The 69,900-nt window shown below is 36.1% G+C and overlaps 1 protein-coding gene and 1 long non-coding RNA gene across 2 annotated transcripts; one reads left to right on the top strand and one right to left on the bottom strand.

Moving 5' to 3' along the window:
* Positions 1-34,845: 34,845 nt before the first annotated feature.
* On the top strand, positions 34,846-37,982 carry LOC145797290 (uncharacterized). The gene is made up of 2 exons (XR_014338619.1): positions 34,846-35,953; positions 37,742-37,982. It is a non-coding gene; the product is annotated as an uncharacterized LOC145797290 (long non-coding RNA).
* Positions 37,983-63,265: 25,283 nt separating this feature from the next.
* LOC145798255 (uncharacterized) lies at positions 63,266-64,310 on the bottom strand. The gene is made up of 2 exons (XM_082885763.1): positions 63,834-64,310; positions 63,266-63,745 (listed from the first exon to the last, which is right to left on the bottom strand). The coding sequence occupies exons 1-2, from the start codon at positions 64,308-64,310 to the stop codon at positions 63,266-63,268; spliced, it is 957 nt and encodes a 318-aa protein (XP_082741889.1).
* Between the last annotated feature and the right edge of the window lie 5,590 nt (positions 64,311-69,900).

Below are 69,900 nucleotides of genomic sequence, written 5' to 3'. Positions count from 1 at the left end.
GTCGGGGTAAGCTCCAGTTTTGTCAAGCCAACCACTGTGCCTCACTGCGAGGTTCCGAGCCTGTCTAGTTATGGCTTAGGGGTGTTTTTAATTTCCCCGTCTGTCTCTGTATCTGTTTTGTACAACTGTATAGACTGTTACGGTACTGTTTAATAGGGATTAGGTCCCTGAACTGAATGATTGTATATATGTACATACTATTCTGTACTGTTCATGTATATGTGTATGAAAAGTCTTTTTGGCATACAGACTGTCACAGCTCATTGGACATTGTTTATTTACTGTTTTGGCTTCCGCCATGCCCCTTACTGTATTACTGTTAAACAGGCCTTCGGTAATCTTGGATTACTGGCCGGTTACGGTGCTAAACCCATAGGGGCGGGTTTGGGTCGTGACAATTGTTGAGAGTGAGTTCCTTTCTAGATATCATCTTGAGCACAATCTTTCCTTGTCCTTCAACTTTGGAAGTTGAGGAGTTGCCCATAAAAAGTTGTTCACCATTGTCCACTGTAGAATAAGATGTGAACATCTTTTTGTCAGCACAAATATGGCGAGTAGCACCAGTGTCCACCCACCATTCTTTAGGATTTCTGACAAGATTTTCCTCAGAAACAACTGCAGAAAGATTGATATCATCTATACCATTGGAAATATTGTCCACTTCGGTCATATGGGCTTGAGCAGGCTTCTTGCTTGTTCTTCTTTTGCTTTTGCCTTTGCTACGGCAATCTTTCGCCCGATGTCCCTCTTTGTCACAGATGTAACATTTTCCATTAAACTTGTGTTTTTTATTTCCCCCCCCCCCCTTTAGAGCCTTTTGATGAACTTTCTCCAGAAGACTTTCATTTCTTGGTTTTTGAAGCATGTTCCACCACATTTGCCTTAGACTCCATAGGATGCTTACCAGCCCGCTTTTCAGAATTGCAGTTGTCCTCCTCAATCCTCAAACGCACAATTAATTCTTCCATAGAAATTTCTTTGCGCTTGTGTTTGAGGTAGTTCTTGAATTCTTTCCAGCCTTTTGGTAATTTTTCAATTAAGGCTGCAACTTAGAAGGATTCACTGAGAGACATGCCTTCTGAGTGAATATCATGCATAATGAGTTCGAAATCTTGAACTTGGCTGATCATAGTTTTTGAATCAACCATTACAAAATTCAGGAATCTACCAACCACAAATTTCTTTGAGCCGGCATCTTCCGTTTTGTATTTTTTCTCCAAAGACTCCCAAAGTTCCTTTGCTATCTTGATAGGACTGTAGACGTTGTATAATGTGTTGTCAAGTCCGTTCAAGATGTAGTTCTGGCAAAGGAAATCGGCATGTTTCCAGGCATCAACCGCAGCAACCACTTGCCGGTCGGTTTTATCCTCTTTCAAGATAGGAGCATCTTCACGGTGGAAACGAGTTAGGTTCAGAGTTGTAAGGTAGAACACCATTTTCTGTTGCCATCGTTTAAAGTCAGTTCCTGCGAACTTCTCTGGCTTTTCACCGTGATTTACCGGTACTGTTACAACAGGAGACGGGTTGGTGCAATTGCAGCCACCACAGTAGTACTTGTTTAGGCATTTGTTTCAGTAGCCATCAATTCTAATTTATAAAACAAAATTATAATTAGAATTTACACTACAGGGAAAATTAAAACAAAAAATCACAGAATTTTAAATTCTGTAAAAATAAAAGAAACAAGAATTGTAACTTTTATTTCCAATTAATTTGAAAATAAAATAAAATTTTATTTAAACAAATTAAACCAAAACTACAGAAATAAATTCTATTAAAATAAAAGAAACAAAAAAAATGTAACTTTTATTTTCAATTAATTTGGAAATAAAATAAATTAAAATTTATTTAACCAAATTAATTCCACACAGAAAACTAATCCAAATTCACAGAATTAAATTCTGTAAAAATAAAAGAAACAAGAATGTAATTAATTTGGAAATAAAATAAAATTTTATTTAACCAAATTAATTCTATACAGGCAATCAAATTCTATAAAATAAAAGAAATAAGAAAATAACTTTTATTTTTCAATTAATTTGGAAATAAAATAAAACTTTATTTAACCAAATTAATTCCACACAGAAAATTAATTTCTGTAACACTTCAAAAAATTAAAATACTAAAACAGAATTTTAAGTAAAGAAAACTTAGAAAATAATTTCTAAACCCAAAATTAATTTTTAAAAAAATTTCATAAAAATATATTCTGAATTGTTAATGACACTAGTATCGTACTACTAGTTGTCAAAGAAAATAGACAGCATATTACTACTATCTGTCAAGCAGCATATAATCACTATTTATTTTTTCAACCAGAATATTATTTTGTAAAGCTACAGAAAATAATTTTCTTAAAAGAAGAAAGAGAAAAGGAAACAAACGAAAAATTATGTAAACAGAATAATTCGAGTCTGTCTTAAGATTGTTGGAACAATCTTTTGTGTAAAATAAAATAACTTGAAATAATTCAAACAAAATAAAATAAAACTTACAGAATTTATTTTGTTAAACCGAATAAATAATTCAAAGACCAAGTCAGTGTGTGACACTCTGTCCTTAAGACAGATTCGCCCCGCTACGGTGCTTACGGTTGAGTGGCGTCTATCTCCCAGGATACAATGATCTTAACCAATTTGTAGTAGCACTCCAAAACAAATTGTTCGGCAAACCAAACCTGTGATCTAACTCTCTGAATATTTATTCTAAAACTAGAATGAAGAATAAAATGCAAAGGAAAAATTTTGGACAGCAATATCTATTTTCCAAACTGTTTTTTTCAGATTTCTCTAAGTATGTAGACTGCTGGAATTGATTCTCTATTTATAGGCAACATAGTAACAGTTAATAGCCCGAACAGGTACAACACATTTGAATGAACAGATGCACTTTTTTAATTCAAACAATTTTGACCGCTTGCACAGGAACACTAAAATTCAAACAATTGAAAAGTGGTCCGTTAGTGGAACTGTTTCAAACTGTTGGAACTTTATTAATTAAACTATTTAAAATATATATATATATATTAAACTATTTGAACATATATATATATATATATTAAACTATTGAAATAGTTTAATAAATAAAGGAAGAGATACAAACTTTAGGAAACCACTTAAGAACCGAAAATTTGAATTTAGAATTAAATTAAATTCCCACAATTACAAACTTTAGGAAACCACTTAGGAACCCAAAATTTGAATTTAGAATTGAATTAAATTAAATTCTCACAATAATTTTTATTAAAAAAATTCAAAAGAGTTTTATCTAAAAAATTAATGTTAGACTCGAAAACGACGTCAACTTTCCATTCACTCATAAATGGTTTTGACGTTCTGTCTTCACTGTGTGACTTGCCACGCGACAAGAAACACGTCACCTCTTCGGACCCACCCCAAAAGACGTTTGGGACCCACTCAATTTTAACCTCAAAGTCTGCCCAAAATATGCCATAAAAACCAATTTTTCCAACATGAAGTTAGTGCTTTTATCCAACAAAGTTATAGAACCCAAATTGAAGATGAAAAACGACGTCTTCTTTCAAATCTGGTTCGTCTTCGTCCAGATTCGTCATCAAATGAGAGAGTGAGTGACATGGTGTTGTATAATTTTTTTTTTTGGAAACAAACAAATCAGACTATATTTTGAAAAATAAAATTCAGATTAATGATAAATTTTATAAATTTTAATTATTAAGAGTATAAATCTTTCCGTGTATATGTAATTATTTTTGAAAGTATAATTGATTTAAAATTTTCTTAATTTTTTTTTTTCCGTCAATCAAACTATAAGCAAATTGACTAATGGTTGAAATTGTGTTCATTTTTTAAGTTTACAGTTTAATTTTTTAAATATCTAATTTTTTTATTGTGCAATGATATATATATATATTCACTTTCATTTTAAATATCACAAAAAAAGTGTTCACTTTCTTTTTGATCACACACTTTTGTTTATAAAAATAAAAATAACCAAAACAAATGAAATTATAAAAGCCAACTTCCTGTGATTTCTTTTATAATTTCTTTTGGCTTTTATAAGGTCAATTTCCCCCCCCCCTGATATCTTTAGCAAAAACTGAATAAATTTACATCAATTATTTGACCTTACGATTAAAATAAACAAGTATTGGTGTGAGTGATTTTCTGATCACACTGCTGGCTTAGTAACCAGCTGGAGAGCACCGGCAGAATAGATGGCACCTGGCTGACCTGCAACAGAAAGAGAAGATTCCGGCGGTGGTTCGTCCACCTGGGGCACTCCGACAATCAAGTCAGTATATCTCTCAAAGATAAATCAAGTGCTAAACTCACAAGCTTGAATACCAAAAGCATACCTTAGACCCATGGGGGTGCCTATCTTTTATAGCCAACATAAATCTAGTCCCAATAGAAGCCTAACTTCTATGGACTCAGGATTACTACTAATTTTGGACTCCCAGTAAAATTAGGATAAACTCTCTAAGAGTCTTATTTTAACACAAACTGAAGTCTTCTCTTATTCTAGGACTCTTGCCCCTCATCCGCTTATCTCGGATTCCGATATCTTCGGAGGTAACCTTGGCCTATCCGAGATGACCTCTGCATAACAACCAGGACACGTGGCACCTCGGCGTCACCTTGGCCACGTGTTGGTACTCAGAAAATATATCTCCATAACTGCCCCCTAGGTTCTATTACCTCGACATTCTGAGGTGATGGAACCTACACTGTTCGTTCACCTGTGCCCCTCTGTCCGAGATCAAACTCGCCGACCTCAAAGTTCCCTAGACTTTATTGTCCACTTCTGTCAAGTATCAAGCTTCATGCTTTCCAAGCTGCTCGAGATCACACCTTCTAGCCGAGATTCTTGTTCCATTAATTCGTAAACTCCAAGAGCTTTGCAACTGCTCCACTCACATTCTTCGGTGGGTTCCCGACTTCCAGTCATCTATTTGACTCCGGCGATCTTCATATCGGCATTCATTTCTTTTGGTAGGTTCATAAACTCTTTTATTAAGCTCAATCTTTCATAACTCTTCTGAATCCGTTTACTTGCCCTCTGTTGTTTTCTATTTTCGTCTGTTTTTAAGTTTTGAATTGTTTGAACGCCTGGCACTGTTCTTGCCATATCTGCTTTCTGTTGCTAGCATCGTGTCTGGATCATTACTTTCTTGCTCTTCACATACTTACTTAGTGCCTGTGCACTTGGCTTTATCCTTGAACTTTGTCGTCTTCTTGACGCTGATTTTTCTCTTTTCTCATTCAATCCTTTGGCTTTTTTTTCTTTCTAGCTCTTTTGCTTAAATCCGTCATTGTTCCAAGCTTTCAAGCTCTGCAACTGTTTTCGCTCCTCTCCTCTGGTGAAGCTTACGCCATTCTGTCATTTTCGCATACGTTGTCAGACTTCGGCAATTCTTATTCTGGCTTCCCTCTTTCTAGTAAGCCACTGTTCCTCCTGGTTTTATTTCTTGTTGCATTCCAAGAAGCTCTGCTTCATTGTCAATCACCATTGTTGTTTTACCCGTTGTTTCCAAATCATCTTCTTGAATACACACTTTTCACACATCTGTTGATTTCTGCCACTGTTCTTGGCTTGACACACCTGTGCAATCTTTTTGTCTTGATTTCCTGATAGCTTCATCACCATTCTTGATTACGAATTACATTCTTGTTTCTGTTTTCTGTGTCTTTTTTCAGATTCTTGCTTTCAATCTTTGCCTTCAAACTCTGAGGTGCCAATCGCTGAGAAGAGCTTTGATCAAACTCTTCGGGAGATTGATGCTGAGCTCGAGGCCAAGAAGGCTGTGGAGAAGTCTTCCCAACTATCTTCTATATCTTGCCATTTGATGCCGAGTAGTTTTGTTTCCTTCTTTTACTCCTTGTACCTTGTACCTTGTACCTTGTCCTTCTTTGTATGCTTTTAATCCGGCCGACGTGCCATTTTTATAGTTTGAATAGTTTATTTTTCAATATTCAGGCCAAAGTGCCTTCTTTCTTCTTTAAATGCCTTTCTCTAATTTTTTCTTTGAATGAATGTCTTCTTTTTTCTGCTCTTGTATGATTCTACACTTAGAATAATTTGCATGTCTTCAAAGTACACCTTGACTGTGCAATCTCTTCGGGTAAAATACCTCTGTCACAACTTCTAATCTTGCTCATCTCGGCCTTGTCCTAACAATTGAAAATATTGTAACAAAGATTTTCACAAGTGTTGCTTAGGACTTGTCACTTTCTCAATGTCTTCTATCAAGACTTCAGTTTTCTATACTTCAAGTTTTGACAACCTGGTAGTTTCGGCAAGTACGCAGATATTGCTTGAGCTTGACTTTAACTTGTAAATTTTTCTCAAAAATTTCAACTAGTGTTTTAATCATCATTCTTTATCATAACCTCGGCTTAACTTCAGCTTGTAAATTTTTCTCAAAATTTCAACAAGTGTTAAACCATCTTCCTTTCGATACGACCTCGGTTTAACTATAATTTGTAAATTCACACAGAATTTCAACAAGTGTTAAATATTACATCGGTTTAACTTCAACTTGTAAATTCACACAGAATTTCAACAAGTGTTAAACATCACATCGGTTTAACTTCAACTTGTAAATTTATACAGAATTTTAACAAGTGTTAAATATCATCTCGGTTTAACTTCAACTTGTAAATTCACACAGAATTTCAACAAGTGTTAAACATCATATCGGTTTAACCAACTTGTAAATTGCTGTAAATTTCAACAAGTGGTAAACATCATATCGGTTTAACCAACTTGTAAATTCACACAGAATTTCAACAAGTGTTAAACATCATATCGGTTTAACCAACTTATAAATTCACACAGAATTTCAACAAGTGTTAAATATCATCTCGGTTTAACTTCAACTTGTAAATTCACGCAGAATTTCAACAAGTGTTAAATATGACCTCGGTTTAACTTCAACTTGTAAATTCACGTAGAATTTCAACAAGTGTTAAATATGACCTCGGTTTAACTTCAACTTGTAAATTCACACAGAATTTCAACAAGTGTTAAACAATAATTTCGGTTTAACTTCAATTGTCCACAAATTTCAACAAGTGTTAAACAATAATTTCGGTTTAACTTCAATTTGTAAATTTTCCACAAATTTCAACAAGTGTTAAACAATGATTTCGGTTTAATTTCAACTTGTAAATTGTCCATAAATTTCAACAAGTGTTAAACAATGATTTCGGTTTAACTTCAACTTGTAAATTCACACAGAATTTCAACAAGTGTTAAACAATGATTTCGGTTTAACTTCAACTTGTAAATTGCTACAAATTTCAACAAGTGTTAAACAATAATTTCAGTTTAACTTCAACTTGTAAATTGTCTACAAATTTCAACAAGTGTTAAACAATAATTTCGGTTTAACTTCAACTTGTAAATTGTCCACAAATTTCAACAAGTGTTAAACATAATCTCTCTTCTCTTTGCCCCCTGCATGGCTTTCACATGCTCTTTTGTGGACCTTATAAAAGGTCTTCAACCTAGCTAACTGCAGTCTGACCTTGTATGTTTTCTTTTTATCTTCTGGGATCTGAGATCTGCTCACTGAGCTCTTCTCTTCTCGGGCTTAAGTGCCGAGGTCTTGTCTGCTGGAATCTTGGATCTGCTCTCTCAGGTTGAGCTCTTCTTTTCTCGGATCTACTCATCTAGGTTGAGATCATGCCTTCTGGGATCCGGGATCCAGGATCTGGAATCTTAGGCTGAGCTCTTGTCTTCTTGGACTTACTTATTTAGGCCAAGATCTTGTCTTCTAGGATCCGGGATCCAGGATCTAGAATCTGGGATCTGCTTACTTAGGCTGAGCTCTTCTATACTTGAATGTCATCTCCTTGGGAGCACTCATGCCCCCTGTCTTTGCGTTCCTTCTGGAAGGGTCTTCACTCCGTTTATGTCGACACATTCTCCATCTTTTCTAAACTCGTCGTTTCTGATACGTTGATCTGGTACAGTGATGGCCATTTATTCTCCTTTCTTTCCCACAGACGGCGCCAAATTGTGTGAGTGATTTTTTGACCGCACTGCCCGCTTAGTAACCAGCTGGAGAGCACCAACAGAATAGATGGCACCTGGCTGACCTGCAACAGAAAGAGAAGATTCCGGCGGTGGTTCGTCCACCCGGGGGCACTTCGACGATCAAGTCAGTATATTTCTCAAAGATAAATCAAGTGCTAAACTCACAAGCTTGAGTACCAAAAGCATACCTTAGACCTATGGGGGTGCCTCTCTTTTATAGCCAACATAAATCTAGTCTCAATAGAAGCCTAACTTTTATGGACTCAGGATTACTACTAATCTTGGACTCCCAGTAAGATTAGGATAAACTCTCTAAGAGTCTTATCTTAACACAAACTGAAGTCTTCTCTTATTCTAGGACTCTTGCCCCTCATCCGCTTATCTCGGATTCCGATATCTTCGGAGGTAACCTCGGCCTATCCGAGATGACCTCTGCATAACAACCAGGATACGTGGCACCTTGGCTGACACATCGGCGTCACCTTGGCCACGTGTTGGTACTTAGAAAATATATCCCCACAGGAATGTATATTGACTATCTATATATTCTATTATCTAAAATCTTATATTTGAATTGGTGTAGACGTGCAACAAAAATAATTACAAAAAAGGCAAGAATAATTATGTCATAAATAAATAAATTCATTATAAATTTCACAACACATATATCTAATAATAGAAATAAAATTAAAAAAAAAAAGACAATTACACATACATTTATTGATATCACAACATATTAAGAAAAATGAAATTTAAAAAATATAAAAAATAAAATAAAAAAGAGGATACATATATTTGGATTCTTGAAATTAACTCCTCCTAAACCAAAAACATTCAAACACCACCGCCACCACCGCAACCACCACCTCCACCACCGCAACCACCGCCACCGTGGCCGTGACCGTGACCGTGACCACCAGCCCCGCCATTATGACCGTGACCGTGACCGTGACCATGACCACCAGCCCCGTCATTATGACCGTGACCGTGACCACCATCGCCGCCACCATCACCACTACCACCAAAACAAAAGCAGCTGTCGCTGCAGTCACAATCACCAAAATCAGGGGCATCCTTTTTCTTCTTTTGCTTCTTGTTATCTCTGTCAGAGTTACGCTTTCCACAAGCAAAGATAATCATAGACATGATCGATCCGGACATAACAATCATGCAAATATAGATCATGAACCCAGACCCATTAATCACAAGTCCTTCTTCACCTGCTGTTCTTGCACCACCACCCACAACATCAAAGTACCTTGCCATCTCTCTCTGTCTCGATCAAGTTCAGAAGATTGAATATGCTTTTATAACTATATATATAGTACTTGCTGTGGCATATTTCTGTAGATACTTCACTTATGGTCAACATTCTCATGCCCAGCTTGCTTGCACACCAACATTTGAATTTTAGACCCTTTCTCCAATTTGAAAATTCTTTAGACATAATTGCACCGTATTTGTCGCTTTCATATGAAGCTTAGACTTTTGTCTATTTTTATTTACGATTAATTATACTTTCTATCCTTACATTTTTATTGTAATTTTATTTTAATTTTTACATTTTTAATTATGACAATCAATCTTTTTTATTTTAAGTCAAATTATAATGTTACATTTTTATTCATCTATAGTTAATAAAACTAAAAAAACTTGCCATATAAACTAAACTAAACACAATTTTTTTTATTCTCATTAACATGCTTACATTTTAACAAATTCCATTTTGGATTAATTAAAGGGCAAAAGTGAGATTGGGGATCCTATGGTGTTGTGGTGCCTTCGTGGGAGTTTTTCTTCAGTCTTTTTTGTTAATTCGAATTGTTTGTATTATAAAATTCGTCGAGTATATTATTCATGTAAAAAATAAAATTAATTTGAAAATCCGCAATCCCATAATCTGGTTTTAGTTGTTATAAAAAAAAAACGAGTAGGCTCCTCTTCAGTCCAAATAGGACTGGGGAGCGATGTAGGGTCTCCATAGGCCCACCACATAACTCACATCGATAATCTGAATCCTTCAATATGTAGAACTCGTCGGTTATTTCATTACCATAAAGAATCACGTAAATCGAATATCGATATCCACTTGATCGAATTACATTTGTGTCCACGGTAAATATGATTTTTAAAATAAATTGTTGACATTAATATTATCCGATCAACTGTTTATCGATATTCGATCAACATGATTTTTTTGCAGGAATAAAGTACTCGATGAGCCCCACATAGTGAATGGTTCATATTATTGATGTGGGCTCCGCGATAGGCCCATAGAGACCCAACATCCCCTCCTAATTAGAAAACCCAACTAGAGAGGAGCCTACTCTTTAAAAAAAAATGAACATGCCAACCATTTATTTTTTTATTAAGTTATAAATGTCCAATAATTTTAATTTTTTACATAGATAATTCACTCAACAAATATTATAATATAAACTATTCGAATTATAAAAATAAAAAAAATAAAAAAAAGCGAATTACACTAACTGTCCCTATATTTTGGAGGTCATGTCATTTTGGTCCCTGACATTTCAATTGTGACATATTTGACATTAAATTTTAAATCTTGCTCCAAATAAGGACAATTAAAGATACCATTGCTCAATTTCAATGGTAAAGTCGTTAATTTGATAAAATATAAATTAATTTGACAAAAATAAATATCAAAAATTTATTTTTAAATTTTTTAAAATTATTTCTACCAACCAAAGATAAAATTATATAAAATTGATAATTTTTTTACGCATTTCTTTGTTTATTTATTTTACTAAATTAATTTTTATTATGTGTTTGGATGATGATCATGTAATGTGGGGTTATTACACTTTTAATATGTAATCAATATATATTTAATATATGAAATGTTTTTAGTTTTAAATTTTTTAATTTAATGGATTGGTTTAATAATGATATCAAAGTTATCGCCATATTTGAATTTTGAAAAAATAAAAACTAATTTAATGAAATTAAAAATAACCATCTATTATATGATCATCATCCAAACACATAATAAAAATTAATTTAGTAATAAATAAATAAATGTTTAAAATATTTATCAATTTTGCATAATTTTATCTTTGGTAGGTAGAAATAATTTTTAAAAATTCAAAAATATTTTTTTGACATTATTTTTGTCAAATTAATTTTTATTTTATCATATTGATGATTTTACCTTTAAAATTAAGTAATGGTACTGTCAATTATTCTTATTTAGAACAAAAAATTCAGAATTAAAGGTGTCATAATTAAAAAATTAAAAATCAAAATAATACAAATCCTAAACTGTAACAATCGTTAGATAATTCACCCTAAAAAAAAAAAAAAAAAAATCCTGCTATAACTAGTCAGAGCATGATCCCTTGGTCCATTAAAGTGTCAGGGTAGATTTGGGTCAAATGGTGGGCGCACGACCCGTCCACTAGAAAAATAAATGTTAGTGAAGAATTAAAAAAATTGTGACGGAGTGGATTCATACATGATGTACCTTGTGCGCATTATTTTTATTTTTTGGCGACTTCATATAGTAGTATAATATAAATACTTATTATATTTTATATTTTGTTATATAAAAGGTAGATCTGACTTGATATGAATTGTCAATTTTTTTTTTTTCAAATCCCAAATTATCCCGAGATAATTAACTCTATGTTGCTTTTTTAGATTTTGATTTTAATTGAGTTTGAAACTATAAAAAAAAAGAGTCATTTTTTGTTGGGGCAAATTTGATAAATTTGATGGAATGAGATAAAATAGAAAATAATTAGTATTGCTTCAAGGCGTATTACAATGTTGCTTTTCTTAAGACGATATTCGCCCCCACCACTTCTGTTGAATATGGTGTGCACCGGGTTACTTGCGAATCCGCCTTCAGAATACAATGAAACTTAGTCTAAATACTGATGTCTAACTGCATTATGCACGAACGATATCAGATTCTGAATACCTTTGGATTTTTCTAATCCACCAAGTATAGAGGAAAATAACAACATGAATGTTAGAAAGAAATTCCATAGATTTCATATGGATGATTTCTATCCAATTTCTAACCCATTCTGCCTTTATATAGGCATGGGTTTGTGTCACTTAGACCGAAAGTAGTGTCCTTTAAATTTAAAAGTGACACTTTTTAAATCCAAGAGTCATGTTTTTTGGTTTAAATCCAATGGTTACACCCCATGATTTAAATCCAAAAAACACACCTTTTTGTTTAAACTCAATGGTTACACGCTTTGGTTTAAACCCAAAAGTCACATCTCTTTAGTCATTCATATAACTATATTATATATTTAAATATATATAAATATATTATGAAAATGTTCCAACATTCCCCTACCATTTTCAAAACATATGAAAATAACAAATTGGATAGATTAGAAAAATTTATGCATAAATGAAGATATCTTTCTATTTGAATCATTTACTTAGTGAAAACACATCAAAATTGTTGGAAAATTGGTTTATATATGGCTTATTTTGGGCCAACTTTGAGCCCAAAATTGAATGGGCCCCAAACGTCTTTTGGGGTGGGTCCGAAGAGGTGAAGTGTTCTTTGCCGCGTGGCAAGTCACACGGAGAAGACGGTTCGTCAAAATCATTTATGAGTGAATGGGAAGTTGACGTTGTTTTCGAGTTTGTGGAATGGGCATTTAAAGATATAAATGTGGGTTTCCTTCAAATGGATTGTCCCACATTGAAACTTTAAGAGAGCTTTTTTGTATACATAAGCTCTAGACTATAACACTTGGATTAGGCCCCAAGGGACACCCCAAGTATGTAGAAGGGAGGAGTTATGGACAGGTTAAACCTTAACCCAAACCACCACACATGTCACCGCCGTCCGACCGTGTGGGTCGGGTCGGTTCTAAATATTAATTTTTTAGACAAAATTTATTTTGAATTTTTCCTAATTTTCTCACAGGAAAAATTAATTTAAATTTTGTAATTTGAATTTGAAATTCAAATTGTTGTCCCAACAATTGTGTCACTTCTTTTTATTCCATAACAGATTTTTAAACCCGAGCTGCTTTCTCAAATCTGTTCAAATTCGGACGGTTTTCAGATTCAAAAAAAAAACTGGACAGTTAACAGATCTGTTTGAATTGGTTTGCACATGTTCATTTACTTCTTCAACAGGTTTATTTTTCAAACAGATTTAAACTGTTTTGACAAGTTTTTTAACTACCAAAAACTGCCTCGCAGTTACCAACAATTTACAGATTAATCTGTGTCCACTTCTGTTCAAATTTTGTATCTGTATCTGTTGAAGCAGTGCAGTATCTGTTCAGTTTAAAAGTTGCACCTGTTGGATTCAAAATAACACATGTTCATTCCTATTTATACCTGGATTGTTCCAGCATTTTTTCCAATCCAAAAATTAGTCTGCAAAATTTAATTTGTTGTCCAAGTTTGTTCTTTAAGTTGCATTATTCTTCATATAATTTTAGGAAAAAAATAAAGAGAGTATAGAACATAGGTTTGGTTCGCCGTACAAATTTGTTTGAAGTGCTACTACAAATTTGTGAAGATCATTGTATCCTGAGAGATAGACGCCACTCAACCGTAAGAACCTTAGCGGGGCGAATCTGTCTTAAGGACAGAGTGTCACACACTCGACTTGATCTTTCGTTTAATTCGGTTCGATAAATAAATTCGGTACGTTATTTATTTATTTCTTTGTTTTTGTTTCAATTTATTTTATTTACACAGAAGATTGTTTCAATAATCTTAAGACATATTTGAATTATTCTGTTTATAGAATTTTTCGTTTGTTTCCCTTTCTCTTTCTTCTTTTTAAAAAAAAATTATTTTCTATGGATTTACAAAATGATATTCTGGTTGGAAAAACAAATAGTTATTATATGCTATCTGACAGATAGTAGTAATATACTGTCTATTTTCTTTGATAACTAATAGTAATCTACTGGTGTCATTAACAATTCAGAATATTTATTTGTGCAATTTTGTCAGGAATTTATTTTGGTTTTCGAAATTATTTTCTTTGTGTTCATTAATTAAAATTCTATTTCAGTTTTTCAATTATTGAAGTGTTACCGAAATTTAATTTTCTGTGTGGAATTAATTTGGTTAAATAAAATTTTATTTTATTTCCAAATTAATTGAAAAATAAAAGTCACATTCTTGTTTCTTTTATTTTGGCAGAATTTAATTCTGTGAATTTGGATTAATTTTCTGTGTAGTATAAATTCTAATTATAATTTTGTTTTATAATTTAGAATTCATGGCTATTGAAACAAATGCTCAAACAAGTACTACTCTGGTGGCTGCAATTGCGCCAACCCCCTCTCCTGTTGTGATAGTACCGATAAATCACGGTGAGAAGCCAGAGAAGTTCTCAGGAACTGATTTTAAAAGATGGCAACATAAAATATTGTTCTAGCTTACAACTTTGAACCTGGCTTGTTTCCTCTGTGAGGATGCTCCTATTCTGAAAGAGGATGAAACCGACTGACAAGTGGTTGCTGCGGTCGATGCCTGGAAACATACTAATTTCCTTTGCCGAAACTACATCTTGAACGGACTTGACGACACGTTATACAACGTCTACAGTCCTATCAAGACAGCAAAGGAACATTGGGAGTCTTTGGAGAAAAAATACAAAACGGAAGATGCCGGCTCAAAGAAATTTGTTGTTGGCAAATTCCTGGACTTTGTGATGGTTGATTCTAAGATTGTGATCAGCCAAGTTCAAGATCTCCAACTCATTCTGCATGACATTCACACAGAAGGCATGTCTCTCAGTAATCCTTCCAAGTTGCAGCCTTAATTGAGAAATTACCACAAGGTTGGAAGGAATTCAAGAACTACCTCAAACACAAGTGTAAAGAAATGTCTTTGGAAGAATTAATTGTGCGTTTGAGGATTGAGGAGGAAAACCGCAATTCTGAAAAGCGGGCTGGTAAGCATCCTATGGAGTCTAAGGCAAATGTGGTGGAACACACTTCAAAAACCAAGAAACGAAAGTCTTCTAGAGAAAGTTCATCACAAGGCTCTAAAGGGGGGGAATAAAAAGTACAAGTTTAATGACAAATGTTACATCTGTGACAAAGAGGGACATCGGGCCAAAGATTGCCGTAGCAAAGGAAAAAACAAAAGAAGAACAAGCAAGAAGCCTGCTCAAGCCCATATGACCGAAGTGGACAATATTTCCAATGGTGTAGATGACATCAATCTTTCTGCAGTTGTTTCCGAGGCAAATTTTGTCGAAAATCCTAAAGAATGGGGGGTGGACACTGGTGCTACTTACCATATCTGTGCCGACAAAAAGATGTTCACATCTTATTCAACAGTGGACAATGGTGAACAACTTTTTATGGGCAACTCCTCAACTTCCAAAGTCGAAGGACAAGGGAAGATTGTTCTGAAGATGACACCTGGAAAGGAACTCATTCTCAACAATGTGCTGCATGTACTGCACATTCGCAAGAATCTTGTTTTTGGATCTTTGTTGAGTAAGAATAGGTTTAGGCTAGTTTTTGAGAGTGAAAAATTTGTACTTACTAAGAATGAGATGTATGTAGGAAAATGTTACATGTCTGATAGCCTTTTCAAGATGAATGTAATGACCGTTGTACCCTCAGTTATTAATAAAAATACATCTTCTTCTTACTTGCTTGAGTCTTCGAATTTGTGGCATGGTAGACTAGGACATGTTAATTATGGATCTTTATATAGATTAATTAATATGGAATGTTTACCTAAATTTGACATTGATTCAAATCATAAATGTGAAATTTGTGTTGAGGCAAAATTATCCAAAACTCATTTTCATTCAATTGAAAAAAGTACGGAACCACTTGAATTAATTCATAGTGATATTTGTGATTTTAAATTAATTCAAACCAGAGGTGAGAAAAAATATTTTATCACTTTTATAGATAACTATACTAGATATAGTTATGCTTATTTAATTCGAACCAAGAATGAAGCTTTGGAAACTTTCATTCACTATAAGAATGAAGTTGAAAATCAACTTGGTAAGAAAATCAAGAAACTTAGAAGTGATAGAGGTGGCGAATATGAATCACCTTTTGGTAAGTTTTGTAAAGAACATGGAATAATTCATCAAACCACTGCTCCTTACTCATCTCAGCAAAATGGAATTGCTCAAAGGAAAAATAGGACTTTAAAAGAAATGATGAATGCCATGTTAATAAGTTCTGGATTACCTCAGAACTTGTGGAGGGAAGCAATACTTTCTGCTAATTATATTTTAAATAAAGTACCCCGAAAGAAAGTGAATCAAATACCTTATGAGTTGTGGCATGGAAGAGTACCATCATACAAATACTTAAAAAGTGTGGGGGTGTTTGGCTAAAGTAGCTATTTCTAATCCTAAAAAGACTAAAATAGGTTCTAAAACCATTGATTGCATTTCAATTTGTCATGCCAAGAATAGTAGTGCATATCGGTTTTTAATTCATAAATCAGAACATTCCGAAATGCATGTAAATACTATTATTGAATCTCGGAATGCATCTTTCTTTGAAAATGTATTTCCAAATAAGATTGGACAAGAGACTAGTAATAATAAAAGATCTCATGATGCTATTACTAGTCAGGATCAAGAACATGATCAAGAACAAGAGCAATAGTTAGATCAAAATGAGAAAGAGGAATCTAGGCGTAGTAAACGTGCTAGAACCTCAAAATCTTTTGGTCTAGATTTTCTAACATATTTGTTAGAAAATGAACCTTTAACTTTTAAAGTGGCTATGTCTAGTCCTGAGGCTTCTTTATGGAAAGAAGCTGTCAATAGTGAAGTTGAATCCATCTTGCAAAATCACACTTGGGAATTGGTGGATTTGCCACCAGGTTGTAAACTGCTTGGATATAAGTGGATTTTCAAAAAAAAAAATGAAAGTGGATGGATCAATTGAAAAATACAAGGTAAGACTTGTGGTCAAAGGGTTTAGACAAAAGGAAGGTCTTTATTACTTTGACACATACTCATCGGTTACGAGAATAACATCCATTAGAATGCTAATTTCCATTGCGTCTCTATACAATCTAGAAATTCATCAAATGGATGTGAAAACCGCTTTCTTAAATGGTGAGTAGGATGAAGAAATTTACATGGAACAACCAGAAGGTTTTTCTGTTTTAGGAAAAGAAAAGAAAGTGTGTAAATTGGTTAAATCATTATATGATTTAAAACAGGCACCAAAGCAATGGTATGGGAAATTTGACAAGGCAATGATGTTAATTGAATTCAAAATTAACGAGTGTGACAAATGTTTTTATATTAAAGATACAGTCAAAGGTTATGTCATTGTATGTCTTTATGTAGATGATATGCTCATCATAGGTAGTAATAATGATATGATTAAAACTACCAAGAAAATGTTGAATAAACATTTTAACATAAAGGACATGGGCATTGCTGATGTAATTCTTGGTATGAAAATTAGCAAAACATCAGAAGGTTATACTTTGTCACAATCTCATTACATTGAGAAAATATTTGACAAATTCAGCAAAGATGATGATCATTTTGCTAGAACACCTGTATATGTAAATTTGTTTCTATCTAAGAATGTACAGGAAAGTATTTCTCAATTAGAGTATGCCCAAATTATTGGAAGCTTAATGTACTTGATGAACTACACTCGCCCAAATATACCTTATGCAGTAAGTAAATTAAGTAGATATACAAGTAATCTAGGAGTAGAACACTGGAAAGCAATTGTAAGAGTTCTAAGATATCTCCGATTTACTCGTAACATTGGGCTTAATTTTACTAGATATCCAGCAGTACTTGAAGGATACTGTGATGCAAATTGGATATCGGATACTAGAGACTCAAAGTCCACAAATGGGTATGTCTTTACTCTTGGTGGGGCGGCTGTATCTTGGAAATCTTCCAAACAGACTTGCATTGCTAGGTCTATTATGGAATCAGAATTCATAGCTTTAGACAAAGCTGAGGAAGAAGCAGAATGGCTTCGCCACTTCCTCGAAGATATTCCAATGTGGCCAAAACCAGTGCCTGCCATATGCATACATTGCGATAGTCAATCAACAATATGTAAAGCACAGAGTCATATGTATAACGGCAAGTAACGACACATTCGTCGTCGACATAATACCGTAAGACAACTACTCTCCATTGGAATTATTCCATTAAATATGTGAAGTCTAAAGACAACATAGCGGATCCACTAACCAAAGGGTTAGCAAGAGAGTTAGTTGAGAATTCGTCGAGGGGAATGAGACTTAAGCCTATTAAATAAGAGTTACCACAACGGCAACCCAACCTAGTTGACTGGAGATCCCAAGATCTAGGTTCAAAGGGACAACCGAATTGTGAGTGACTCAGAAGAATCACTGGGGAGTCTAACTCCTACCCATTTCTATGATGAAATAGTGATGTCTACAGTGTTTTAGGTTAAGTAATACTTTTAATAATTCTTATATCTAGGTATACCTAGTGGAGTATGGCAGGATACTCTTCATAAGAATCACCTATATGAGTGTGAACTGGGCCGGTTCTATGAGATTTGTGAAGGGCTACAATTCTCTAGAGCACTCATGAAAGACCAGGTTGTTCAGGGCCAAAATGAACACAATAATGAGAACTAAACAGTGTTTAGGGATATACTGTGTGAGTTCTATTGTCTTGGTTTATACAAATGGGAGAACAGTTCAGGACATCATGTTCACTAGTTAGATAGTAAATCCGATAGTGTCTCACAAGGGAAGGTTCAAAGCCAAAAGCTACCTATCCTTTGCAGAATATTTCTAATTTCTGTACTCTCTGATATTAGATCATGTTGTTGCATTTTCTCTCCGTCAAATTCCATTCATGTGGGGGATTGTTGGAAAATTGGTTTATATATGGCTTATTTTGGGCCAACTTTGAGCCCAAAATTGAGTGGGCCCCAAACATCTTTTGGGGTGTGTCACGTCCTCAAAATAAACCCATAATATATATATCATTGACATGCAATATTAAAAGAAAGCAATTTATTATCTCATTCGTCAGAGTACTACTAAATGAAAACATTACATGTAACATCAAATTAAATGCCCTACAGGCTTATATCTTTCCAAGCCAACACTTGGACACAAAAGTATGAGTTCTAACTCAAATACAAATAAAGCCCTAGGCTTGAGTGTTTACATGTACAAACAAATAAAAACAAATAACTGAAAATAGTCTTCAAAATCCAAGTCCTTCCAAGCTAAGTTCTTGGAGGTAGCTTATCACCTGAACCTGAAAATGATGTTCCCATATAGGGTGAGCCACAGCCCAGTAGAAATATACTAAACCAAATATAAGCAATGAATAAAGCGATAGCATTCAATAGATGATTAACCTAGATAATCAATTATATCATTAAACTGTCTCATGACACTAATGTCTAAGACACGTTTTACTTTCCAACATTATCAATAGGGCTCAGAACCTGGCCAAACTTACAACAGTGAACTATATATATATCATATTCACATTCTTCCAATGTCTACAAACAAATGAGACTCAGGCTCAAATCAACACACTTCATACTTCCAGTTTGATACACATTTTAGTGCTGTATCAATAAAAACACTTCAATATAAATAAGCACACATAAAAGTGATGCTAATGGAGTCCATCCCCTATCTCCTCCCAAACAAAATCCGGTTTAGAGGTCCATCCCCTATCTTCCCCTAAATCGTGGAGTACATCCCCTATCTCCTCCCACACAAAACAATGTATGTAAACACATAACATATACAACACACAATCAATACACATAATGTCTGTATTAATTCAACAGTCAAAATTGATGACTTAATCAATGATTAGTTTCAGTTATCCCTAATCCACATGCAGTGTCTACAACAATCACGACTATCCTCCACCGATAGCCCAAAACAGTTATTTCTAGACTTGGAAATAAATAACTCAACAATTAAATGGACGAGTGATTTAAATTAACCAACTACCCCATTTAATCAATAGATTGCTCAAACTCATGAATTTAACTAGTTTCCCCAATGTTCCTTAAATTAAATATACAATTCAATTTATTTAAACAACTGGGGTTTTTCCCAAAATTACCAAAATACCCCCAACCTATGAAAATGCCAGAACTTAGAACAAAACGTATACATTGGAGTAGGAAATCCCTACCTCGAAGAAAATAACCCGAATGGAGAAGACATAGATGAAGACCCAAATTCCAATGTGCTCCAAATCACCAAACGTTCAGATTAAATGGAAGCCCTCGACTCACTCTATCTTTTTAATAAAGGATCTAAGGTAGAAACTCACTCTAAGTAGATCAATCCTAAGAGAGATGGTGTGTAGAGGGAGAGAGAACTCGTATCTAGGGTTTTGGAATCTGAAAGTGGATCAAAAACTGATCTGAAACACGCTGCTGCCTATTTAAACCTGACAGACTCGCTCGAGCGAAGACTTGGTCGCTCGAGCGACCAGACACACGAAAAGCTCGCTCGAGCCAAAAATGCAATGCTTCAGGTCTGCAACCCAGCAGCACGCTTGAGCGACAGAAAGCTCGCTCGAGCGAGGAACTCGAAAACATACACCTCGCTCGCTCGAGCGAAGAAAATCTCGCTCGAGCGAATAAGCACTGCCCTCAGGTCTATACTAGACGCAAACGCTCGCTCGAGCGAAGCAAAGCTGGATCGAGCCAGAAGACACAAAATACAACCCTCGCTCGAGCGACTAAGCCCTGGCTCGAGCGACCAACCCAAAAACTGGACAGCAACACTTGGTTTACGAACCCAACCAACCTGAAACAAACCTGCCCAACACATCCTATAACTCCAAATGAGAAAATAAAGGACGACGACAACAATTATACAATGACAGAATAAACGGAACCTAAGTCCGGATACAATAATCAAATGGGAAAAGACCGGGGTCGCTATAGGGTGGGTCCGAAGAGGTGAAGTGTTCCTTGTCACGTGGCAAGTCACACGGAGAAGACGGTTCGTCAAAACCATTTATGAGTGAATGGGAAGTTGACGTCGTTTTTGGGTTCGTGGAATGGACATTTAAAGATATAAATGTGGGCTTCCTTCAAATGGGTTGTCCCACATTGAAACTTTAAGAGAGCTTTTTTGTGTATATAAGCTCTGGACTACAACACTTGGGTTGGGCCCCAAGAGGCACCCCAAGTTTGTAGAAGGGAGGAGTTATGGACAAAGTGAACCTTAACCCAAACCACCACACACGCCGCTGCCGCCGTCCGTCCAGCCGAGCCGAGCCGTGCCGGGTACAGGTAGTGGGTCGGGTCGGTTCTAAATATTAATTTTTTAGACAAAATTTATTTTGAATTTTTCCTAATTTTCTTGCAGGAAAAATTAAATTTAATTTTGTAATTTGAATTTGAAATTCAAATTGTTGTCCAAACAATTGTGTCACTTCTTTTTATTCCATAACAGATTTTTGAACCTGAACTGCTTTCTTAAATCTGTTTAAATTCGAACAGTTTTTAGATTAAAAAAAAACTGGACAGTTAACAGATCTGTTTGAATTGGTTTGCACCTGTTGATTTACTTCTTCAACAGATTTATTTTTCAAACAGATTTAAACTGTTTTGACAAGTTTTTTAACTGCCAAAAACTGCCTCGCAGTTACCAACAGTTTACAGATTAATCTGCGTCCACTTCTGTTCAAATTTTGTATCTGTATCTGTTGAAACAGTGCAGTATCTGTTCAGTTTAAAAGTTGCACCTGTTGGATTCAAAATAACACATGTTCATTCCTATTTATACCTGGGTTGTTCCAGCATTTTTTCCAATCCGAAAATTAGTCTGCAAAATTTATTTTGTTGTCCAAGTTTGTTCTTTAAGTTGCATTATTCTTCATATAATTTTAGGAAAAAAATAAAGAGAGTATAGAACATAGGTTTGGTTAGTCGTACAAATTTGTTTGAAGTGCTAAACAAATTTGTGAAGATCATTATATCTTGGGAGATAGACGCCACTCAACCGTAAGCACCGTAGCGGGGCGAATCTGTCTTAAGGACAGAGTGTCACACACTCGATTTGGTCTTTAATTTTTAATTCGGTTCGATAAATAAATTCGGTATGTTATTTATTTATTTCTTTGTTTTTGTTTCAATTTATTTTATTTACACAGAAGATTATTCCAGCAATTAATCAAGATGGCATAGTAGACTTGTCTTTGAACTAGCGATCTCATACGATTAACCAGACACGTCTCACACACAAATTTTCTTCTCCTTAGGTAACTCAAAAAGCCGACACGTGAATTGGCCTTGTGTCTATATCCTGTTTCATAAGCGCTCTAGAGTCAAGCCCTTTGACTCATAAGAAGAGGCAACACCCCTTACACTCATATAAGTAAGTTTACTGAGAGTACCCTTGTAACTAAAGTACCCTAACTCACCGTTGTAAACTTATTAAGAGCTAAGTAGCTCAACCTCATCTTTTGCATTACAGGTCACTTTATGCCTTGGGATGGTTATGAAAATAAAAATTTAAGTGCTTGCAATCACGACATATGGTGTACTTGGGCTCATTGAACTCAAGACTTGATATTTCTTCAAGCGTTGAGTTGAGTTTCCCTCAGGAGTGATATATTACTTGGGCTTAAGACCCATCCCCTTTGATGATCTCACATCAAATCCTTTGCAAATATTTCTTAAGATAATTTACAGTTACGTGGCTAAAATTCTTACATAGCTATATATTACCATAATTTATGATGCAATCAACATGTCCAGACTAACAATCACTGTCATAACTATTAACTCATATTAATGATGAGTTTGCATCTTGAAAAATTGAAGAAAAATATGTGACAAAAATACCATGTCACTTCATCTATTTTGTTACAAGAGACTACGAACCATCTCTTCAATTCTAAGAGATAAACCTCCACCAAGAGTAATCTTTATTTACTCTAAGTCATGGTTTTAATGCTAAGTGTTCAAACAGGCACCTTTGTATCGTTTCAAATAACTGGATACCCACTTTAACATATAAACTAACCATTCTCAATAATTTTGAAAAATTAAATTGTGGGACTTAAGCAATCAATACTAAAGACATTTAGAACTAATACTTTCTTATATCTTAACTTTCATGATTTGTGCTTGTATTTGTTTTGAATCATAAATTGACCAATCAATATACAATTTTTACTCAAATACAAGTTACATAAATTAGAAATTCTAATTTATTTATTCAGAAAATTTACCAAGTATATAACATACACTCTATATTTTCTCAAGTTTCAAGAAATCGCAATCCAAAAATCATACCTTGATTTTAACAATTAAAATCATAACTTGATTTTAAAAACACATTCTTGAAAACTTCCACAAAATATTTTTCAAATATTTGTGTCTTTCCTTTTCCAACTTCAAAGTCATTTTATGAAAAGAAAATACATATCAACTTCCAGATGTATACACAAACATATAGACTAACTATATAAACAATTTAATAAAACTTTAAATCAAACCATATTAACAATATCTTACAAAACTTAAAAGTTTCATGTAAATTGATAATATGTAAATAAAATAATAAAATTATATGTTTCACAAATAACATGCAAAAGGCGGCAGAATTTTTATTTGACCCAAGTTCTGGTCACCGAATACAGAAAGTCACAAAGATCTTATTTTCCGAATTACACCTCATTGATTGTAAACACATACTAACAAAAATTATATTTATTATGCAATAGAGAAAGAAAAATTTAAAATAACAATTATAATTAAAAACACATAACTTGTTCGTAACAGTTTCGTTCATGGCATATGAAAAGTATATTTTTGCTTGAAGATTACGTGTCAATTATAGACACACACTTTCTTACCAAGAAACAACAGATATAGGAATGCGATTATTCATATAATACTAATTTCAAAAATAGAATAGAAAATAACTCATACCTGGCAATCTGATTTTCATTATCATAAAATTGCACACATATAGAAAATGCATTCCTTGTTTCTTAATCCGCTTTATGCCATAAATAAAATTGAGTTCAGCCTTACTTGTTGTACATAATTCCAAATACACATTAATATGCTTCCATCTTGTTGGAATATTCCTTAAGAGGAACTTGAGGTACTAACTTATAAACAAATATATATAATTGAAATTCTAACAATTATAAAATTTAAATGCATAGTATTCCTAAAATAAAAGTTAATCATGGTCATACACAATCAAAACATTTATTTAAATAAGAAGAAACAAGTTATAAATAGAATTATAACACTAACCCAAAAAAAATAAATGAGCCACTTCATAAATATTTAAATCATCACCCATTAATGATCAGCCCAATAATTAGTCATTACTATTGGACCTAATTCTAAGCCCGAAACATTTGAATGGTACCAAATAGATTGGCCCATATCCAGAATCTAATGACAAAAAGAAACAGCGATTTAAAACAAACCATCACACCGATTGTTTTCTCCAGTTGTGTAGCAACTGCCATAACCAATCAGTTCGTCGTTTGGCATCAAAAGCATTGACATAAAATTTCGTTACTAGTCTATTGACAAACAGTGAGTCCCACCATTTTATGTCTCTTTTGAAAAACAACAAGATGAGTGTGTGTACAAAAATACTACAAAACCATCAAATAATTTCTCCAAAATATTAGAAAACACCATTGTGCCACACACAGAAACAGCCCATATTTATATATTTATTTTAAATTAGAAAATTTAATTCGAAGCATTTCCAATTGATTTTCCAATATGCTGATCATTATGTTCAACTAATAATCAACAATAGAATTTTCCTTATAAAACAGTGATGTTATGAATGAGGCATATAAGATTTACATATGGAATATGGACATGTATCAAACCAAATCTAAGAATTGTATATTTTATTGTAAAGAAACTAATAGTTATACAATCAAGAAATTCACTTAGATATATTGTTCAGACCAATAACAAGAACAAGTTGTTAAGCATAAACATAGGCACAACACCTTTGCATAGACATGATTGGAAGCAAATACTTCCTATCATGCAAGTAACGATATTAATGCTAATGCTAATAACATAAAATCATATAAGATCTGAAAATTCGGGAAGAAATGAATTCTATACATATATTGTTACTATCAAACCAATACCATATAATCTAGCATTGAACAAATAAAGTGTTTATTTTAATGAAAATTATAAGCAAACATAGTTTTATACAAACTATGAACTTCTGTGATGTTCAAATTATAAGCATGGTTTTGAAATAAAAATCATAAAGCAAAGCATTAAGATATACCTTTGCCAATAATAAATTGAAGAAAACTATTTTATCACCTTGATCGTAATTTGACGGTCAAACACCAAATTAGAATTAAAATTCAATATTTCAATTGTTTCTAATATTTTCAAATAAATATTAATCCTATCAATCTCTTCGAGAATATCGTTTTAAGATTGTTGGTGCAAATTTGATAAATTTGATGGAAGGAAATAAAACAGAAAATAATTAGTATTGCTTTAAGGCGCGATACAACGTTGCTTTCCTTAAGACGACCAATTCTGTTGAACATGGTGTGCATCGGGTTACCCGCGAATCCGCCTCCAAGATACAATCGTCTAAACACTAATGTCTAACTGCGTTATGCACGAACGGAATCAGATTTCGAATACCTTTGGATTTTTCTAATCCACCAAGTATAGAGAAAAATAACAATATAAATGTTAGAGAGAAATTCTATGGATTTCATATGGATGATTTCTATCCAATTTCCAACCTATTCTGCCTTTATATACGCATGGGTTTGTGTCCGTTAGATCAAAAGTCGTGTCCTTTAAATTTAAAAGTGACACCCTTTAAATCCAAGAGTCATGTCTTTTGATTTAAATTCAATAGTTACACCACATGATTTAAATCCAAAAGACACACTTTTTTGTTTAAACTCAATGGTGACACGCTTTGGTTTAAACTCAAAAGTCACATCTCTTTAATCATTCATATAACTATATTATATATTTAAAAATATTATGAAAATGTTTGTCACGCCCTGAACTAATTCGACATGAACTACCCATATAACTGTTACATCAACTCACTTTCAAAATAAGATATTAACCGTAATCATTTACATAGTTCCAAATGTTACCAAAATATCCTTACATGCCATTATACATTTATTTACAACCAGTACATGAACCGATAGCATGCAAAAGAAATCATTAACTTACAACAAATAAGGCCCTCAAGGGCTTACAAGTTCCAAGGCAATAGCCCGGTTACATATAATGGTCTCTCGGACCCAAACACATTAGCCCTTGGCTTACAACAAATATCACAACAAAATAAGAGTCAAACTACTATTCTTCAGACATCTCCACGCCCTTAGCTTGGCGGGGTCACCACATCTTTACCTGCACCAATTCCCATAGGGGTGAGCATAAAGCCCAGTAGAGATTTCTCACAAAGTATATACAGTTATGCCAGTACCATCAACGTTAAAAATACATATGTAATGCCATGCAAGTGCCGATGTTGAAGGAAAATTTTATCTCAATGCACTATTTCAAAATCACCATGTTCTCAACAATATTCAATGCACTATTTTGAAACCACCATGTTCTCAATGATATTCAATGCAATCTCATCAATTTCAAACTTTCAATATTTAAATCAACAGGGGTGGTAAATATGACACTGGTAATCCCTAGGCTGGCGTCTGCAAGTAGGCTCTACAAGCACTACCAAACTGTCATTTTTACCGGTATTAACCGGAAGGCTCGACACCTATCCGCGCGGCTTTCGGGTCTTTCACCCTGGACACTCAGGCCAACTTAACAAGTTCAACTACACCCCCTATTCGGACTTACCACTGTATTTACCCCATAAACATTTTCATTAGTTCTCATTACAACATTATTTTCTTTCATGAAATAAATGTCATCAATCGAAATTTACAATGCAAAATTAATAATTGAGTGAATATGCAATGCAATGATTTTTCATAACTCAAAACATTTCTCATTTTCTTTCTTCAATGTTATCTCACAAAATAACATATATACCTTCAACTCATGGCAATTCCCGCAATCTATGGCACATACTAATTTCCCATTCCTCAATCATGCATGTTTATGTATTACATAATAACTTAATGAATAATTTCTCATTTTCCAAGTCTCTATAATAACATCAACAATCACATTTTCCATTTCCTCTTCTCATCACTCTTTCCCAAGATAACCATATGTTATCTACACTTAGCCACAATTCCACTTTCACAATTCTTAGCAATATAGTCTCACTATTATAACATGTAATGTTTATCAAACATTAATTCCCATGATCCCTAATGCACAACAATTATCATCTCAAAGTAATATATGTTTATATACTAATACATAGCAATAAATTCTCAACAAATTTATCATATCCTTAATCATAGCTTTTTTTTTTTTTTTTTTAAACAAGTTCTCCATCTCCATATGTCAAAACTTTCCATCTTTTGCAATCACATTATGAAATCTACATACATTCATCTCTTATCAAATAAAAGGAGAAATTTCATGGACCTTTCTAAGTTTTTCTCAAAAATCCCCAAATTCTAGGGTTTTTCCTCAAGCCAAACACCTCTCATTTCTGGTGAAAAACACTCATCAAAACCTTTTTCTTAGATCAACAAAATGGAACCCTCAAAGATTGACCAACATTTTGAAAGTTTAAAGAAAAACCCACTTATAAGGAAAATCTCTATATTTTTGAAATCACAAAGTTAAAATCATCAAAACTTGAAGAACCTTGGATCATCATCAAAATAGCAAAACTATATATATATAACTCAAGAAATCCCTACCTTAAAGCTTGATGAAGAAAGATGAGTCGAAACCCTAGCCTCAAAGATGAGAAAAACTTTGGATCGCCAACACCCAAGTGAAGCCATAGCTTTGGATTTTCAAGATTGAGAGAAAGATGATGAAGATCTTGACCCACAAATTTGCAAAATCAAAATGTATAGATGTTTTAGGAGGTTTTCTAGAGAGAAGGGGGAGAAATATATGTTTTAGAGTGAGAGGGAGATGAGTATAATGAGAGATATATTTGGATCAAAATGATATGAAAAACAAAGTTTCAGACTGCCCAGTTGGCCGCTCGTGCGCTCTTAGACAGTAGCCAATTTTCTAGGTGTCAAGCATGGCCGCTCGTGCGGCCACTCCCATCGCTCGTGTGGTACAATACTGCACGTCCGGCCTAGGGCCTCGCACGTGCGGTCCTGGCCTAGCAGCCCAATGTTTCAACTTCGTCCCTGGCACCTTGAACTCACCCGTGCACCCTCCGGAACAAGCGAAATTCAACACCGAATAGAAAAACACCAGAATTCCAATCTAGGAAACCATCCCGGTCATTTCAAATCCAACGAAGGCAAATGGAGAACAAAGCGAAGAAAGAAAGAAAGAAAGAGAAAAGAAAGGAACCCGGCTGTCAGAATGTTCCAACATTTTTCTCTCCTGCATTCAAATAATTGATTTTCATAATACACTTATGGAGTGTGTGCATCTTTTAATATATATATATATATATTGCATCTTTTATGAAGGTAAATATGTAGCGCCCTCAAAATAATACATATAAACCCAACATTCATGACATTCATAGACATAAGAGAATAAAACATGTTTCCATTTATCAGAGTATTAAGTACAAAAAGTATTACATGTTGACAACAAAAGTAAGTGCCTTACGGGCTTACAACTTTCCAAGTCAACACTTAGGTTCAACAAAAGAGAGTTCTAACTCTAAACATATTAAGCACTTGGCTTGAATTACATGTAATACAAAAGATAATCACAAAAGTAAGCCTTCAGCTTCTAAACCTCCCAAGCTATATCCTTGGAGGCGGCATATCACCTACACCTGAGAATGATGTCCCATAAAGGGTGAGCCAAAGCCTAGTAGAGATATGCTAAACCAAATATGAGTAATAACTAAAACATTAGCATTTGATAAATGTTTAACAAACGTACATCTCTTTCATAACCAATCCATATTCACAATTATATTTCAGTCCCTTTCCGTTTCATTACCCAAACCGATTCATAGATATGGTTCTCTGTTTATCCAGACAGTTTAAAATGAGACTACAACTCATATTAACAATACGTTGATCATGATCAATCAAAATGAGACTACCACTCACATCATTAACACTTCAACACTTCAATTTCGAATGAGACTACAACTCATATTATTAACATTTCAATACTTCAATTCATCTACGTTATGCAAACGTAATTGGGATTTCGGGACTTTCATCCTGGACACTCTGGCCAACTTAGTTATCAATGGAGTCCATCCCCTATCTCCTCCCAAACAGGTTTGAGAGTACATCCCCTATCTCCTCTCAAACCACGGAGTACATCCCTTATCTCCTCCTAACAAGATACATATGCAATGTATTTAAACGCTTTATCATGTACAATGATCAACCCAGGCACATATTCAATGTGTTAATTCAATAGTCATATTCAATGACATAACTCATTTGATTAGTTTCAGTTTTCCCTAATCAACATACAGTGTCTACAATAATCAAGACTATCCTCCACCGATAGCCCAAAACAATTATTTCTAAACCGATAATAAATTCATCAACAGATAAATTATCAACAATTTCATAGGTGAGTGATTTACTAATCCAACTACACCATTCAATCTCACAATTTCCCAATTTCATGATTTTCATCTCAATTTCACAGTTTCATACTTTCCCAAATTAATTATACAAATTAATTAATTACATTAAATTAGGGTTTTTCCCCTTTTTCCAAACTTTAGCCCTAAGGCTCAATTTCATCAATTCAACAACAATAATTTCTTTTTTTCAAGGTCTCACATACACATGGAGTTTAACAATTGAAAACCCCCTTTTTATAACTTCAAAACAAACCCTAACTCTCCCAAAATTCCCAAACAATACCATCTATGCAAAATACCCAACATTTATGTCAAAACTCATAGAAAGGAGTAGATTATCCCTACCTCAAGTGAAGTGACTCAAAGGAGACAATGAAGAAAACTCAAGACGCTCCAAATCCACAAATTTTCGAACTAAAACGTAGCCCATAGCAAGCTCCACACTTTTTGCAAAGGGACTAGAGTGGACACACCCAAGAACCAAGTGTATTTCTAGAGAGAAGGTGTATGTGAGAGAGAGTGTGCCGGATCTAGGGTTTGAAGGAAGAAGAGAGTGAAAAAGTGTGTAAAAAACACGCTGCTGTGAACAGATATACTCGAGGCTCACTCGAGCGAAGGATTGGTCGCTCGAGTGACCAGACACAGACGGACCTCGCTCGAGCACAGAAAGCCTCGCTCGAGCGAACAACACGAAACTTTAGGTCTGCAACCCAGAAGCATGCTTGAGCGTAGGAGTCGTCGCTCGAGCGAAGAAACCCAAAACATAGAGCTCACTCTCTCAAGCGAAGGAAAGCTCGCTCGAGCCAAGAAACACAACCTTCAGGTCCAAACTAGACGCAGACGCACGCTCGAGCGCAAGAATGCTCGCTCGAGCCAATAGACACACCACTCAAAGCTCGCTTGAGCGAACGAACCTTGGCTCGAGCGAAGGAACTAAACACAGAGCTCGCTCGAGCGACAAAAGCCTCGCTCGAGCGAAGACACCAAAAGCTGGGCAGCAACCATTTGTTTCAAATCACATCCAACCTGTTTCAAACCTGCCCAACACATCCCAAAACTCAAATACAAAGAATTAAAGGACGGAAAGAGACATATACAACAATACTCAACCATGGAACCCAAGTCCGGAATACTGTACATATAGGGAAAAACCCGGGATCGTTGTAACAAATTAATTGGAACAAACAATATCAAATCTCTCTCTCGTTCAGAAGATTGTAATGCTTATAATCGTATAGAACCACATATTTTTCTTGCATTGAGCATAGCTGGATTTGAATTTTATACACTCTTTTAGGGGTGGACATTTTTTTTTTGAATATTTATAATATATTAGTATAAAATCAAGTAAATTTGACTTGGTCTCATAATCTAAATAATTTTATTTTATTCCTTGAAATCTCTTTAATTTCTTACTTATTCTAATATTCTTTGAGTTCAATTTCTTTACCGTGGTTTTCGTATAATGATTTTATTGTACTTTTTAATGCAACAAGATGGTATTAAAATTGAAATAAAATGGTATTAAAACTCACACTCTAAAAAGACGTTACAAAAGTTTATAATTTATATTTTCCAGCTACTCTCTTTATAAGGAACAGGGACGAAATCATAATTTCATTATCTGAGGGGGCGAAAAAAAAAATCACCAAATACACAAACACACATATATGTACAATATGATATATAAATTATATATACATAGAAAAAAATATTAAATACCATAGAAGCAATCTCTAACAGGATGAAGAAGTTTTTTTAGTGCAAAATAAAAAAAGAAAGCAAGATGGAAGAATAATAAGATATGTATTTTCTTATACTAGGGAGCCATTTTATGTATAAAATGATATATATATATATATATATATTTAAAGTGCTATGACAAACAGTAGTTTTTCACAGAAATAGAAGAGCCATGGCCCCTGATAATCTTCTTTTAGTTCTATCCCTGATAAGGAAAATGAGTGTGTGCAATTATTCTTGACCTTCAAAAAATTTTATTTTTACATATATATGATTTTTAAAATGTTTTCAATTTTTAAAATAAATTGTAGGCATAAATATTATCCGATCAAGTGTTTGTCGATATTCGATTAATATGATTTTTTATAGAAATAAAGTACTCGATGATCCCCACATAGTGAACGGTTCAGATTATTAATGTAGGCTCCCCAATGCGCCCACAGAGACCCAACAGTACCCTCTAATTAGAAAATCCAAATGGAGTGGAGCCTGCTCTTAAAAAAATTTATCAAGAACATGCTAACCATTTTAAAATAAATAAATAAATGTGCTATTGTTATTAAGTTATAAATGTCCAATAAATTTAATTTTTTACATAGATAATTTACTCAACAAATTTTACAATATAAACTATTCGAATTATAAAAAAAAGAAGAAGATGAATTACACTAACAGTCCCTATAGTTTGGAACTCATGCCATTTTGATCATTGACTTTTCAATTGTGACACATGTGACCCTAAATTTTAAATCTTATTTCAAATAAGGACAATTGAAGATACCATTACTTAATTTCAAAGGTAAATTCGTCAATTTGATAAAAATAAATGTCAAAAAATTATTTCTACCCACCAAAAATAAAATTATGTAAAATTGATAAATCTTTTACGTATTTATTTATTTATTTTACCAAATTAATTTTTATTATGTGTTTGGATGATGATCATAGTGTGTGGTTGCTAGACTTTTAATGTGTAATCAATATGTTTAATATATGAAATGTTTTTGGATTTTTTAATTTAATGGATTGGTTTAATAATGATATCAAAGTTGTCGCTTGATGAAAATAAAAATAACCATCTATTACATGATCATTATCTAAACACATAATAAAAATTAATTTAGCAATAAATAAATAAATGTATGTTTAGAAAATTTATCAATTTTACATAATTTTATCTTTGGTAGGTAGAAATAATTTTTAAAAATTCAAAAATATTTTTTTAACATTTTTTTTGGTCAAATTAATTTATATTTTATCAAATTAACAACTTTGTCCTTAAAATTGAGTAATTGTATCTTCAATTATCTTTCTTTGAAACAAAATTCAAAATTTAGAATTAAATATGCCACAATTGAAAAATTAGGAATCAAATTGACACAAACCCCAAACTATAAAAACCATTAGTATAAATTACCCTAAAAAAACATCCTGCTATAACTTAATCACAACATGATCCCTTGGTTCATTAAACTGTGATCCCTTGGTCCATTAAAGTGTCAGGGTAGATTTTAATAAATTAATCATAGAGAACCACATATTTTTCTGCATTTTATATATTTTTCTGCATCTTTTACGAAGCTAAATAAATTAATTGGAACAAACAATATCAAATCTCTCTATTGCTTAGTGATGACTGGTTTCATTGTACGTCACTTCACTCATTGGGTTCATTGTGTTCGGAAGTTTTTCTCAATTCCCGTCCTTGTTTATTCCGGGTTTGAGGGTCACTTGTTTCGAAGGGTGCACGGTTGAGTCTGAAATGTCTGGAATCAAGCCAGAAATTTTCTGAATTGGGGAACCAGGGCCGCACGTGCGAGGCCTTGGGCCACACGTGCGGAAGAGGGGCAGCACGTGCGGGAGGTGAGGCCGCACGTGAGGAAAATAGGGGGAGTGACTGAGTGTATACTGAAATAAAAGCACTTGGAGCAGCAGGTGTGGGGGAGGGAGGGCCGTACATGCGGAAGGCACTCTCCGCACGTGCGGGCATGGGTGCTGCACATGCGGTGGCAGGTGAGTCCGAATTTTCTACTTTTTCTTCTTTTTGGACTGGTTGTATCTCAATTTTGTTGCATCTCTCCCTCTCTAAAAAAACTCTTTTCTCTCCCTTCTCTCTACATTTCCTACACCAAAACAAGATCAAATCCATCTCCTTACACCCATTAGAAATTTGCCCATAGTTTCTTTATCAAAGTTAGATAGCTTCCTGAGGGCTTCATTGTGTACGGTGGAGATCACGTTATATATGTTTTGCAAGTTTTTGGTTGATTTTGAGAGTTCCTCTTTGATTATTTCAAAATTGGTTTTGGCTCAAGAAATTAGTGACTTTGTAAAAGAAATTCATCTTTTATTTTTTTTTTAAAGATTCTCTTGAATAGTCGAATCACATTGGCTTAAGATTGATGTTTTTAGTGAGGTTTTGCTAAGAGATGAGGAAATTTTTGGTTTTTGTGAGAAACCTAGAAATTGGGGGTTTTGAAAAAATGTTGGGGATTCATGGATTTTCTTGGGTTAAATGAAGGAGTGAGTGAAAATTTTATATTGTTGTTTGCAAATATGACAACTCCTTCATGTATGAGGATTTGAAGACCATACTTGAATTTATTGTTAAATGCATATACATATGTAGTTATGAATTGGCACATTGTTGAGTTCCATGAAATATGAGAATTATGATTTTGGGAAGTTGATGTTCAAAAACATTGCGTATAGTCCTGAAATGACTAAAATGTTGAGAATTGTACAAGATGTGGAAAGGTTGCTACGTGTTGATAGATTGAATTAAACATGTGGTATTTTGTTAAATAATATTGAAGAGAGGAAAATGGGAAATGTGGTTACCATCGTATCGTTGTTGAGACACTTAAAAATGGATGATTGTTATGAGGCATTGTTAATTATTGCATTACATCCTCTTTCAATTGATAATTATACATTTTGAATTTGAGTTTGGAAAAGTTTACATTGAGAAAAGAATATTTTTGAAATGGGAATTATTGAAATGTTTTGGGCTAAATACGTTGATAAGAGGTGTAGATGAAATGGATTAAGTTAGCCTGAGTGTCCGGGGTGTGTGAAACCCCGTATTTTTTATATAATAAAAATAATATATAATTATTCACAATATTTTGAATTTAATATTCTGTATATTTTTATACTGAAAATTTATTCAAAACAAAATAAAATAAAATATTTTTGACTTTATATTATTACTCAATATTAATTTCTGAACCGTATGATATTTTTATTATATTTTTCTTTACATTTTTTTTTGTAGTCAAATTACACTAGAACCATATATTTGCTGTACTAAAACCCAATCAAAAACCATGGGTTGCTACCCCAGGTTTTCTTGCATTCCACCTGCAACGTGGTGAGCATGCTGATGCCATGCCACCAAGTGTTCTATTTCTCTCTTTTTTTTTTATTTTATTTCTTTTCATCTTCCTCACTTTGCTTCTCTTCTAATTTGATATCTCTCTTTCTCTCGGTTCTCCCTCTCCCTCTACCTCTCATTCTCAAAACTCTCTTTCTCCTTTATCTATGTTTTTCCTCCTCCCCCAACCTCCATAGCCATGGCCTCAACCCATACTATCATCATCCGAAACACCAACCCGCAAACTTCACCACCATTGGCGCACCGTCGGACCGCCACCACCACCATCACCTATTTCCATTATCATCTAGAACCACCATCCACATAGTGTTGTAGGTGAAGAAAGAGAAGAAGAAAGAAGATGGAGGAGAAAGAAGCAAAGTTAGAGAAATTTATTTTGAATTTCAAAAGTTGGTTTTCGGCTTACTTTCGGCATGCCAAAACCATCCATTCCGGGAAGAATTGAGAAAAAATGGATCATGTAAGATGAAGTACGGAGTAAGTTGAAGAGATTGGCGAAAGAATGAAGTAAAACCGTTAAGAATTAAGAAAGTTATGGAGTCCGAAAGATGGTTCGAAGAAATGTCCGAGACGGTAGGAAAATAATCTTATTTTTGGTCAAATTTTGGAGGTCCGACGGCATGCAAAAAGAGACGGAACGAGGCGTGTGAGTAGTGAACCAAAAACTAGGTCGTGAGGTGAATCCAATGACAGAAAAATAAGATAAAACGGAGTTACGATGAAGAAGATACAAGTATTTGAACTGGGGACATTGAAACCAAATTTCTGGGTCTCTTCTGTTCGTGCATGCTACGGCTTTGGAGAAGATGAGCTTAAATTTTATCCTATGTTTCTCGGCCCATGCTGCTACGGTGCACCCTAGTACCTTTAGGTTAATCGAGTGGTCCTATGACTTTGGGGATGACCACCCTTTGGTTTTTCGACGTGTAGAATCCATTTTTGGGGTTAGATCTTGCAAATTTTGAGTCTAAGATGATGATCAACAACTAAAAGTTCTAAGAGAATCCAATGGCAGATCAACGGTGAGATCGCGTCCGATTGATGTGAAATTTTAGCAAGACGATCATGGAACCAGGACAATCATATCTTATGATCAGAATCATAAATCAAATTCGGACGATAAATCGTTAACAACCTAACATAGTAAGAAAACTCTCATAACCGTCTCATTCTTTTTAATTGTTAAATATTTAGATTTGTGTTCATATGTTAACATAGCTAAAACTTTAGATAAAATTTTGTTTATAGTTGTATGTGAATTTGTGATTGGTATGTTAAATATTTGAAGGTCATTTCTTTATTAGTAGCCTTAAAATCATGATATAATCTTGGATTTAGACTTGCATGTGTAATTTGTGCCATTAAAGAGATGATTAAAGATTTTATTTGGTTTGATTATATAACTCTTCAATCTGCTAGAAACTTGTACGAATTTTTAGACAATTTTATGCTCAAAATTTTGAAATGATTTCTTCTACAAAGTTGTTGAGAATGATGTCTAGTTCACCCAGGAATTTTCTTAACAATTATTGAGCTTGGTACGAATTTATACAAATTTATAATTAAATCTGCTACTGTAAGACAGATTTTAGTATATGTTTAAAAGCTTATTAAAAATTCCATATTAATCCAAATCTGGAAATTTCTAACTAAAATATGAAATTTGAGAAGTCTAATTTCATACTAAATTTTGAGATTGTGGGTTTGATTTATAAATTTAAGTATGGAATTAATTTAAGAAAATGTGATAAATCTGTGTCATAAAATTTCTTAGAATTTTACAGAATTATTTATAACTTATTTTTGGGAATTTATTCCTGAAAAATGACCCAAACATATTTATTGAATATTCTGTACATTTCCACGAATTTTAGAACTGCATAAATAATTTATTTATAATTTTTATTACCTAAGGTATAACCTGAAAATTTCTAGACAGGTTTAAGATCATGACTTTAATTATTTATTCGGATAAAAATCAGTTATTGTGTTGGTCCAATTCATCAAATATAGTAAATTAGTAATCCATGTATGGGTGTATTGTGGTTTATTTAATATTGTGGTAGTCTAATCTTGTAAATTAAAGATCCATGCACGTGTGTGACTTTGGTTTATTTTCTCTGTATCTAAATTATTATTTCATACCATGGTTTAAATAAATTGTTTATTTAAATGCTGTACATTTATTTATTATTGTGTGACATGTGCAATATTTTATGTTGGGAATTTTAATAAGTTGATATAACATCAATTGTGATTAAAATTTGGAATTATTTGTGAGTAATATCAAAATTAACTGAAATGATTAACGGCATATACAAAGTTAACAATTGACGGTTAATACCAGTTGTTCGGAGTGAGTCTTGGTTTAAAGACTGTACGGAATTAAGGGTTGACGGTTAACACCGGTTGTTCAGGGTGAGCCCTGGTTTTGAGAATTCTCACGTAAATTGTGTTGCGAAACCCTAAGATGGCACGGGACTTATTTGAACCCTTTTCGGTATTTGGTTTTGGAATAAGGGTGGATGTGCTGGTGGCACACAGGGAGGTTACGTACCCCTGGCAGACCGTTTCCTTGGGGCAGACCACGGATGCCACTACTTGGGTATATAACTCCGGACGTGGGCATCCCTGGTAGTTACGGTTGGTAACACTTGAATATTTGACCAAGGGAGGGTTTCAAATTAACTGTTGCCATGCTTAGTGGTTAGTAAGTTAAATCTCTTTGGTGAGATTTCGAGTGTCACTTAATTTATTAAAATTATTGAAATTATTTTAATGGTTGTAATTTATGCTTACAATTATATTGTCATCTCATGTTTATAATCTCATTAATTTTTCTCTTAAAAGGAATGGTAGGTTGGTTATGTTTTCTTACTGTGTTGCAAAACTCATGGCATATATTTTTGTTGCCCTGGCGTCTTATGCCAGGTCTTGGCGAGAAAATAATTGAAGCTGAAATGGAGTCGACGCTAACGTAGAGCCTTGGCTGACCTGAAACCCCGAGTAGAGCCGAGTAAATTATATTATGTTATATAATAGATATTAAGGACTTTGTAATTTCATTTGATGTTGTATTTGGATAATTTTAAGTTTTTATCTATTGTTATTTGGGCGTTTGGTTATGTACGAGAATTGGATTACCCTATTAAGATGTCAAATTTTTAGTTTATTAAGTCATTTTGTTTATATAATTTCCCTTGAGATTTAAAAAAAAATTTGGGCGTCACAGGGTGAAAGACCGAAAACACGTGCGGAGGAGGTACCACTTCCCTTCCGGTTAGCAATCGGTAAAGTGGGGTTTTTGGTAGTGCTAGTTATGCCTACTTGCAGACACCAACCTAGGGATTACCTGAATCGTATTTACCGTCCCATTAAATAAAACTGTAAATTTCTAAATTGTAGAGATTTCAAGTTATCATTGTGCATGGTGGTTTTCAAAAGATATAAATGAAATCTTTTTCTAAGATATAGCATGGTATTTGCATTTCATATTGGGAATCTTGCATAAATGTCTATACTTTGTTAAGAATTTTCTACTGGACTTTATGCTCACTCCTATGGGATTTTGGTGCAGGAAAAGACGTGGTGAACCCGTTGAACTAGGGCGTGGAAGTATGTATTGAGAGCATAAAGCTCTATTTTGTTTGTGATTGTAATTTTTTTTTTTTTTTTGGTAAGCCAAGAGCTATTCATGTATGGGTCCGAGAGACCATTTTTGTGTAACCGGGCTTAAGCCTTAGAACTTGTAAGCCCTTAAGGGCATTTATTTATTTTGATGGAATAGTCTACATGCTATAGATTCATGTGCTAGAATTCCTTGAATGTATAATTGCATGTGAGATTATTTTGTATAAAGACAGGGAGCATGCAATGAAAGGTGTTGGGATTATTTTGGTATTTCTTAAAAGTCATGATTGTTGTTATAATCCTTGCATATTTTTTTTGGGGCGTTACAACTTGGTATCAGAGCTATCGGGTTTGAATACTTGGGGCTCGCAGGGAGTAGTTGTTATAGCATAGTGGGTTCATTGCGCATGATTAGGAGATGCCTTGTATTTTGTGATTATGTGATAACATGTTTATGTGACTACATGGGTATAGAATTGGACTTTTGAGATGTTGTTTGCTCCTATTAAATTCCTTGAGGTCTTATTAGAAGGGTACTTAATCAATACTTGTTCTATTAAGAATTCTTGGTTTTTCATGGGACGAATTTCATCACGAAAGGATAATCTGTATGTGCTTACGTGACTAAGTGCTTATGGGGAGTGAATTAAATTGTTTGTATGGTAGGAAATATATAAATTGTTGTGGTCTAACGAGTGAGAGAAATCGCGAGCACATTTGAGATTATGTGCTAAATTGTTTAACTTGTTCCATAATTAGGATGTCAGGAAGGGGTCAAACCCGTGGTGGTAGAGGTAGAAGGCGTGGTAAGGCTCACCGGGGTGTGCACGAGGTACCGGTCCATGAGGTTCCGGTACAAGAGGAGGGGTTGGGCCAAGCTAATATGGCCGAGCAAGTGGGGCAAGCAGAGATTCTGAGGTAACCAGGTCAAGCCGCAATGGGGGCCCTAGCCCGAGAAATGGCGGGGGCCTTGAGGGAGTCGATGAATATACTAAGGGCGAAGAACCAAGTTAGAGAGAACGTTGTAGAGACAATGACGAGTATCCTCACGAGAGAGTTTTTGCGAGCTAAACCGGATGAGTTCCATGGTGGCCCCGAGCCCAAGAAAGCGGGTGAGTGGCTTGAGCAAACAGTGAAGACATTTGAGAGGCTTCACATTGAGGATAGCTAGTTAAGGGTGACTCTTGCGAGTTACTATCTCAAAAGGGATGCGTCCAAGGGTGGAAATATGCCAAGGGTCAGATAGAGCCGACATGGGAAACATTTGTGGTGGCCTTCTAAGACAAGAACCTCCCTCCCACTGCTAGGGAGAGGTTGAGGCAAGAATTTCAGGACCTCAAGCAGCTCAATATGTCCATGGCCGAGTTTGAGGCGGCCTTCTCTAGTTTGTCCCAGTTTGCACCGGAGTTGGTAGCAACGGAAGAACGGCGTTGCATTGAGTTCGAGAAGAAGTTGAGAACTAAGATCTTGTTCAAGGTTGCCAGGAACATGATCCGAAATTATGACCGTCTTGTGGAAGCGGCGGCACGTGTAGAGATTACTGTGGAGGCCGAGGAGGAGAGAATCCGGGGTTCAAGGTCTAGGGGTCAAGGGTTGCAGGGGACTATTGACCTAACAAGAAGAGTAGGAGTACCTTTTCATCGCAGTCTTAACCGCAGCAGTCCAGATCCACCTTTCCCTTGCCTAGTGCGGGCCCGGGAAAGAGTGTACCGAGTGGTTTTTCCTGTTTCAGGTGTGGTCAACCGGGTCACAAGGCCTTTGCATGTCTTCAAAAGGGAGGAGGACAGCAGATGTTGCCACCACCACTACCTAACTGATCTAAGAGTCAGTCTCAGAGTAGGGGGCAAGGGCTTACTTACTATTAGTGCGGTCAGTCAGGGCACATGAAGAGAGCTTGCCTGCAGTTGGGAGGCACATCTGGCGCATCGAGGTCGAGGCAGACTCAGAGCCACCAGCAGGCTCACTCAGTTTAGACTTTGTGAGTTAATCAGGGAGTCACTTCGGCTCAGTCAGTGCAACAGGCCTATGCTTCGAGAGATGAGCAAGTTGATTAGAGGCCACATGGGCGTGTGTATGCTGTTACCACGCCAGAGCTATTACCGGGATCCTCAGTTGTGAGAGGTATTTTTGTTGTGTGCAATTCTTTGGCTAATATGTTGATAGATACGAGTGCATCTCATTCATTTATATCTGCTATATTTGCATCTGCATTGGGTTTAGAGGTGGTACGTCTAGCGTCTCCACTCAGACTTGAGTCACCAGTCGGGGGTATAGTTGAGTTAGACTGGGGGCGTCATGGTTGTGAGATAGAGGTTGTCGGGCGTCGACTCTCGTTTTCTTTTGTGTTGTTAGACATATCGAGTTTTGATGTCATTCTAGGCATGGATTGGTTATCTTCGTACTGAGCGGTGATTGATTGTTTTCGTCAGAGGGTTATAGTGTGCACCTCGAGTGGTGATTGTTTTTACTTTCCGAGGGACTGGGTTAATAGGGTCTTGTCACCAGTTTTTGAGCCTCGTCGTAGAAACGAGCTTAGTGGCCTTCTTGCTACTCTCTTGGATAGTGAGAGTGACGAGACTCGTGTTGAGTTGCCGAGGGTAGTTTGTGAAAACCTAAACGTATTTCCCGAGGATCTTACTAGTTTGCCACCCCACCGGGAGATCGAGTTCACCATTGACTTAGTGCCTGGAACGGCACCAATTTCTATGGCGCCATATGGATTTGCACTCGCAGAGTTACATGAGTTGAAGATTCAACTCCAATAGCTTTTAGACAAGGGTTTCATTCTCTCTAGTATATCGCCTTGGGGAGCGTCGGCTCTCTTTGCGAAGAAGAAAGATGGGTCATTACGGTTGTGTATTGATTACCGTAAGTTGAACCGGGTTACCATCAAGAACAAGTATCCTTTACCTGAATAGATGATTTGTTTGACCAACTTAAAGGGTCTTGTTGCTTTTCGAAGATAGATTTGAGGTCGGGGTACCATCAGTTGAGAGTCTGGGGGGAGGACATCCAGAACACGGCCTTTCGCACGCATTATGGCCATTACGAATTCCTTGTGATGCCTTTTGGGTTGACCAATGCACCGGCTTCCTTTATGGATTTGATGAACTGGATTTTTAGAGAATACTTGGATCATTTTGTGGTCGTCATTGTGGACGACATCTTAATTTACTTAACCTCCGAGGAGGAACACAAGTCTCATTTGCGGGTAGTGCTTGATTTGCTTAGGGAGCACTAGCTGTATGCCAAATTTGAAAAGTGCGAGTTTTGGCTCACCAAGGTGAAGTTTTTGAGCCATGTAGTGTCAAGAGAGGGAGTAATTGTAGACTCTTCAAAGATAGACGCCGTGCAGGATTAGGGGCAACCCAAAAATGCTTTTGAGATTCAACGTTTCTGGGGTACTATCGACGTTTTGTAAGGGACTTCTCTAGACTAGCCGTGCCTTTGACTAGATTGACTAGAAAGAGAGTTAAGTTTGTGTGGAATGAGGCTTGTGAAAAGTCATTCCAAGAGCTTAAGACTAGACTGACTACTGCACCGGTGTTGATAATTCCTAAAAGAGGTTTGGGTTACACCGTTTATTGTGATACATCTCGGGATGGGCTTGGTTGTGTCTTGATGCAAGGGGGAAAGGTTATAGTTTATGGTTCACGATAATTGAAAACTCATGAGAAGAATTACCCCACCCACGACTTGGAGTTAGCAGCAGTAGTGTTTGCATTGAAAATTTAAAGGCATTATTTATATGACGAGAATTTTGAGGTTTTCTCCGATCATAAGAGTCTAAAGTAATTTTTTTCACCAAAAGACTTGAATTTACGCCAACGGAGGTGGATGAAATTTTTGGAGGATTATGACTTCGAGTTACACTATCATCCGGGAAATGCCAATTTAGTGGCCGGCGCCTTAAGTTGGAAATTCGTAAGTAGTTTGGCGAGAGTGGCCATTCGGGAATGGGTTATGTTGGGTGACATCAGCAAGTTTGAATTGCACTTGGGTGAGTCCGATAAGGGTGCAACTTTGTTTACCTTGACTGCTTAACCTACCTTGATTTGTAAAGTTATAGAGGCACAACAAGGAGACCGTGAAGTAAAGTCAATATGTGATAGAATCTCCAAGGAGAAAGAAGAGAAGGGTTTGAACATCCACTCGGATCTAAGTGCACGATTCCTAGATCGTTTGTTTGTACCAGAATCTTGTAGAGAGGACGTGCTTCGAGAGTTCCATTACTCGCGCCTTGCAGTACATCCGGGAGGCACCAAAATGTATCGTGATCTTAGTCGTCAGTTTTGGTGGAGGGGCATGAAGCGAGATGTTGCCTTATTTGTATCGAAGTGCCTTACTTGTCTACAAGTGAAGGCTGAACAGCGGAGGCCAATGGGTTTGTTACAACCCTTACCAATAGCCGAGTAGAAGTGGGAGCACGTTACCATGGATTTCGCAGTTGGGCTTCTTAGAACACAGCGAGACAATGATGCTGTTTGGGTGATTGTTGGTAGGTTGACTAAGTCTACGCATTTCATTCCGATGCGTACCAACGACTCAATTGAGCACTTGGCAGAGTTGTACATTAGAGAGATAGTTCGATTTCATGGAGTTCCTGTAACCATTGTATCGGATAGAGATCCTCGTTTTATTGCCTGGTTGTGGCAAAGCCTTCAAGCGGCGTTGGGAACTAAGTTGACTTTTAGCATTGCTTACCACCCTCAAACCGATAGGCAGTCAGAGCGTACCATTTAGATTTTGGAGGACATGCTTAGAGCTTGTGTCCTTGATTTCAAGGGATATTAGGAGAGGCATTTATCGTTGATTGAGTTTGCCTATAATAATAGTTACCAAGCTAGCATTAAGATGGCACCATTTGAGGCCTTGTATGGCCGATCTTGTCAATCAGCGGTTTGTTGGGCCGAGGTGGGGGATGCACCGTTATTGGGCTCAGAAATTGTTAGGGAGACAACTGAGAAAGTTGCTCTCATTCGGAAGAGGCTAGCTACGGCCCAAAGCCGACAAAAGAGTTATACCGATAAGAGGAGACGACCTTTATCTTTCGAAGTTGGTGACCATGTGTTTCTTAAAATCTCACCAAGATAGGGTTTGATGAGATTTGGTAAGAGTGGTAAGTTGTCTCCGAGGTTTATTGGGCTTTTCAAGATATTGGAGAGAATTGGAGAAGTGGCGTATCAGTTGGCCTTACTGCCACAACTTTTGAGGGTTCACAATGTGTTTCATGTATCAATGCTTAGGAAGTATGAGCCCGACCCTTCTCATGTACTAGATTGGGTTGAATTGGAGGTAGATGAGAATGCCTCTTATGAAGAGCGACCAATTCAAATACTAGATACCTGGGAGCAAGTACTACGGGGCAAAACTATATCGTTAGTAAAGGTGTTGTGGAGGCACCATGGGGCTGAGGAGGCAACTTGGGAATGGGAGGCGGAGGTCCGCTCCACGTATCCGGATTTGTTTGGAAATGCTTAGTTGTTTTAATTTGTGATATTCCCTAATGTTGGAGAGTAATGTATCAGAGTTGATGAATCAGGTGTTGTAATATATGTTATTATTTTGAAATTGGGATTTGTTATGAATTGCTATTATCTTGTTGGAAGGTCTCATGCACATGAACCGTTGTTGTAACATCGTGACTAGGACATTTGGGAACCATAATGATAATGGTAAATGTTGTTTAAGAATCTATTTTGTAATTTGAAATAGAAATAGAACGATTGTGATTGCTAAAGACCCCTTGTTCGAGTAGTTGATTTAATTTCGGGGACGGAATTTTCTATGGTGGGGAGGTTATGATGGCCGATTTCATTGTACGTCACTTCACTTATTGTCTTCGTTGCGTTCGAAAGTTTTTCTCAATTCACATCCTTGTTTATTCCAGGTTTCAGTGTCACTTGTTCCGGAGGGTGTATAGTTGAGTCTGAAATGTCTGGAATCAAACTAGAAAATTTTTGGGTTGGGGAACTAGGGCCGCATGTGCGAGGCCTTGGGCCGCACGTGTGGAAAACAGGGGGAGTGACTGAGTGCATACTGAAATAAAAGCACTTGGAGCAGCAGGTGCGGGGGAGGGAGGGCCGCACGTGCGAAAGGCCCGCTCCACACGTGTAGGCATGGGTGCCGCACGTGCGGTAGTAGGTGAGTCCAAATTTTTTTCTTTTTCTTCTCTTTGGGCTGGTTGTATCTCATTTTGTTGTATCTCTTTCTCTCTAAAAAAACTCTTTTCTCTCCCTTCTCTCTACATTTTCTACACCAAAACAAGATCAAATCCTTGATCTCCTTACACCCATTAGAAATTTGCCCATAGTTTCTTCATCAAAGTTGGATAGCTTCTTGAGGGCTTCATTGTGTGCGGTGGAGATCACGTTACAACACCGTCAAATTTGGGGGTTTCTCATCTCTCATCTCCATAAAAACTTGAGGTAGGGAATTTCTTAGAGTTATATATATGTTTTTCAAGTTTTTGGTTGATTTTGAGAGTTCCTCTTTTATTATTTTAAAATTGGTTTTGGCTCAAGAAATTAGTGATTTTGTAAAAGAAATTCATCTTTTGTTTTTTTTTTTAAAGATTCTCTTGAATGGTCGAATCACATTGGCTTAAGAATAATGTTTTTAGTGAGGTTTTGCTAAGAGATGAGGAAATGTTTGGTTTTTGTGAGAAACCTAGAAATTGGGGGTTTTGAAAAAATGTTGGGGATTCATGGATTTTCTTGGGTTACGTGAAGGAGTGAGTGAAAATTTTATATGGTTGTTTGCAAATATGACAACTTCTTGATGTATGAGGATTTGGAGACCATACTTGAATTTATTGTTAAATGCATATACATATGTAGTTATGAATTGGCACATTGTTGAGTTCCACGAAATATGAGAATTATGATTTTGGGAAGTTGATGTTCAAAAACATTGCATATAGTCTTAAAATGACTAAATGTTGAGAATTGTACAAGATGTGAAAAGGTTGCTACGTGTTAATAGATTGAATTAAACATGTAACAACCCACATTAATGTCCTAGTCATGTTTGCATGCATTTGTATGTTTTGCCATGTTAAGTTGCTGTAACAACCCATATTTATGTCATGGTCATGTTCATGTTCATTTACATAACTTTGTCTTGTTAAGTTTGCATTCATGAATCTTGTCTTGTTTGCTTAAGTGTTGCTTGCATGCTTTGTTCCTTCCCTGCCATGCCAAGCCTAGGTCATGTTAAGCCTAGATCATTCCAAGCCGAGGTCATCTTCAGTCTAGAATTTATCTTGGAACCCCTTTGTTTGACCTCCACCTTCGCCCTGACATATTGGCCGAGATGTCATTATCTAGGCCGAGGTGTTCATCACCAAGGCCGAGATGTGTATTATCTAGGCCGAGATGTTACCTTTGCACCTAAGTGATCTTGTCCTGGAGTGGTATGACCTAGACCGAGGTGTGGCACATCTAGGCCGAGGTGTGGCACATCTAGGCCAAGGTGTGGCACAACTTAGTCAAGTGTTATCCTTCCTAGCCGAGCTCATTGTCACCTTAGTTGCCAAAGCTTTGTCCTTAGCCGATGTCATCACTTGCCGGAGTGCCTTATCGGGTAGCTTGTTAGATACACTTTGTCTTACACATGTCTTGTCAATCTATCACCTTTTTTGAAGAGAACCAACCAGCCGTTGCCACGTGTCCGAGCTGAGTGTTAAGTCAGCCGATAGAGAGAGAAAACCTATCATTTCTATATCTTTGTTTTGAAGAGGAGAGAGAAGCTCTAGGTGAGGAAGAGGAGTTCTTGAGAGGAGGTAGATTTCCAAGCTTGATCCCTAGAGATCGAACCGTTAGATCCGTGTTTTAAGGTTAGATTCTTGATCTGCTCATGTTGTTCTTTATGTTCATGTTATTGCATTGCATGATTGAATATGACTTGTAAGCCATGCATTGCTTTGAAGTTCGGTTTTAGAAAGAGAAAATAGTATTCATGTGTTCTTCATGAAAAGTCATGTTTTGATCCGAAAGTTCATGCCAAGATCCATGTTTTTGTGTTTGTTTTCATATGATCTTCAAGTATGGGTACCAAGGTCCATGTTTTCGAACTCATAGCATGACATCCCAGATTTTGTAATAAAGAAGTTATGATTTTAGCATTCATGTTCCTCATGTTCTTCATGTTCATGTTCTTCACGGGTGGAAACCCAGATCTCCAGACCTCACTTCCCTAAGTGTAGTCACCGAGATCACTCTTACCTAGACCTCACACTTAGGCCAAGCATCGTATCTCACCTTGGCCTACCTTGCATGATCACTTACACCTTTAGGTTGTCTTGTGCGCACCTCGGCATGTAGCCGCACGCCGAAGCCTTGGTAACCACACCTCGGCCAGGAGGTGTGGGACCTCGGCAAAGACCTGGTTGGTTCCCAGCATGTCTTCCTGACATGTAAAACAATGTTTTGACTCCCAGCATGTTTTCCCTAGATGTTTTGCATTCATGTGAAGCTTGTTTTTAAGAGTGCATTCAATAGGCTTTACCATGTGTTTGTAGGACTTGGACCTTTGCCTTGATCCCGACGTCCCAAGAACTATGTGAGTGGTATTTCTAATAAAGCTATGTTATAACGTTTTGTTAAAGTTTCGCTTTGCTTGTTTTGAAAAGTATTTGTTAAGCATGAATGATTACCCCTATTTTATGTATCAAGTATTATCTTGTTTTGATGACATTCTTGGAAAGTCCTTAGTGCCAGGGGACTATAATGCAACTGCACATCTTGTTTTGAGAGTCCTTAGTGCCAGGGGACTATAATGCAGCTGCACATCTTGTTTTGAGAGTCCTTAGTGCCAGGGGACTATAATGCAACTGCACCATTGTTTGAGATATCTCCCTTGTTTTGTCTTGTTTTGCCACCGACGGTTTATGAACGGGTGGGTTTGTTTTGTCAGGAATGTCATCACCCCATGTATTATGTAGATGTTATTAAACATCCCAAGAAGATTTGAAAGGCTAAGATTTGGTTGATGAACTTGATTCATCCCATGTTTTGAACAAGCTATGATATACGTATTGTTTTGACAAGGACCTCGGGAATCATTCATTTAAACCTTTATTATTTATACCATTCATTGAGTATCCAAGCTCACCCTCCCTATGTATATATATGTAGGTAACAAGCAAGAAGTCAGCTACGCAGAGATGTGTGTTTTGTATGCATGTTATGTCGGCAGTGAGGATGTCGGCAATTTTGAAGCTTATGTATTTTGAACATGTCGGCTCGAGAAGCCTTTTATCAAGATGTAATATGTATTTTATTTTGGTTGTATTCAAGTTTTAAAGCTGTGTAAAGATGTATGCCATTCCATTTGACTTATGCACTGCTCTTATGGACCACTTGTATTGTAAATTATTACTTCCGCACTTGTTAGCCCCATATGTAATACTCTGATTGTGTGTGAATTTTTTGAAAGTTGGCTTTCAGTTATCTCGGATTACTGGCCATCACGGCACCATTCTACTAGGGGCGGAATGGGGTCGTGACAAACCATGTGGTATTTTGTTAAATAATATTGAAGGGAGAAAAATGGGAAATGTGGTTACCATCATATCGCTATTGAGACACTTAAAAATGGATGATTGTTATGAGGCGTTGTTAGTTATTGCATTACATCCTCTTTCAATTGATAATTATACATTTTGAATTTAAGTTTGGAAAAGTTTACATTGAGAAAAGAATATTTTTGAAATGGGAATTATTGAAATGTTTTGGGCTAAATACGTTGGTAAGTCCGGATAGGAGGTGTAGATGAAATAGATTAAGTTGGCCTGAGTGTCCGGGGTGAAAGACCGAAAACACGCATGGAGGAGGTATCACTTCCCTTCCAGTTAGCAGGGTTTTTGGTAGTGCTAGTTATGCCTACTTGCAGACACCAACCTAGGGATTACCTAAGTCATATTTACCGTCGTATTAAATAAAATTGGAAATTTCTAAATTGTAGATATTTCAAGTTATCATTGTGCATTGTAGTTTTCAAAAGATTTAAATGAAATCTTTTTCTAAGACATAGCATGGTATGTGCATTTCATATTGGGAATTTGGATAAATGTATATACTTTGTTAAGAATTCTCTATTGGGCTTTATGCTCACCCCTGTGAGATTTTGGTGTAGGAAAAGACGTGGTGAACCCGTTGAACTAGGGCGTGGAAGTATGTATTGAGAGCACAAAGCTCTATTTTGTTTGTGATTGTAAATTTTTTTTTTTGTAAGCCAAGGGCTATTCATGTATGGGTCCGAGAGACTATTTTTGTGTAACCTGGTTTAAGCCTTGGAACTTGTAATCCCTCAAGGGCATTTATTTATTTTGATGGAATAGTCTACATGCTATAGATTCATGAGCTAGAATTCCTTGAATGTATAATTGCATGTGAGATTATTTTGTATAAACACATGGATCATGTAATGAAAGGTGTTGGGGATTATTATGGTATTTCTTAAGAGTCATATGATTGTTGTTATAATCTTTGCATATTTTTTTTGGGGACGTTACACGTTCAGAAGATTGTAATGCTTATAATCATATAGAACCACATATTTTTCTTGCATTGAGCGTAGCTAGATTTGAATTTTATACACTGTTGCAGGGGTGGACATTTTTTTTTTGTGAATATTTGTAATATAGTAGTATAATATGGTACTAAAACTCACACTCTAAAAAGACGTTACAAAGGTTTATGATTTATATTTTCCAGCTACTCTCTATGTAAGGAAAATGAGTGGGTGCAATTATTCTTGACCTTCAAAAAATTTTATTTATATATATATATGATTTTTTATTTTAGATGATTTAAATAAGTGTACTTTTTGACTTTTTACAAAAAGATGTGTAGAAAAGTAGAGAGGTGATATGACCCAAAAAAGATAAAAATAAAAATAAAAAGTGTGTACTAGGACACCCCAAACAAAATGCTTTCAATGTTTTGTAATGGATTGTTTGTTATTTTGTTAAATGATTTCAATGTTTTGTAATGGTTTGTTTGTTATTTTGTTAAGTATCCATTTTTTTTTTATTGGTTCTGATATATTTGTGATCCTCTCTTTTGCTTTTGTCTTCTTTTTTTATTGATATAATTTCATATGTACTCTATTTGTTTTGACCTAAAATATTTTTATCAATTTAGTTGAATAAAAAGCAATTAAAATATTTTTTAAGAAAAATATTTTTGTATCATTTTTCCAAAAATGACTTATTTTTAAAATTTTTGTAAGTCAATTTTTACAAAGTTGACTCTCACTCACTATAATTTCAACACATTTAGTTTTTTCAAATAAATATCTTAACTCACTAAAAAAATCATAAATGACATTTTATTGAATCAAAATTTATCTTTTAGGTAATAAAATATTTTTGTTTTTAAGTGTCAACCAAACACTAAAAAACAAAAACAAAAACATTTTTTTTGTGTAAAATCAATTTACAAGAAAAATATTTTTTTTGTGTACGATATTTTACGTCAAAACAAATGGAGCTGTAATGTGTGTTGATTTCATCAATAAAGTCTCTCTTTTTGCTAATAAAAAAAAATGTGATCCTCTCTATTGCACATTTGTAAGAGAAAGGCTCCATTAGATCATCCAATAGTATTCACCAAAAATAAAATAAAAATAAAATAAAAAAAATCATCCAATGGGGAGTATAATGATCTTTTTTAATTGAAAGTAATTATAAATTTGCATTCTATTTCATAGTCATTAGATATGTAGTAGAAATTTTCCATTACATACATAAAATGGAGAGGAATAAAGTCCCTTTTCAAGTATCTCACACTTTCGTTTTGTTTTGTTTTGTTTTGTTTTTTAAATTTCTTTTAGCATGTGATGAAATTGGAGAGGTCTAGTCTGGCCTATTGTGGGCTCATATTGGTCCTGCCAAGACGATTCAAACTGTTCATTTTATGCGGTTTATTGATTATATAATTGATATAAAAAAATAAGTTGATCGGATATTGATAATCACTTGATCAAATCACTGTATACACTGTATGCATCAACATAGTGTAGACAATATCTTTTGGGGCAGAGGGTGGAGGGGCTTAGCTTAACCATGGAAATAAATCAACAAGGGCAGTGGACTTCATTGTTTTTTTTTTCACCTGACCCACATAGGAGGTGAAAAAGCAATAAAATTTCACTAGGCGACAAATATTATTTTCCTAAATCTATGATAATATATTTTGCCATCCCTAATAGTCACTTTAGTCCTACTTGGGTTGGCATTTTTTATAAGTGTAATGCTATTACAAATTAAAAAAATTTACAAACTTTTATTAGTCAGTGATATAACACTTATCATATTATTGAGATAGTGCTGTTTCAGTTTTCAAAGTTTTAATATTGCATGACACATCAGATGGTAAGAAAAGTTTAAAAAAAAATTGTCAGTTTTATAGCATTCTGTTAATGATTCTATACAGAAAAGTGATTAAAGAAAGAATAAATAGATATTATTGTTGAGAGGGAATAAAAATAACCACAAGAATTATGTGGGTCTAGGCATTGCCACATGACATGGTTATGGATTATCATGTATATGACAGTTATCGAATTCTTATCAAATACTGCATTAGTGTTTTATGTTATGCAAAACATATCAGGATATGAAAACTTATTGATATAGAAGTCCTGAACAACCGAAAATTGTTTGGGATAGAACTTCTAGAACATTCAAATTACTTGAGAGGTAAGTCATTGGATATTATAAATAGACAACACCCTTATGGGTTGAGGTACGCAATTTCTCTCTATGAATTAGTCCATTAAATATTTTGATAATATTGGAGGACTGACTTGGGCGTCGGAGGGCCCTCGGCTACGGCTGGGGGTGCTTTGTCTTGCAGATAGCGATAGCGTAGTGATGCTGATTCATCTTCTTCGTTGGATTTCTTTATCAACAAGTACATGATTTTTCTTTGCCCATATAATTGTGGATGTGAATTAGGAGATCTATAGCAATCACGAAGAAGATGTGAACAACTACAACAATCACTCCAAAGACCATTATGCACAAAGGACCTGCAATCCAGCCTAGTTGACCCACACTCCAAGCTAGTGACAGTACTTCAGATCCTATTACCCTATTATTACATGGGCAATTGCTGTCCAAACAGTCCCTTCACATTCAAAACAAAACCCAAAATATAATTAAATTGGTTGTTTATTCTGTCACCATTGGATTCAATTCCTCATAAACATTCAATTGGATATGCATTCATATAGATACATACATACATGTTCTTATCAGTGGCCCATTAGGCTGTACAGAAGATGATGGTGATGGAGTATCTAAAAGCAATGGAATGGCCTGTTCATCTTCTTTGTCCGACATGACTATTCCAGATGTGCTGAGTTTTTTAGATTGAAATGCATTTGTTGAGGAATTTGAAGGTATGGTTTTTGGGTAGTTTAGCTTATCTTCCATTCTTTACGAGGAACCCACATCTGTTAGTTAGATAAAAAGTTACAAGTGTTAAGGCTTAGCAAGATGCAATGCTGCATCATCATCGCGTAATTTTCATACTCCGATAGCTCTGCCATCTGGTTAATGTCGGCTGGGAGCAGAACAACAGTAGAAATAGTAGCACCAACTTCCAGGTCGTCAAGTGCGCTATCCCCAGCAAGAAGTGGTTGGTCTCCGACCATAACAGATGGATTCCAGGGAGCATCAGCACGGAAACTAGAAGGATTAGAGGAGCCACTGGGCCTCGGCCTTTTTGATTGTGGTGAGTCAGATGCCTCTGTAACACCCCGTATTTTGAGGTATTAATATTTAGTGAGTGGTGTTGATGGTTTGTTATTTTAATTTAGTGGTGAGATTCTTAGATAAGAATTTAATTTTAAATTATTTATTTGTATTTATCTCATCTCTTTTATATCTATCATATTGTTATTCACTCTAATATAATAATAAATAAACTTTTCCTACAATTCCCCATTACGTGCAAAAAAAAAAAAAAAAAAATACAACAAAACAAACAAACCGTGAGCAAAACAACCCACAGTTCCCTGACTTGCCACACCAAACCCACCAATTCCATCATTTCATTTACTTTTAATTTTTTTAATCTTTTACCTCTCCTTCATTCAAAGTGAGGGGCTCCTCACATTCCCTTCTTTTTCTTCTTCATTTATTCTCTCTATCGACCTTCCTCCTCTCATAGATTGTGTATAGTAGAAATATTAAGTTTAGATATAGGAGTGTTTAGAGTGAAAATAAGTATTTTATAAAATAAATAAATAAATTGAGAGTTGTAGATTTTATTAAATTATACATATTTTATGTTTTAGAAGTTTGATCAAAGCTATTTTTGGAGATCCATGGAGCAATTTCAGATTTATAGTGATGGAATTAATTATTTTGAGGTAAATTCGGGTTGTATACAATATGCTCTATTTAAATCTCTTTGCAAAGAGTTCTCTATTTTTAATTATCCTCAATTTGTAATCCACTTGATTATTGTGGTCATTAATAGATTTTGTAAAATCATCTCATAGTCGAATCGTTGATATTCTGATCATTTGGTAAAATTTCTTACAAATATTTCTGTGTTAAAATAGTGATTTGTCTGACTGAATGACATGGAAATACTCCGTACATGGATCGAGTGAATCTTATTAATTGTTTACACCAATATGCCCGGATAAGCGTGGAGCTTGGGTGAGGTGGGTGAATAAATGAATCTATTCACTAATCATGTACTAAGTAGGACCGGGTATTTGGTCCAGATAAATTATAGTTGATTTGTTGTGTAATTTGATAAATTGCTTGATTATCGTATTGTTGATTTAATGTCATAAATTGTTGGATTCTTGTTAATTTATTCTTTATCTGAGCCTTGTATTCCTGTCGTATTGTATATTTCCCGAATTAATTTATTTTTCAGGTGCGGAGCAGATTTTAGTGGAGCTCAAAATTGAGATTTAAAAGATTTATTAATATAGAGATTTGGGACCCACCACTGTAATTATTAAATTTAGAGATAGTTGTAATATTGTTTATTTTGGAGGTAATTAGAATATTTCGAGGATATTGTACCATTTGGAGACGATTTTGTAATTATTATTTTTGGGAGCAAAACTTGTATTTTTTTTAGGCTATTTTAGTGTATTTAACGACCCGGGAGTGGGGCGTTACAGCCTCGGCCTCAGCTGGCCTTTTGTCGGTCGAAGGAGTACTTTTCTCAGCCTCGGCCAACTTGGAAATCTGCAAAGTGTCCTTAGAATCGATCTGAGTCACTGTTGCCTTGGCTTTGGCCTTCTTTACCCTCTTTGGCTTAGCCTTTGGTTGGCATTGCGATGGGGAGGATTGAACTGTCACAATGCCAAGTATGTCAACCAAGAGGTCTTCGACGACAGCCTTGTTACGTCCCATCTCGTCGGCGGTAGCGGCGACAGTGACTTTAGTGCCGAAGTGGATTGCTGGAAGTGCAGTGGGTGGGTTGGCTGGATCGTAAGCCGATGCCTCAATACTTTGACGTTTTTGGCTAAGAGTTCTACCTGAAAGAACGAAGAGTGGAGCTCGGCGTCAGCACTGGCGCTGGGCTGGAGGAATCAGTTGGGGAGCGGATGTTGATGGCTGCTCTGCTAGGTTAGAAGTTGAGGGTTGATCAGGCCTTGGCGATGAAGTGGCAGGGGGAGTTGTCATAGAATGAGGAGATTTTCCTTTTCGAGGAACGTTGGGGAGAGGACTCCGGTATGTTGGGACGTAGTTGAGGAGGATTGGAGCCTTGTGAAGCTCGAGTGACAAGCCTAGAAGGCGAACCAAGTCTTTGCTCAACGTATAGTATCGGCAAAAGTCTTTTCCTGGTTGAGGGAGAGCTGCGAAAAGAGATCATGCATTAGAAACAAAGTAACGAAAAAATGATTAAGAGAGAAGTAGGAGGAGGGAATCTAGGCAGGGAAACTAAGTCCTTAACCTTGTCATCCCTAAAAACCTCGCGATGCAATAGGAAAAGGTGGAGTTCATCGTCTGGCGCAAACTCCCAATTTCCCGAGACAATCAGGTAGTCATCAGTCGCGCCTTTATTTGAGTCTGGAATGCCAGCTATTAGCTTGTATTAGGTAAATCTCGGCTTGAGGTAGTATAAATAGCCAGCTTTGGTTTTAAGGCCACACATCGTGTAGCAGTATTGGATATCAGACAAGGAGATCCTAGCATTTTGCCGACGTTTCAACTCGGCGATTCCGTTTATAATCCTAAAAGAGTTTACAGCTAGTTGCATGGGATTCAGTTTATAATAGTGGAGGAAGAGAAACAGAAAAGAAAATGTGATTTAGACTCAAGAAATTCAAGAACACTGAGTGAGTGTGTGCAGATGTGCAAAAACTCAAAACAGTATGCAAAAGTCACAACAAAAGCACATGATTGGCATTTTTTTCATAAAAACTATATAGGTACAAGATTTAAGATTCAAGAACAAGGAATCGATTCATAATCAAAGAAAATATAGAAATAGAGTATAACCATGAAAACAAATCCAATGGCAACAGAATGAACATATGATATACATGGAAGCATATACAAGTCATGAAAAATTGAAACTGAAAAATGAAAAGGAACGAAGAACTCACCAGTTGGATCCGAGGTTGAGGTTCGCCAGAGTCAGACGATGGAAATAAGTGGAGCAGAACGGTGAAAGTGTCACCGGAGGAGATGAACAGAGTACAGTTGCAGAGAGCTTGATAGCAACAGAGGTGGAGGATTTGTTTAGAGAAAGAAAAACTCGAACCCAGAGGGAAAGCGAAGGAATGCAAAGTGAAGAGACAGAGAGAGAAAGATGTTTTGTTAAAACACGAAAAGGGCAGCAAATCATAATAATGTGCCTTGGATGACGTGTCTGTCAAGTGGCGTGTGCAAAAGCTACGTGAGCTGATGGCACGTGTCAGGTACAAATCAATGAGAGAGGGATGCATGGTGGAAACGGTTAAGAAAACCATGCATGACAACTCATGCGCAAATAGAACTCTTGGAGTTCTTGATTTAATGGAGCAAGGACCTCGGCTCGGGGAATGGTCCTGGTTAAGGAACTTGGTTCTTGGTTCTTGGTCATTAAAAAAGTAGACTGCAAAGTCTTGGTCATGTGAAGCCGACATGTGATGATCTCGGTCATGAAAGATGGGGTAGGTCGTAGCCGATGTGCTATATGGACAAATAGTATAGGTTCCATCACCTCAGGATGCCGAGGTAATAGAACCTAGGGGCAGTTGTGGGGGCATATTTTGTGAATGACAACATGTGCCCAAGGTGGCACCGAAGTGTCAGCCGAGGTACCATGTGTCTTGGTCATGGCGCCGAGGTGATCTCGACTAGGCCGATGTTATTTGCGAAAATAGCGGAATCCGGGATGAGCAGATAAGGGACAAAAGTCCTAGAATAGGAGAGGATCTTAGTTTGGATAAAGACAATACTCTTAGGGAGTTTATCTTTATCTGGCTGGAAGTCCAGGAAAAGCATAGAGGCAGAGTCCATTGAAGCTAGACTACTACAGGGATCAGGTCAGTGCTGGCGATAATAGTAAGGCACTCTCGTGGGTCTAAGGTACGCTTTTTGTATTCTGACTAAATGAGTTAAGCACTATTTACTATCTTTGAGAGATAACTGAGTACTGACTTGGTCGTCGGAGTGTCCCCAGGTAGACGAACCACCACTGAATTCTCATCTTTCTGTAACAGGTTGTTTGGGCTTAATCTATTCTGCCTGTACTCTCCTGCTAAGTATCTGTTTGGCAGTGTGGTCAGAAATCAACACCCACAGTAAATAAGACGAAAAAGAAGAAAAATGATTTCTTATCTATGCTTTATTGAAGTTCTAATTTTGCAGAATGCTCACTATTTTCGTTACGTTTAATAATTAAAATATTTTTTGTTTATTAGTTTTACTCAACGAAAGTAGGTAAATAATTTATATTAAAAACATATTAAAATATTAAAGTTTAAATCGTCAAAAATTAAAACCTAAGGCTTATTTTGTTATAAGAGTGAAACTTTGGAGTTTTTTATTTTTGTAATTTTTACTATAATTATATAGAATCTACTGTGACATATTTTTCTTGCATTGATCGCAACTGGATTTGAATTTTATGCACTGTTTTCCCCATTTTTCCAAGTTGAAAATGAAAATTCACAGGAAATTGGTTTTTTTCTGGTTAGGTGCACTATTTGTTTCTTTCATATGAAGCTTAGACTTGTTAAATTTTATTGGGATAAATTAAGTCAATAGTCCATAAACTCCCTTGAGGAAGGACTATGGCCGAAACACACCCACGGACAATACCCAAGGACCAACTTCTTTGCAAACACCTAAACAACAACACACTTTCGAATGAAGTCCCCTAACACCCCCATGGACAACAACTCGTTCAAGAATGAGATCGCCGAACACCAGTGCTGCATCAAAAGCCGCCAAGAATCACCCATGTCCACATCACCTTCAAACTCCCACCCATGAGTATAAACCACACTACTCCCACAGTTTTCCTCACCCAAGCAGCCCAATGCCGAGCAGACCCCTCTTTGATGTCCTAACGCCGCCCACCTCTTAGCTGAATGAAGCGCCGACCAAGATGGGATTGAACGGAGTTCACCCCTCAAACTCCTACTCACACAGGAGCACCCGAATGAAGATCCTAAACAACTCTGGATCATTCACCCCTCAAACTCCCGCTCGCAAAGGAGCGTCCGAGTGAATATCCTGAATCAACCCACCCATGATCGAACCACCCCCCATGGCCTAAAACCACCCTGAGCCGAAATCCCCCTTCTTCCACCTGATGAACAAGCTGATCCATGGCCGAGCACCATAGTTCGGGAAAAACACCTTAGCACAACTAAATAACTGAAAAAGATAAGGTAGGAGTAGGAGATATGGGGATTCAAATTTATTAAAAGAAAAACAAGAAACAGACACCAAAGAGGCCAGCCCTCTTTTTTGAGCTTATCAGCAAACAATATAGGAACTTTTGCATAATCTCATTAAAACAACTTTTTATTTTGTATGAAACAAAATTAGACCACACCACAACATAATAAGATCAAGTAAAATTTAGAAACATATCAAACACAAATAAACAAAAAAAGACACATATTTATAGTTCAAAAACGGATTCTTGAAACTTGTTCAAATACCAAACCCTTCAGCAACCGCCTCCTCCAGAACAAGTACCAGCAGACGCCACAGACGCCGCAGCAACAACAGCCCCACCGGCGCCATAGTTGTACTGCCTACCTTTATCTTTTTTTGATTCTTCATCAGTACCACAGGCGAAAATAATCATGGACATGATCGATACAAACATAACAATCATACAAAGCATAAGACTTGCGCCAGCAACGGCACCATCACCATCATCACCACCCACAATATCAAAGTACCTTGCCATGTTTGTGTCTCTCTTTAGCTAGCTTGAGTTCACAAGATTTAATGTAGGACTTATATAGAGATTTTTTTTTTTTTTTTTTTATATTTATTTGATCGCGAGAGTAAATTGTTAGTGATTAGTTGGTAAATTAACATTTATAAAAAATAATTTTCTCACCCTTATAAAATATTAAAAGTTTTCCTCCTAATTAAACTCCTCTTAAAGAGATAGGAGTCTTAGGAGAGAAGAGTCAAAGACAGATAGCGATTGTTGAATATAAATAAATAGATAGTGGTTGTTAAATATATATTAAAATGGAAAGTCAAACATAGATAGCAGTTGTTGAATATACATTAAAAAGGAAAGACTCCTCTTAAAGAGCAATAATGCTATAGGAGTCTTAGGAGAGAAGAGTCGATAGTGATTGTTGAATGATAGTGATTGTTGAATATAAATAAATCGACAATGCTACGTAACTCAAATTTTGTGGCTCAAAAGTGGCTCAAATGGCCAAAACGACGTCGTTTTGAGTACAGAACAACATAAAAATGGCCAAAACGACGTCGTTTTGGCCATTTGAGCCACTTTTGAGCTACAAAATTTGAGTTACGAGACATTTTCCTAAATAAATAGATAGTGATTGTTGAATGATAGTGATTGTTGAATGGAAAATGTCTCGTAGCTCAAATTTTGTGGCTCAAATGGCCAAAACGACGTCGTTTTGGCCATTTTTATATTGTTCTGTACTCAAAACGACGTCGTTTTGGTCATTTGAGCCACTTTTGAGCCACAAAATTTGAGCTACGTAGCATTGTCGTTGTTGAATATAGATAAATAGATAGTGGTTGTTAAATATATATTAAAATGGAAAGTCAAAGATAGATAGCAGTTGGTGAATATACATTAAAAAGGAAAGTGAAAGATAGATAGCGGTTGTTGAATATATATATATAACATAAAAATAAAAAAAGGCCTTCTCAATTTATTGTGTAGATTGGAGTATATTATTAGACTTGTGAGATTCAAAACAAATTTCATTTCGATAATTCGAATCATTTAATATGTAGAGCTCGTTGGGTGTTTCATACTTGCAAAAAATTTCATTAATCGAGTATCGGTAACTTTTTGTTCGGAACATATTTTTTTATAATAATTTATTTTTAAAATTATATTTACTATTGACAAAAATGTGTTTCGATCAAGGAGTTACGGATATCCGATCAACATGACGTTTGCAGGCATGAAGTACTCGACGAGTTTTACACATTGCATGGTTTAGATTATTGAAACTGAACCTGTGGTGGGCCTCACGGGACTAATAGTACGCTCTAATCCACACAGTGGACTGGAGTGATGTGAACTGGAGAGAAGCCTCTCCCATAAAAAAAAAAAAAAAATTTATATTCTTTGTGGTTTCATTTTTTCTAAAAAAATTTTAAAGATCCCAAAAGTTCTATTAAAATTTTTACCAAATGTCTCACATGGGTATGGAACCCACAGCATGTGGGTCCCATCCCACATCCATGTGAGACATTTGGTAAAAATTTTAATAAAACTTTTGAGATCTCTAGCATTATCCTTTTTTCTACTAAAAAGTAACATCTGTTGTGGTACGCTCACTATTTTTGTTAAGTTTAATGACTAAAATATTTTTTGTTTAATGGTTTTACTCAACGAAAGTAAACAAATGATTTATATTGAAATAAATTAAAATATTATAGTTTAAATAGACAAAATTAAAAACCTAAAATTTATTTTGTTATAAGAGTGAAACTTTGGAGATTATTTTTTTATTTTTTATTTTTTGTTGTAATTTTTACTATAATTAATAGAATCTTCTGTGGCATATTTTTCTTGCATTGATCGCAACTAGATTTGAATTTTATACACTGTTTTCCCCATTTTTCCAAGTTGAAAATGAAAATTCACAACAAATTGTTATCGATTTTTTCCTAGGAAGTTGCACTATTTGTTTCTTTTAGATCAGCAAAAAAACTATTTATTGATGATAACAAACAAACATTACAAGTTGGTATACATCAACAAAGAGGGAAGACAAGAGCAAAAAGCATCATTGCAAACCTCCCCAATCCCAACTAGGTTGGCACCAAGGAGAAAGCACAATCATCTACTAGCTTAAGCCACGATGTTGGTGAGAAACCAACCAAAGAGAGAATAAGCAAAACTAAGACAGCAAACTAGTGCAAAAACAGATCACAGCAAAACAGAACGCAACTTCGACTCCAAGTCATTAAGACTCCAACAGCAGCATCATACAAGAGCAGCATGCACTGATGACAGATATATGCAGCAGATGATCACAAAAAACACAGACAGATAAACACTCCAGCAGCATCAACCAGAGAACAACCTTTGAGCACCCAAGCATAAGACAACTAGCCAGCCACCATTTCAGCTACAATACATAAGCAACAATCAGAGCACAATCACAACAGACTAGTCCACAAACAGTAGCCAACTTCCTGAGACTCTAGCATATAGCAGCAGCAGAAAAAGTGCAAACTCAATCCTCAACTCCCTTATGTATTCAGCAGCACAGACCGGAACTGCTTCACATAGCAACATACAGCAGCAATAGAGCAACAACATACAGTAGCCGCATTTAGCAGCTCTAACAGTTCCAAGAGTAGTAGCAACCATTAGTAGCACAACAATTAGGTTCACTCCAATCCATCAGCAGCCTTAACACACCTCACTTGATGCATCTCCTGATCCAAAACTTCCAGCATCCAATGACACACTAGCAGCAGAGTAGGAATACATAGCAGAAATACCAGCAGTAGAGCATAAATACCAGGGAAAAAAAAACTAGAATTCGCCCTTTACCTGAATCTATGTCTGTCCAGTAACCATCCTCAGCTTAACACCTCCACTACTTCACCCCAGAAGATCACTTAGCAGCATCACAACTTTTCTACTTTATACACCAGTACCCATCACTTTATACATCGCCTAATCTGTTGTAAGTTTGAGACAAACTGATTAATTGAATAATATCTTCCCACCATATTTGACTTCCACCACATGGCTACCCTAACTTTGATAATCTCACACAGATCTTCACTGTTGGACTAAACCTCATTGAAGATGACATCATTTCTGTGCTTTCAAATAGAACAAAAAATTGTTACAGGAATTGCTTTCCACATCTGTAATTCCCCCTTTTTAAACTTCCAGTCACTCCACCACTGAAGCAGCCCTTCCACTGTACCAGGCACTACCCATTGCATACCCCAACATTTTATTATGCTAGACCATATATTCCATACAAAATGACAGTGCAACATTATATGGTTTAATGACTCCTCCTTTGTTCCACACAGAGCACATAAAAATCCCACTCTTGGATCAACAACCCCAATCTTATGTAGAAAATCCATTGTCTTTATTCTCCCTATTCCATACCAACTAGGCAAAAAACAGTGTTTTTGGAGCTGCTGCATTGTTCCAGATCAAACCAGATAGCCTTTGCCTAGAACCAGTAAGCTGCTCACACCAGTTGAAAACTGATTTAACACTGACTCATCCAGAACAATCAGCTTTCCACCTGATGTTATCCAAATTTTCCAGGCATAGACTTGGTCCTAAGCCTAATTCCTCTTTCAACTTTCTTAACTCTTCCTCCTCCCATGCTAGTAAAAGTCTTCTAAACCTGAAAATCCAATCATCAATGTTACCTTTTCTAACCACCATGTCTTTCAGTGATACCCCTTTATCAGTGAAAATGCTAAACAATTTTGGATATTTATCCTTCAAACAGAACCTGCCCAGCCACGCATCCTCCCAGAACTTAATCCGGCTCCCACTCTCAACTCTGATTTCAACATTTGCCATGAAAAGATTAAAGAGCCTAGTACTAGAATGAACTACTGATAGCATATCACTCCAAATCCTGGAGCTATTACAATTAACCATATGAAAAGGGAACCATCTGCCACCTTCAGCACCATACCTTCTACAAATTAGAATCTTCCATAGTGCATCATATTCAACCCCGAACCTCCACCACCATTTGACCAATAGACTCTCATTTACTGTTTTAATGTCCCTGAAACCCAAGCCTCCAAGATTTTTACTCACTGTAGCTTCCTTCCACTTCACTAAGTGTATCTTCCTCTTCAGATCAGAATCCCCCCATAAGAATGCTGATTGTATCTTATCAATCTCTTTAGCTATTCCTTGAGGCATCTTAAATAAGGACATGTAATACATTAGCAGGTTGGAGAGCACAGATTTAATTAGTGTCACTCTACCAGCAAAAGAGAGCACTCTTCTCTTCCAACCAACTAATTTTTCCTTGAACTTGTCCACCACAGGTTTCCAAAATTGCTTTCTTCTAGGATTAGCCCCTAAAGGCATACCCAAGTACTTAAAAGGAATTGTATGACTTGTGTAATTTAGTCTTGAAGCAAACTCGGAAATTGTATCCTCATCAATTCCCACTCCATTGACAGCACTTTTGTGATAATTAATCTTTAGCCCAAAAACTACCTCAAACATTTGAGACCTCTACCCAATCTGACTCACAAAATAAGACTGTGTCATCAGCAAATTGCAGGTGAGATAACTTCACTCCTTCATCACCAATCATGACCCCTTTTATCCATCCTGTTTCTCTGGCTCTTGATAACAACATATTCAGTCCTTCAGCTGCGATAATGAACAAAAATGTAGAGATTGGATCCCCTTGCCTCAACCCTTTTTAGGGACACACTTCCTCGGATGGAGACCCATTAACTAGACAAGATACTGAAGTTGAACTTAGGCAAGACCCCATCCATTCCACCCATTTGGTCTCAAACCCAAACTTGCCCAACATATCAAACAAATGACTCCAATTTACTATATCATATGCTTTTTCAAAATTAAGTTTTAAAATTAGCCCACTTTCTTGGATCTTTTCCACCAGTCTATCACTTCATTTGCTACTAATATCCCATCCAATATACTTCTCCCACTTAGGAATGCAGACTGTGTTGAGCTAATGATACTTGGTAATACTTATTTTAATCTACTAGGTAAGACTTTTGATAGAATCTTGTACATGGATTTATGAGACTGATTGGTCTATAATCTTGGATACTTGTTGGGTTTTCCTTCTTAGGAATTAAGGATACAAAGAAGCATTCAGGTTTTTCACCAGCTTCCCATTCTCATGAAAATCTGCCATAAATTTGAGAATATCATCCTTCATTATCCTCCATCCCTTTTGGATGCAAATCAAGTTAAATCCATCAGGTCTAGGGGCTTTATTCCCATCACACTTCTTAATAGCAGCCTATACTTCTGATTCAGAAAACTCTTTCACCATCAACTCAGCTAGACAGGGTGGAATTGGCCTAAAAGCTCCACCAAGCTTTGGTCGAACCCTCCAAGCTTCTGCAAATGCCTCTCCAAAGTACCTTGAAATTTCCCGTTTCATTTCTTAAGGATTGTTGTAAGAAGTACCCTTGATTATGATTAAATCTAGCAGATTTCTACTCAACCTCTTTGTAGCCATAATGTGGAAATACCTAGTATTTATATCTCTTTTTAAAGCCCAATTTACTCTGGATTTCTGCACCCAAATCCATTCCTTCATTTTTCTCAGCTTCCAAATCTCCTCTTTTACCTCTCTTCTTCTGGATATTTCAATATCATTCAAAGGCCTTTCCTCAGCAGCCAAGTCTAATACATGTATTGCATCCTTTGCCTCTTTGAGCTTGTATTCAACATTCCCAAACATTTCAATATTCCATACTTTTAGAGCTTCTTTCAACGCTTTCAGTTTAACCTTTAATCTGAACCCAACCCATCTATCCACTTGAGTATTTTCCCAAACTGATTTTACCTTATCCAGAAAGGTAGGGTGGAGAACCCAAGCATTTAAAAACCTAAATGGTTTAGGCCCCCAATCCCTCTCATCCTCCATTAAATATTAGACAGTGGTTAGATAATGACCTAGAAAGCCCCCATAATTTGAAACTAAACCATTCTAACCATTCTGGGCTAACTAAAAATCTATCCAATCTACTCCACCTCTCCCATTTCTGAGAGTTGCACCACCTATACTTCCTCCCAATGATTGGGACATCCAATAACTCCAATGTATTTAAAAAATCATTGAACTCATTCATCCCACCATCCCTTCTAATATAGCTTTTTCTTTCAGCCACTGCTTGAACTTCATTAAAATCTCCCCCAATGCACCATGGTTTGGGAAACTTAGGCTTAAGATTACCCAAAATTTCCCATAAATTCCTCATCATACCCCTGTCATTGGGTGCATAAACATTTACAACCACACATTCAATTACATTATACATTTTACCTGAGGGGATGATACAATTTCTGTTACTGCAGCAGCTAATCAGGGCAAACACCTCAAGCCTCCATACACAAAGCAACCCTCTAGCACTTCCTTCAGCATCCACTGCCATGAAACCAACCAACTCTTCTAGCCACAATGATTTGACAAATAACTCTGTCATTTCTAATCTTTTTGTTTCTTCAAATAGGACCATGTCAACCTTTCTCTGCCTTATAAACTCTTTGTCACGACCCAAACCTACCCCTATGGATTTAGCACCGTAACCGGCCAGTAATCCGTGATTACCGAAGGCCTGCTTAACAGTAAAGACAGTAATACAGAGTAAGGGGCTGGCGGAAGCCAAAACAGTAATAAAAGATGTCCAATGAGTTGTGACAATCTGTATGCAAAAAGATCTTTCTGTACATAATCACATTCAAAACCAAAACAGTATATACATACGTCATATACAGACATTTAGGTTAGGGACCAAATCCCTAACATAACAGTATAGTGCGAGTCTTAACATTTATTACAGAACAGAGGTAAAAGGGGAAATCTAAAACACCCCAAAACAGCCTTGACTTGACAGCGCTTGGAACCTCGAAGTGAGGCACAGTGGTTGCCTTTGACAAAACGGGAGCTTAGCCTTACGCTCCTAGCATCGGTCCGGTGCCTAGACACCTACATATATATATAAATAGTGAGCTAAAGCCCAGTGAATAACAACTGTGTAAAGAGGTTAAGAATGAATGTCCTTTCAGTCATTAAACAGTCATATCAATCATTTAGAAACCATAGCAGTTATATGTGGTATATCCAATAGCAAAACAGTACAGTAGGTCTTAACAGACCGAACAATCAGTTGATGGCCATCATAACAGTAACAGTAGTGGTTTCAAACTTGGGAACCGACAAAGATCTCTGTGACAGTAGCAATAATATTACAGTAACAGTAAGTTGCTAAGGATGCCACGAATACAGTTTACAAATAGGACAAACATTCGTTCATTAAACAATAACGTTTCAGTAAACAGAACAGTTGATCATTCAGAAAATATTCATAATTGAACATATCTTTACAACATTGTTACTCACAGAGCATTGGGCTATAAGCAGCTAATGAGCGTCCTCGGATGCCAACCCTACACAGTTACAGAACGAACACACACTAAGTTATACACTTAGGTTTAATAACTTAACCCCTAACTTGACTCGGTGTGATTCTACATCAATATCTTCCTTAAGATGCCTTAAACATGCCTTAGGAATGCCTAGGATGGAAAGAGGATGCAAAGATGCACTATAAAACACTTCTCAAAATTTGTTGGAACAGGGGTCCACGCTTGAGCGTGGCTTTCTACGCTTGAGCGGACATGCAGACAAAGGAGCTCCGCTCGAGCATGACTTTCCCCGCTCGAGCGGACTGCAAACTCAAGCAAAAGTACTGGATGCACAAAAATCATGCTCTATGGGCACTCAATCCACGCTCGAGCGTGAGACACAAGTCCTTGCTCGAGCGTGCATTCCCTCGCTCGAGCGGACTGTAAACACATGAAAAGTACTGGATACACGCATTTCACGCTCGAGTGTTACTTTCCCCGCTCGAGCGGGATGCATGTACTCAGAGTGTACGTTCGAGCGTGAAGTCTCACGCTCGAGCATGGGTCCAAAATCTGGAATATTCAGATTGAACCTTCAAGCTCAAAGTCAACTTTTCAAACATCAAATCCAATCCTTTTGGGCTAATTTTTTGGAAAACACTTTAAAACCCATAATATGACATGTTTCAAAGATCAATTTTGTAAAATCAAGCCCAAAGGTAAGTCAATTAATCACAAACTTCAACTCAAAATTCAAGAACATGAAGAACAATGCAAAACTCATACATGCATGAGTTCCCATGAACTCTTATGCTCTAAGACATGATAAAATGCAAGTTTTAGCTCAAGAACATGATGAATTCATGGACTACAACTAGAAAATGGACATGCATGTGGAAATTCATAAAGAACAACCTCAAAATTCAAGGATATGTACATGTATGCATGGATTAAGCCTCAATTCAACACTTTAAACCAATTCTTGACTTAGATCACTAATGACTTATGAACCATGCAAGATCCAACTTAAATTCATAAACTAGAGGATAAATATCCTACCTTGGGTCCTCAATTTCAAGTCTAGAAGCTCAATTATGCAATCTACTCTTCAATTCTTCTAATTCTCCAAGCAATTCTAGGTGAACTCAACTTCTTCCAACTCTCTAGCTCTGTCTCACGTTTTTTGGTCTCTAGAGGAAAAGAAGATGATGCAAATTGACATATAATCAAGTCTCAAAATGATTTATGAAAGTGGCCCACTAATGGCATTTTGGTAATTTACGTGAACTAATGTGATTTACATTATTTAATCTAATTTAATCGTTCCAAATCAAATTTAAATTAAATCTACCATAAAATCACATAAATTCTAATTAGCATAAAACACTAATCAATTTCTGATTTGGCCGCCGATAAGGCCTTCAATTTGCAGTTCAAAATTTAAAACACGAACAGATCATTTAGTAGTCAAACAGATAGAAATGCATTTACAGACAATACACTCATGGAATCAGTTTAGGATTTCCTCCTAATCAGTTACTTATCATATTCAGAGGTGAGGGTTGTCACACTCTTTTATTCTCTTTCACTTCTCAATCTTACCTAACCCTCTAATATTCCAAGATACTAACTTCATTACAAAAATATTGTTACTTCTACTTCTCCAAAAATGCTCCTTCAAGCATCCGCCCCCACAGTCCTCTTTGGAGCCTGGGACCTATCATTTCTTTTCATTGTAATAATTTTCTCTGTCACCTTTTTTTCCTTACCTTCAGAATCCACTCCCAGAGCTTTCCCAATATGGATTGTAGCTTGAGCTTCATTTAGCAAATATTGATGATCTCTTTCCTTCCTTCTTCTGTTATGATTGTTGGTTTATGACACTAAAGATGAGAGAGCCACTGCTGCTGCCCTAAAAATTGCCCCTCTTCGAAAACCATACCCGGACCATGCCTTGTTTTTCTCCGGTCATCTTTTCCTTTGCAACTCACAACTCATCTGATCTTCATCACTGTATCTACTCAGCAGTTCTTGGTTTCTATTGAGCACTCTTCTTTGTTGTATTTCTGCCTCATCTTGATTTAGACGCCCCTTTGATCCCATTGCGCCTACAATCTCCTCAATAGATAGTTGGGCTGGTGATTGATATCTTCTGATTTAGACTTCATCCTATTTCCCTTCACCTCTTCTGTGATTCAGACCACTAATTAGTCCCTTGAACTGGGCCTGGTCCAACACCACATTTAAATTAATACTGGGCCTGGGTGGATCAGAGGTGCTTATGCTCTTCATAAAACCCACTAAAGGCCCACACTCTGAAACTCTTCTACTTTCCCCGTTATTGTTCTTAATCAATACCCTATACATGCTTAGCTCTTTTCCAAGACCTGTCCCAGCTACTCCAAGGTCTCCCACTTCATAGCACGTCTCATTTACTACTGACAATGCAAATGAATTGCCACTGCTACCCTCCTTTGACATACCATGCCCCCTCCCATGTTCATGTGCCACATCATCATTACCATCCACTTCATCCTCTGATTCATCCACGTCATCATCATCTTCCTTGTTCCCATCTTCCATGCCTGCACCTTGAGCTTCACTGAATTGGAAATTTGATGAGTTATCTTCTCTCTGATGCTCTTAATAGAAACATAATTCTTCACACACCCTAATGTTGCTTACTAAGCCTTTATTGATCAACTTAACACACTTGTTAATGGTCTCCATAGATTTTGTCAAGATTCTAAACTTACCATATGCTAAGGATGACATGGACATAGTAACATCTTCGACTTCTAATACCTCTCCCCATAATTCCCCAATTTTTCTGAAATTTGTAGTATTCTATAAATTCAATGATACACCATAGTAGCATAACCATACCTCTCTTTCTTGTTCAAACACAAGACCTTCCCTCAATTCTACCACGCTTTCACACCAATCATTAATCCATTCTCCCAACACCTCTCTCCTGTTCTTTAATGCCTCTACCGAATCAAAAGATAGTATTGCTAACCTTCCTCCACCTTCCCGAATTCGTACATTCTTCAGACCTCGTTTGAAAAATTCCTTCCTGAAGGCTGAAAATTGACACTTATTCCTGAGCCTAGCTATAGCACTCTCATATAACCACCCAATTCCATATTCCTCTGCGATAACTGCAGCTTCCAATTCTTTTGGTTTTTCCCCTCTTTTTACCATCTTTGCAAATGATGGTCTTCTATTCACCCACCCTGCATTGTTCCTTTTACCTTGTATGTCTTGCTTACTTAGATTTTGTACCTCACCTTTCTGATCTCTTCTAAATGCAGCACTCTTCACTACCAAAAGTATAGCGATCCCGGTTTTTCCTTCCTTTGTATACTGTATTCTGGACTTGGTTCCGTGGACTTGTTTTTGTATCATTATCAATTCTAGCCTTTCCTCTTTGTATTTGAATCTTGGGTTGTGATGGGCAGGTTTGAAACAGGTGGGTTGCACTTTGAAACCAAAAGGTGATGTCCAGATTTTGTCCTTCACGCTCGAGCGGAAGTTTTAACGCTCGAGCGGGATCTTCCTTGTTGCTTATCCGCTCGAGCGGGAGTTTTGACGCTCGAGCGTGATTTTCCATCTCTCAGTACTTTGCTCTGCAGTTCGTCCGCTCCAGCGGTAGTTCTGTTTCGCTCGAGCGTGATCCCTTGATTTTGTCCCTCCGCTCGAGCGGAGAGTTTGACGCTCAAGCGGTTACCATCGCCTGCAAAACTTCTGGAAGTGTGTAATCGACGCTCGAGCGTTTCTTTTCACGCTCGAGCGTGAGTCTGTGTCTGACGCTCGAGCGGGGTTTTCCACGCTCGAGCGGGGAATCGACTACATCAGTCCGTGATTTCACTTTTTGGATCACTTTTTGACCTACTTCTTTTCCCTAACTCTTTAAAAACCGCCACTTGAGAGTTTCTCTCTCTACTCTCACCTTCTCTCTAAGATTTGATCTATTCCTTGTGGTCTTCTACCCTAGTGCCTTCGGAAGAAAGGTAGAGCTTCGCGAGAGCTTTCTTTTAATCTGAAAAAGAGAGGGTTTGGGGCACTTTGGACTTTCGTCATCTTCTCCATTTGAGTTCTTCTCTTTAAGGTAGGGATTTCCTACTCTATCTTATAAGTTTTGTTCTAAGTTGTGGTATTTTGATATGTTGGGGATACTTTGGTAATTTTGGGAAAAAAACCCTAGTTGTATTAATAAATTAATTTGTATAATTAATTTAAGGAAATTGGGAAAATTGGTTAAATGCATGAAATTGAGGAATTCATTGATTAAATGGTGTAGTTGGATAATTAAAATCACTCGCCTATTGAATTGTTGATATATTTATTTTCAGTCTAGAAATAACTGTTTTGGGCTATCGGTGGAGGATAGTCGTGTTTATTGTAGACATTGCAAGTGGATTAGGGAAAATTGAAACTAATCAATTTGTTTAAGTCATAAAGTTAGACTATTGAATTAATACAGAAATTACATGTATTGATTGAGCATTGCATATGCATATTGTTTGGGAGGAGATAGGGGATGTACTCCACGGTTTAGGGGAAGATAGGGGATGGACCTCTAAACCGGATTTTTGTTTGGGAGGAGATAGGGGATGGACTCCATTAGCATCACTATTATGTGTGCTTATTATATTGAAGTGTTTT

The sequence above is a fragment of the Camellia sinensis genome, chromosome 8 (assembly GCF_055761805.1).
Source record: "Camellia sinensis isolate YWXY chromosome 8, ASM5576180v1, whole genome shotgun sequence".
Lineage (NCBI taxonomy): Eukaryota > Viridiplantae > Streptophyta > Magnoliopsida > Ericales > Theaceae > Camellia > Camellia sinensis.
This window is presented reverse-complemented; position numbering and strand designations above follow the sequence as displayed.

Excerpts from the sequence above, each read along its gene's own strand:
- LOC145798255 (XM_082885763.1), bottom strand. The coding sequence starts at position 64,310 with ATGACAGAGTTATTTGTCAAATCATTGTGGCTAGAAGAGTTGGTTGGT. Across the intron at positions 63,746-63,833 it reads GTAGATTGGATAGATTTTTA|GATGAGAGGGATTGGGGGCC; the intron begins GTTAGCCCAGAA and ends TATTTAATGGAG.